At 36.6% G+C, this 72,089-nt stretch overlaps 1 long non-coding RNA gene across 2 annotated transcripts; it reads right to left on the bottom strand.

Moving 5' to 3' along the window:
* Window positions 1–25,223: 25,223 nt before the first annotated feature.
* LOC119625633 (uncharacterized) lies at window positions 25,224–69,686 on the bottom strand. Of its 2 annotated transcripts, XR_012089874.1 has the most exons (7): window positions 68,778–69,686; window positions 66,657–66,901; window positions 66,460–66,532; window positions 51,732–51,875; window positions 49,680–49,816; window positions 41,565–41,640; window positions 25,224–25,661 (listed from the first exon to the last, which is right to left on the bottom strand). It is a non-coding gene; the product is annotated as an uncharacterized lncRNA (long non-coding RNA). The 2 variants fall into 2 exon arrangements; XR_012089873.1 differs by having other exon boundaries at window positions 66,460–66,901.
* Between the last annotated feature and the right edge of the window lie 2,403 nt (window positions 69,687–72,089).

The raw sequence follows: 72,089 nt of genomic DNA, 5'->3' as shown, positions 1-72,089 counted from the left end.
GACATTATCTAGCATTCCTGTGTACCAAGGTCATTTAATGATTTCTTCTGTGACGAACAATGTACTAGGCCTTTGGACAATGACAGTCTTCATGAAGAAAACAAATTTTTATTATTATTATTATTTAAGATGGAGTCTTGCTCTGTCACCCAGGATGGAGTGCAGTGGGCACGATCTCAGCTCACTGCAACCTCTGCCTTCCAGTTGAAGTAATTCTCCTGTCTCAGTCTCCCAAGTAGTTGGGACTACAGGCACATGCGACCCCATGGCTGGCTAATTTTTGTATTTTTAGTAGAGATGGGGTTTTGCCATGTTGGCCAGGCTGGTCTTGAACTCCTGACCTCAGGAGATCCACTCGCCTCAGTCTCCCAACGTGCTGGGATTACAGGCGTGAGCCACCGCGCCCAGCCAGAAGACAGATTTTTAAAAAGACAATTACAACATAGGGACAATAAGCATTTTAATAAAATTGTTTACAAAGTGCTATGGGGCACAAAAGAAAAGTTATACAATGTTGGCTTAAGCAAATGGGTGGAAAAGGGGCAGACCTGAAGGAGACGATGAGTTTCATTTTGTACATGTGAGCTAAAGGTGTCTCTGATATAACAAGTGCGGATGTTGACTAAGAGTTTGGATGTGAAAATTTGGAGTTCCCTTGCTGCTAAGGAAAGAGATTTGTGACTTACCCGCATGCATGTGGTGGTTGAAGTCCAGGAAATGGATGAGACTGCTAAGAAAAAGTGTAGGATGAGGAGAGAGCTGAGACAGAACATACGAGGGAGGAGGACGAACATTTGGAGAAGTCTCGGAAGGATAGCCAGAGCTGTCATGGAAACCAAGATAGAAAGAATTTTGAGTCAGAGAGAGTATTTCCTATGTCAACTGTTGCAAAGAGATCAAGGAAGATAAGGATTTAATAACTAGATAGACACAGATGAGGGCTTGGAAGTGGGAGCAGAGGCCAGACTGAATAGTGAGGAAGTGGAAGCAGTGAGCTGTAACAGGCAGACGTAGCAAGAGTCAGAAAGGACCATGGGGTAGGAGTTTTAATAAATATTGAAAAGCCTGAGCCCAGAGAAGTGAATGGCTGACCTTTCTGCTAGACTTGATTGTAAAATTCAGGCAAGCATGCAGATTTCATCTCTACTCATGAGAATTCAGTTAGCAAAACCAATTCAAATATAAAACGGAAAATCTTAGCTTGGACCCAGGTCTGGAAAACCACCTCTACAGCTGCCCTTTGTTTCCATAATATAACAGCTACCATTATTGAGCCCCTCCAAGTGCCTGGCACCGGGTTCGTGCCTTCTGTAGACTGGTCTTTGTGGCTTGTCTGTCTCTGGGTACCATGGTAAGTACAAACTCCAGATACTTTTTTGTTTGTTTTTTTAAGTTATTTGAGGTGAAAGACAAAGAGACTGAAATCAGAGGCCAAACACCCATTAGAAGAATGCTGTTCTTGGAAGGCACTTTGATATAAACGATTTTCATGCAGAATCCCAGCTCCTTTTTGGTGCTGCCCATGCATTTGAGGCATCACACCAGGCCTGTAGTCCCAGGGCCAAGCCAATAGCTGTGCTGAATCGCCCCTTGTGAGCATGGAATTGCCATCGTGTGTTGCTTCCTGCTGAAGGTGGCCACTGTGGCCGCTGCTACTTTCCTTTTGGAGGCATAACATGCAAAGGTGAGCATTAATCTGGACAGTGAAACTGGCTCTATTTTATTGCATTTCAAATCCTAAGCAGAAGATTAAATGTTCTACATGCTCTGCTATTAAGACCCTAATTCCAATATTTATCACTCCTGCCAGGGTCTGAATTTCCAGCTACCAAATGAAAGGGCACTGCATAGTAACCTACATTTGGGAGCATTTTTGAGTACATGCCATCAAAATTCTATTTATGCTTCATAATTACATACATTGTTCAGTGTAATTTATATGTAGAGATTGTTTGCTTAAAAAAAAAGAGCTAACGATTTTTGTTTGACTAAAGCATGCAGTTAAAAAGATTTCCAAGGCTGGGCATGGTGGCTCATGCCTGAAATCCCACCACTTTGGGAGGCTGAGTCGGGTGGATCACCCGAGGTCACAAGTTCAAGACCAGCCTGGCCAACATGGTGAAATCCCGTCTCTACTAAAAATACAAAATTAGCCAGGCATGGTGGTGCCTGTTTGTAATCCCAGCTACTTGGGAGGCTGAGGCAAGAGAATTACTTGAACCTGGGGGGTAGAAGTTGCAGTGAGCCGAGATAGCACCATTGCAGTCCAGCCTGGGCAACAAGAGTGAAGCTCTGTCTCAAAAAATGAAATGAAATGAAATGAAATAAAATAAAATAAAATAAAAAGATTTCCAGTACAGTCAGTTATCCAACATGCTTTTAATTTAGTCCAATGCTACCTACCTTAATTTGCATTTGTTCTTTCAATGTGGCTCAGTTAAAAATAAAATAAAACTATTATCTAAGATAATATCTTTGATTTAAGGTTTCAATGATTTAATGAAAGCAAAACTAAACAACAAAACCCTCAATAACAACCCAGTAAACATTTAAACCAAAAAGTTATAGACCAAAAAAATGTCCTATTCTACTTAAGGCCAGGTTAGGAAAGAATCTCATCTAATAATCTAATGTACTATAGCTAACGTATATAAATGCAGAGCTATTCCTAAGCAATGTTTCTGTTGTTTTAGGGTAGATATCTATTATTAAATAATGTTGCCTGACACAATAATTCCTAGTGAATGATTTTTATGAACCTAAGTTCTGAGAGAACAAAGGAATTTTATTTTACAATAAAGTATTTTAAAACATTCTTAAACAAAATAGCTACAGATATACTATTTATTTCTTTATTTCCAAAGAATCTATAGTAAGGCATAGGCACAAATTGGATCAAGAAAAAGCAGCAGATAAATTAGAAGCCAGTTTATGAAGAAACACAAGAAAGAACAGTGGTACTTTGCCTTTTCAAATGATTGGCATAAAATAATTCAAGCATGTCCAAGGTCTGAAGCAATTGTCAGATGTGTGGGACTCGGGAGTCAGTGAAAATGAAGCCAGCTCAAAGGAAAGAGGAAAGCCATGTGGGAGTCCATTAATGGACCCTCAAATTGTTAGTAAATTTTAATCTTTATGACTTAAGGAAAGAAGAAAACTTATAAGTGAAGTAGTCTGACCACCAATAGAGATATCCTCTTGGCAGAATGGGCATAGGTTTCCAAAATAGTCTGTGCCATATTGTCTTCCTTTTAAATCCATTAGATACTCTGGATAAACATTAGGATGACAGTGTCTTAATGAACCTACACTGCAGTTCTGTGACAGGCCCTCTGGCCTCAAAGACTTCTGAAGACGTTCTGTCCCTAGAATCAAAGTTTCTATCCTTGTTCAATCAAATTTTCCTGAGGAGTGAAGAGGAAACAGTGACCCCTTACTACACTCTAGGCAGTTAGATGTGCAATTTCATCTAATCCCCACAGGGCGCCTTGTTGAGTATCTCCATTTCACAGATGAGGAACCTCAGTTTCAGAGACTTTAATTAATTTAACCAAGGTCACATAGCTAATTATATTGAAGGATCTCAATATGAATACTTTGGTTCTGTAGAAAACACCAGGTGAACTCCCAGGACTTCTTTATTTGATTTGGTAGGTTTTTTTTGTTTTTTTTTTGTTTGTTTGTTTTGTTTGTTTGTTTGTTTTTTATATCATATACACGAGCTATTCTTTAAAAGAAGATAGGCCTGAAATGTTAATATTTTTGAAACATAAGAGAAGACCTTGACCTTGGCACACATCTCCTGACCCTGTTTTGCTCCATGCAGCAATGCATCTAAAGAATCTCTAGAACATGCTGGCAATTCTTAGAGAGCGAGTCTGAGACTTTGTATTCCCCAGATATGTCCAGGGACTAAGCAGGTTCAGATCATTTTCTGTGGCTTCAGGTGACAGCAAAAGAACCAGACACAGGGAACACTTGCCCTTGCTTGAAGCTGGGGAGAGAGACCACAACTGCGATGGTTCTCTGCAGATACTAGGCCAGTGGACCCCTGTGAGTTTCCCTGGAGAGACGCATCTGCTTCCTAACTGCTCAATGTTATTAATAAGAAACACACCTAAAAGGAAAGGACAAAGAAAGGGCAAAAATAAGTGACTATTAAATATACACTAGGAATATACATGCAAAAAGAAAAAGTGCCACAATATTAACATTAGACTAAATAAGAATTCAAGGAAAAAGAGGGATATTATGAAATGACAAGAGGTACAATTCACAAAGAGATAACATACCACTTTTTGTGCCAAGCAATATTAGCACCAAAGAAACTCATAGAAAATGAAGGACAATTTTAGAAACATGATAAACACAATAAAAATTTGTATCCTACAAAAAAAGAATACATATTATTTCTCTAATTATGATATTTGGTTATATATTTGGTTACAAAGAACCTTAATACATCCTAGAAAGCAGGAATGTTTTCAGGCCTTATTTTCTGACTATAATCTAATAACTAGAAATCAAAAATTAAAAAAGCAGTAAAAACATAAACACTGGAAATTAAGAAACACTCAAAATAGTCTTAGACCAAAGTAAAAAACAAACTTTTTTTCACTGAGATTCTTGCTCTGCCAGTCAGGCAGAATGGAGTGCAATGGCATGATCATAGCTTACTGAAATCTTCAACACCTGAGCTCATACAACTCTCCAGCCTCATCCTCCCAAGCAGCTGGGACTACAGATGTGGACAACCGTGCTTGGCTAATTTTTTATTTTTGTAGAGTCAGGGTCTCACTCTGTTGCCCAGGCTGGTCTCAAACTCCTGGGCTCAAGCGATAATCCCACCTCGGTTTCCCCAAATGCTGGGATTACAGGTGTAAGCCACCGCACCCAAACAAAGACAAACTATTTAGAAAGTAACAAAAAGACCACTTTATATTAAAATATGTGAGATATAGCCAAGGCTAAATTCAGAGAAAAACTTACTTATTCAATACTTTATGATTAAAAATAAAGACAAAAATTAAATGATTTGACTTTAAATATTAGAAAAAGAATACCAAAGTAAACTAAAAGAAAGTAAGAGACTTGAATTAATAAAGATAAAAGATTAAAATAATGAAGGAAATAGAAACCAGCACAAAAGAAAAAAAGTGGAAAGACACAGTAAATCTCTCTAAAAAGAAAACAAAAACATGTGAGATTAGCAATGAGAAAGATACCATGGATATGTTAATAGATTAGGATATGTTAATAGAATAGGTTAAAAGAACTATAAGAGAATATTATGTGTTTCTGTATGATAAACAATTTGAAAATCTGGAAGAATTATATGATTTCCTATAAAATAAAAAGAGTCAAAGTTGATCCAAGTAGAGGTTAAAAAAACCTAAATAGACTCATAACTATAGACTACATTGGAAAGATAATTAAAGGTCTCCCTTTAAATTAAAGATATGCAGCCAGGTGCAGTGGCTCACACATGTAATCACAACACTTTGGGAGGCAGAGGCAGGAGGATCACTTGAGATCAAGAGTTCAAGACCAGCCTGGCCAACATGGTGAAACTCCATCTCTACTAAAAATACAAAAAATATTGCCACTGGGCATGGTCGTGGGCACCTGTAATCCCAGCTACTCGGGAGGCTGAGGCAGGAGAATTGCTTGAACCTGGGAGGCAGAGGTTGCAGTGAGCCAAGATTGCCCCACTGTACTCCAGCCTGGGCGACAGAACAAGACTGTCTCAAAAACTAAAAATAATGAAAAAAAGAGATGCCACATAAACATGTACCAAGACAAAAACAGTTTTGTAATTGGGTTAGATTTTACTCTTAAAACAGGTAATGCCTATATTATTTGTGTCATTCCAACTCATAGAAAAGATGACAAGCTCCCTGACTCATTTTAGGAAGCTAGCATAGCTATCATATTAAAACCTGATAAAAATAGTACAAACCATGAAAGTGAATATAAGCCCACAAAAAGGATCAATGGGAACCATTTTGCAAGATATATATGGGAATAATATAAAGATTATCGCTGTATATTTGCTGCTGCAAGTGCTGAGACACACGAGGTGGAAGCACTCCTGTGTCCGGGTAGGAAATCCTTGGTCAAGCCGAGAGACCATTACCTGCGTGAATATTAGCATTTCCAAGAGGAAGTGGAGAACCCATCTCCCATTCAGAAGACAGCATTATCACTAGGAAAGGTAAATACATCTAAAGGGCTTCTGACCAATTGTTTTTGTCTTAGCTAAAACATACTGAAAACTTACTATGTGTCAGACATTGGGTGAGGAACTTTTGCATTATTTTCTAATTTAATCCCCACAATATTCCTCTGAAGTAAGCACTATTATTATCCTCATTTTGAAAATGAGGAAGCAGACTTTCCAATGTCACACAGCAAGAAAGTGGCAGAGCCAGGACTGGAATCCTAATATGAATCCAGTCCTGAACCACTCTACATAGACTCTCCCTAAGTCACCCTGCCCTGCCCCACTGTCTTTGTATGTGTTACTCTTTTTGCTTGGAACACTTAACTAAAATAATCATAGCAGTTGTAACAATACTAAAGGTTGGCTGCCACTGAATGATGAGTATGTTCCACGCATGGTGCTAGACATGTTATATGCATGTCTCATTAAATCCTCCTAACAGCCCCATAAGGTAGTTATTATACAACAAAGCATGATTTATATTCAACAAAGCATGATGAACTATGTGTTCCAAAGGCACAGTGGAAGGATTTGGGAGGGAAGTGGCTGGTGAAAGACTGGTTCAAATCAGTGTACTGAAAGAAAATATCTTGGTAGGCAGCAACATGGTGTATCAGCCTAATATATTTCATAAGGAGAGTAAAAAAAGCAAAACCTCAATTTCTAAGATTACATTTTTACATATAGTTTTGCTACCATTAAATAGTCATTAATCAAGCCAAAATAAGCTGTTGAAAAGTCTTGGTGGACCAGCATTAAAAATATTTCACATGTAGCTAGGAAGATATATGAATCAGTTAATCATAAAATAAACCTCTGCTTAGAAAAAGAGAGACATCCATCATACGTGACCTCATCAATTATATCCTCACTAATTTCAGCATCTATAAATTTGGTATCTTCAGGTAAAGTTAGAAGCTACTAATACAAAAGAAGTCAACACTACATCTTAACTACTCAATATTCCAAATATATAATTGTTTTCATTTCCCTGTGTCTTCAGCTAATATTTATTCTTATTTGAGTATCATCCTTAACATTAATTAAGACCTCCCAATGTACAATGAAGAAACTGTGATAAATAGATATGTAGTTTCAATGTGGAAAACACAGACAAATGCAATTTTTTGTAAGCTTTGGTTCAAAAATACTTAGGAAACACTACAGAACCTTGGTCTATTAGTGTGACTTGGAGGAATATTGGGAACATTTTGGAGTGGCTGCATGATTCTGATGACACATGGATTCCTGTCTTTCATCTTCTTTCCTTTTCATCAACTTTCCAGGCAATATGTAAAATTGCCAAGCCGAGAAAGGAGCAGTCTTGCTCCAAGCTTGTGGGGCACACTTTTGACCCCCTATTGATTGAGGCCAGGAAGCCTGAGGAGAGGCAAAAGCTCCCAGATTCTTGTGTGAAGTGGGGTGGAGTGGGGAATTTTCCACTTGTAAAGAGGGTTGGAGACATCAAGATTTTTGTTTCCCAGGTGATTCTTTGTGCAGCCAGTTTTAGACCACTGCTCTAGAGACTTTCTTTCCAAAGTGTGTTCTGTGGACCAACAGCATCAACATTACCTGAAAGCTTGTTAGGAACTGAGAATCTTAGGTTGCATCCCAGACCCACTGAATCATAATCTGCTTTTGAACAAGATCTCTGGGCGATTCAAAAGCACATTAAAGTTTGAGTACAACAATGAGTGCAGTGATCCAACAGGTACAAGCTGATCCAATACTTTGACGTCATTTTATATCTTGACCCTACAGTCGGTCTATAACAAAACATAGTTTTGTCTTCAAAGAACTCAGTCTTGAACTTACAGATGCCCTATTCTTCCAACTAGATAATAAGACTTTAGAGGACAAGGATCCTTCCTAGTTTCTTCCGGTAATTGCAGAATCTAGCATGGTGCCTCATAGGTAGTGAGTATATAATAAGTGTCTCTTGATCATGCCATTAGAAGTAGTAGTACTTTGAAATTAAGAACCAGATTTTGTTAAGGGACTGTAGATCTCATGTTACTAAATATAATATGCCAGGCCTTCCTTGAAAGTTTGGTGAATATTAATCAGGAAAGAGAATAATTGTATTGGCTTCCTGACAAACTCTTGGCAGTCTGTGGACTTCTAGCAAACTTAATGGTCAGAAATACATTTCAAAATTCCTCCAAATCACCATTATCACCACAGCTACCAAGTGCCCAATTGTTTCTTCTATCCAAATACACTGAGGAGGGCTGTGGGTTATTACTGTTTCATTATTTCTCTGTTTACAGTTTTAGAGTGAAAATTGAAACTGAACTTTAAAGAAAAAACAACTTCCTAAAACTATTCTGTAGAGAAAAGGCAATGAAAGGTGAGATAAATTGTGAGATAAATGTATTGATAACAAATAAGATTTTTTTCCAGTATAAATGACTCACTCATTCAAATATGCTGAAGATATGCCACATGAGTAAAGATTTTGTACATTTTGCTTCTTTGGGTTTGTTGTTGCCGTGAATGCACTAATACGGTGTTCTGAAACCTCTTCTCCAGAGCAAATTTCACAGATGTCCAGCCAAATAAATTGTTATTCCTAGCTTGACTTTTTTTGGCAACAACAAGAATTTCACATTCTGAGCCATAGTATAAAAATATAAAGTATCTTTATCATTTAGTGAAGCTTAAAATATGTCAGGCCTTGTGTTAAATGTTTTCATTCTTTGTTTCACTCAATTCTAAACAGCCCTATGGTTCATATGTATCATGAACTCTATTTTTCAGGAGAAGAAACTGAGGTTTAGAAAGCTTAATTTAGTTGTTCTCAATCAGCCAACAGAGACCAAACTGTTCTCTAACACTGTTCACAGTTATTGAAGGTCAGAACGTTTTTTCCCAGTGACATATCTTAGCCTGAGCTAGAGTTCTGTGGAGTATACAGGGTGGCAGAAGCCTGGTCTATGGGGCTGCTGTAGCTTTAGCTCATCTTCTTCTTGCCCAAGAGGAATGCCATGTTGGCAGAATGATCTAAGCAGAAAATGTCGCTATCTGCTATCTGGCAGAGACTCCACACAATACCAAAGATTTCTAGGAAGGAACTTCCTGCTTCCAGGTTTTACCTCCTAACTTTCCACAATTCTTAGTCCTCTGAGAAGGAGGTGTTGTGCAAGGAATGTTGCAGAAATTGTCAATTTATCAGAATAAATATCTTAATCCATCCCCTCTTAACAACAACAACAAAAAATCCAGACTTCATGTACTGTATTGCTTTTGTCATATACAGTCATTGCTTATTGACAGAAATAGCATATGTTTGCTTAATACTTAATAATCCTATAATTTCTTAAATGTGTAAGTTCAGGTAGTTCTTTATATTACATTAAAATGACAGAATTCTTTGTATTTCCGAAGTTAGTTATGAAGAAAAGATGACCTGTCTATAAAACGGATAACTAAAAATATTATTTAACACAAACAGCATGGAAAGCACTGCTGAAATGTAACAATATTTTAGTCATTAGAGAATCCTGTGATCTCCATGCCTGGACAGGTCACATAAGCCTTACATTTAACATGCATATGTTAATGGAACACAGAAATACCTCTCATTTCCACCTGAGGAAAGAAATCATCTGACTGAACACGTTGTCATTTATTGAGCCACTATCTCACTTTTGAATATGCTCAGCTTTAGGCAAAAATATGTCTGCATAAACTCATGTGATTAGTGAACCTTAATAGATGTCTTTTTAAACTTAAAATACATAGGAAATCTAATCAAATTAAATACCTACGGGAAATTTTACTTCAGCCCAATTAGATTACATGTGGGAATAGATAAACTCTGTAAGATTAAAAATTAATAAAACACCTATTACTAATTTATGTCCCTTTCAGATGTAAAATTAGTAAAACTGATACTAACATTTAAACTCAAGTTACTCTCAATAGAGCAAGATCAGAAATAGGAAAGCTCATCCAGAGATTGAAATAACCACCATTGCATGAGTTGTGAGCAAACTGAGTTCTCAGCTCTTCCAAGAGGAGGCTGATGTTCAAATGCAGCCTTTTAAAATTATCTTCACCTAAAGAATTAATTGCATTTCCAAGAGGAATGAGTTCAGTTTGATGGGATGACAATAAACTGCCTTGGATCAGAACAAATTTTGTGCTGGTTTTGGGATGGTTCCTTTTCCACAGTTTTCATGTTAGATATTATCCCTAGTGCAGCATATTGGTGTGTCAAATGGATGCTTGGGAAATGCCATCATCCACTGGACATCAGGAGAGTTTAACTTTGGCCCAATGCCAGTTTCAGTGGGTGAATATACATATATTTCAGAAGAATGCTTCAAGTAAAATATCAATAGGAAGTCTGAAAATCAACATTTGTTTTCCAAATGTCCACATTGTCCATATGTATTTACTCAAGTCTTTATTGTTCTTAAATTTTTGAAAGAAAAGTGATGAAGTTCTGCCATGCTACAGTATTACAAAACCAAAATTAAAAAAATTGATAGCATGCTTAGATGAAAAAAAAAGGAGGGGAATGTATCATGATTAAGAACACAAGCTTTGGGCCAGGCGCAGTTGCTCACGCCTGTAATTCTAGCACTTTGGGAGACTGAGGCGTGTGGATTGCCTGAGCTCAGGAGTTCAAGACCAGCCTGGGCAACACAATGAAACCCCATCTCTACTAAAATACAAAAAAATTAGCTGTGCTTCGTGGCATGCGCCTATACTCCCAGCTACTTGGGAGGCTGAAGCAGGAGAATTGCTTGAACCCAGGAGGCAGAGTGCATTGCAGTGAGCCAAGATCGTGCCATTGCACTCCAGCCTGGGTGACAGAGTGAGACTCGTCTAAAAAAAAAAAGGAACACAAGTTTGCTTTGTGGTTAGACCTCAACAAGGTCCTTGAGCTTTCTGCACCTATTGATGACATGGAGTAATTATACTCACCTCATGAGATTGTTATGAGATTACATAAGATCATGTGTGCCAAGTACTGAGTACATTGACTGACTCATTCTAGTAAATTCAATATTATCAAAATATTCTCATCAATAATTTTAATTATAGAAAATGAATATCAATGCTCAGTTTAAATTGTCTTTGTCACCTTCATGCGTAGTTCAAGGAAATTTCTGTAGACTGGTAGTTCAAAGGCCTTGAAAGCCTTGGAAACTAGAAGACTTCTTGTCCCATTCTCTCCCTACACCATAAATAATCTGAAGAAAAATTGAAAAGGTTAGGATTCTGCAAGATTGTTTCTGTATGCAATCTCCAAAATTTTGTTTGTGTACATTAAGCCTATTTCTAAAACATGGGTTCAGAGTATCTCTAATGGGAAATAAAGGCTTATCCATTAGAGGGCATTTTGTCAGAATTTTAGTGGCCGTTCAAAATTCAATCATTGTAGACTAAGTCCTGTGCAACAGAAATTTTTTTCCCAACTGGTAGGCCTATTTGAATAATAATCTAGTTGGTTTTGAAAATCGCAGTCAAGATCTCAAATACTATTTTATAACCCATTATTTTAAGCTGATAACATTCTTTGCATAAGCAAATAAACAAAAGGAACACTAATAAAAACTCTATACTTTGACTCTCCCTGCTTTTTAACTTTTTGTTGTTTCTATTTATATCTTGCTGTACTATGGCTTGAAAAGTTGTGGTTATTATTTCTGATTCATTCATCTTTTAGTCTTTCTGTTTAAGATAAGAGCAGATTACACACCACAGTTATGGTGTTATAATATTTTCTGTTTTTCTATGTACTTACTATTACCAGTGAGCCTTGTACCTTCAGATGATGTCTTATTGCTCATTAATGTCCTTTTCTTTCTTATTGAAGTTCTCCCTTTAGCTTTTCTTGTGGGATGGGTCTGACATTGATAAAATCCCTCAGCTTTTGTTTGTCTGGGAAAGTATTTCTCCTTCATGCTTGAAGAATATTTTCACTGGCTATACTATTCTGGGGTAAAAGTGGTTTTTTTTTTTCTTTCAGCACTCTCTCCTGGCCTGTAAAATTTGCACGGAAAAGTCTGTTGCCAGATGTATTGGACCTCCATTGTATGTTATTTGTTTCTTTTATCTTGCTGATATTAGGATTCTTTCTTTACCCTTGACCTTTGAAAGTTTGACTATTAGATGTCTTGAAGATGGGCCTGGTATTGATGAAATCCCTCAGCTTTTGTTTGTCTGGGAAAGTATTTCTCCTTCACGTTTGAAGAATATTTTTACTGGATATACTGTTCTGGGGTAAAAGTGTTTAACTTCTTTGAGTTAAATCTGCTTGGTGTTCTATAACCTTCTTATACTTAGATCTTGGTATCTCTCTCTGGGTTTGGGAAGTTCTCTGTTACTATCTCTTTGAATAAGCTTTCTACCCCTATCTCTTTCTCTACCTCCTCTTAAAGGCCAATAACTCTTAGATTTTCTATTCTGAGGCTATTTTCTAGATCCTACAGGCAAGCTTCATTGTGTTTTATTCTTTTTTTCTTTTGTCTCCTCTGACTGTATATTGTCAAATAGCCTGTCTTCAAGCTCACTAGTTCTTTCTTCTGCTTGATCAATTCTGCTATTACAAGGTTCTGATGCATTCTTCAGAAAGTCAATTGCATTTTTCAACTCGAGAATTTCTACTTATTCTTATTAATTATTTCAACCTCTTTATTAGATTTATCTGATAGAATTCTGAATTCCTTCGTATTTTATCTTGAATTTAGTTGAGTTTCCTCAACACTGCTATCTTGAATTCTCTGTCTGAAAGGTCACATATCTCTGTTTCTCCAGGATTGGTCCCTGGTGCCTTATTTAGTTCATTTGGTTAGGTCATGTTTTTCTGGATGGTCTTCTTGCTTGGGAATGTTCATCTGGGTCGGTGCATTGAAGAGTTTGGTGCTTATTGTAGTCTTCCTAGGTTCGTCTTGTTTGTTTGTACCTACCTTTCTTCAGAAGGCTTTCTAGGTATTTGAAAAGACTTGGGATTGTGATCCATGTCTACATTAGGGGGCACCCCAAGTCCAGTAACACTATGGTTCTTGCAGACTTGTGAAGTACTGCCTTGATGATCTTGGATAAGATCTGGAATAAGTCTCTGAATTATCCAGCAGAGATCCTTATTCTCCTCCCTTACTTTCTCCCAAACAGTTGAAGTTTCTGTCTGTTCTGAGCCACCTGGAGCTGGTGGTGGACTAATACAAGCACCCCTGTGGCTACCACCACTATAACTACATTGGGTCAGACCTGAAGCCAGCACAGCACTGGGTCTCATCCAAGACCTGTTATAACCACTACTTGGCTACTGCCTATGTTTACTCAAGACCTTGGAGCTCTGCAATCAGCAGGTGGGGAAGCTTGTCAGTCTTACATACTTTTCTTCAGGGTGGCAAGTTCTTCCAGGTCCCAGAGGGTCTAGAGGTGCTATCTGGGAGCCAAGGACTAGAGTCAAAACCCTTAGAAGTCTACCTGGTATTCTATTGTACTGTGACAGAGCTGGCACTCAACCACAATGTGCAGCTTTCCCACTCCTCCCTCCCCTTTCCACAGGCAGAAGATCCTCACTCAGTGGCCACCACCACAGGTCCATGGGAAGTCCTGCCAGGCTGCTGTCAATGTTCCCTTAAGGCCCAAGGGCTCTTCAGTCAGCTTGTCATGAATGCTGCCTGGACTGCAATTCACACTTCAGGGCAGCGGGCTCCACTCTGGCCCAGCACAGGTCCAGAGATGCCATCCAAGAGCAGAGGCCTGGAATTAGGGACCCCAAGAACCTGCTTTGTGCTCTACCCTGCTGTGGCCAAGCTGTTACCAAGGGTGCAAGGCAAAACTCCCTAATTTTTCCCTCTGAGTTTCTCAAGCAGGAGTCTCTCCCCTTAGCCATCACAGCTGGGAATGTGTGAAGTTCCACCTGAAGCCAGAAAGTCTCAGAGTCTCACCCAAGGCCCATAATATATGACCAGGGTATTGCTACTGGTTATTCAGTGCCCATGGGCTCTTTAATCAGCAGACGATAGGTCCTGTCAGGACTGAGTTCTTCCCTTCAAGGTAGCAGGTTCCCTTCTGGCCCAGGGTGTATCTAGTAACACTGTCCAGGAGCTAGGGCCTAGAAAGGGGGCCTCAAACTCTGACTGGTGCCCTATCTTACTGTGACTGAGCTAGTATCCACCATGCAAGACAAAGTCCTCCCCACTCATCCTTCTCCTTAAGTAGAAAAAGGAGGGGCCTCTTTTGGAGCCACGAGCTGTGCAGCCTGGGGTTAGGGGAGGGGTGGCACACATACTCCCTTAGCTGCCCCAGCTACTGACTCAGTAGGTCGCATGTTGCCCCCATTCATTAGCTCTGAGCCCAGTTCAGACCTAGGGCTCTCCTAGGAGTTGCAGCCCTTGTGGCCTAGACTACCTTTCAAGTTTATTTAATACCCCAGGGCACTTTAGCCTATGGTGGGAAAGCTTGCCAAAACTCAAGTGCTAACCACTGGGATGGGTGAGTCCCCTCTGGCTAGGGCTGGTTTAAATACTACCTCTGTGGGCAGGAGTCAGCTGACTTCAGTATTGTTTTGCTTTCTGCTGTGACAAGGCACCGTTGAGTTCAGTGCAATGTTTCACAATTGCTGTACTCTTCGTCTCCCAAGTACACAGATTCATTCTCCATGCCTTGCAGCAGCTGCCAGGAAATAGAGGGGAAGAGTGGCATCAGTGATTCAAGACTGTCTCCTACCCTCTTCAGTGCCTCTTTCAGCAATATGAAGTTAAAACTAGGTACTGTGGGCGCTTGCTTGATCTTTGGTTCTTGTGAAAGTACTTTTTTCATGTAGATGGTTGTTAAATTGGTATCCTTGTAGGGGTGGAGTGGGACAATCAGTGGAGCATTCTATTTGCCCAACCTGCTCTACTCCTTTTCTTCCATAGTCAAGGTTTCAGCGACACACTGATTAGAGTTAACTATCAAAATTCACAAGATAAAAACATTTTATTCACAAGCTTTAAACATCATTGTGTTTAAAAACGTGTTCAAAAGTTAGTCGTGCTCTCAAATGTCCCATTTGGCAACAATTTTGATAGGTCCAATAAAATTCCTATTCACTAGATTTTAAAGTATTTAAATATGGCTGCTGTGAATGTTTTGAAGCCACAGCTGGTGCCAATGTGTTGATAAAAATTATTCAGGAAAGAAAGTCCAAGAATACGGAAGACATTGATATATTTTCCAGGCAAGGTGTGTAGATCAAATATCAAGCTATACTTGCCAGCTCTGATGAATAATTAATGGAGACTTAGACATTTAGCACATGGCAGTATGTAGTTGAATAAAGAAAATTAAACACAATTTTAGAGTCTTACCATGTGCTCTCTTCCACTGGTTTCTATCACTGAGACTGTGATATAAGTGGTTCTATGCTATTTTCTCCCCTTTACCTGCCACCAAACAAAAGTAAATAATGTCACTCTCCTATTTGTTTCATATTATACATCTTGTAAAGTACTTTTACATGCATTGCTAATTTAGCCCTCACACACAAATAAAACAGAGTTTGTGAAACTGGCAAGGAAGGCATTATTATTCATATTTTAAAAACTAAGAAAAGTGAAGTAACCTATGCAAGAATCCAGAAAAACAACAAACCCATAAATTTTTTTTTGAAGTGCCCCAACTGTCAGTGCATCAACCAAAATTAAGTCAAACACTCTGAAACTCATCAAACATTTAGAAACCTTTGGCTCACATCCTTGGAGGCCAGACCAGCTCCAGAGGGACCAAGAAGCAAGAATGGAGTTGGAATGCGCTCCAGAAGCCCATTCTTGAAGCTCTTGGAGTCTATTCTAGATAAATGAATTGCAGGATAGCTCTTAGGATCTGAAAGTAGAAGAAGTTATCAATTCTAGGATGTTGTGCTAAGTTACAATGGTATATTCTAGTGGGTAGAATTAAGAGTATTTCTAATATCCAACAGAGTTAATAATACTGAAACTGTCAACTAAAAAAAAAAAAGTTAAGCATCTGCCTTTGCTTATACATGGCTAGGTCTCAAATATTTCCAAACCATATGTGGATTTAACATGGATTTGATGATACTGTATAGCTGCTTTTTGATTTCTTGGTTGATTTTTTTGAGGTGGGGAGGTTGGAAAGAGAACAGAAAAGGCCAAATGAAAAGGATTATTGCCAGAAAAATGTTTTAGTCCATGTTTCATTTCAAATTGTTGGATTTAAAAGTTAAAATTTCGTTTGAGTTTATAATTTCCTGATGTTTTTGCTTAATTTACTTAAAGCAGATATATAACTGAATGTCTATAAGTTATTCTCATGATGTCATCTATAAATTACTTAAGTCATGATACATATGCAGGTATATATATAAAATGTAGAACTCAGACTAAATGTGGAGATTAGAATGACATAAGAGAATATTAATATTGTATGCCCTAACATGGTAGAAATTACAACAAAAACATTGGAAGAGAAATGGGAAAGAAAGTGGGTAAAAAAAAATATTGATTTTCCTAGATATGTACTATCTGGAGTAAAAAGATACCACTTAAAAATGACATATAAGTAAATCTATATGAATATTTCACAATACAGTTGTAAATTCTAAAGCTAGTGATATAGATGAGGTAGGGAAAGGAGGAAAAGTATGAAAGATCTCAATTTTATATTTACTCATATAAGGGAACTAAAGATATGAATAAGCATATTAAATAAAGCTGTAATTACAAAGGCGACAGTGAAAACAAACTTACGTATCTTTTAAAATATCAGTAGAATCACATACAGAAAGCAAAGCAAAGCAAACAGAGAACAGGCCTTATGCTACTGTGCCTTCTTTCTCCTAGCCTGCACCTATGGCCTTGTGAGTTCTCTAAGATCAGCTGACAGAGGAAGGAAAGGCCACAGCTTGGTTTACAGATGGCTCTGCATGACAGGCAGGAACCACCTGAAAGTGGACAGCTGCAGCACTACAGCCCCTTTCTGGGCCATCACCAACCAACAATGGTAAAGGAAAATGCTCCCAGTGGACAGAACTTTGGGCAGTACACCTGGTCATGCACTGTGCTTAGAAAGAGAAATGGCCAGATGAACCATTATATACAGATTCCGGGCCTGTGACCAATGGTTTAGCTAGATGGTCAGGCACTTGGAAGGAGCACAATTGGAAAACTGGTAACAAGGAAATTTGGAGAAGAGGCAAGTGGATAGACTTATTTCAATGGACAAAAAACTATGAAGATATTTGCATCTCACATAAATGCTCACCTAAGGGTGACCTCAGCAGAGGAGGCTTTTAATCAAGTGGATTCTGTGGACACCAGTCAGCCTCTTTCCCTAGCCACTCCTGTCATTGCCCAGTTGGCTCAGGAACATAGTGGCCATGTGGCAGGGATGGAGGTTGTGTATGGGTTCAGCAATATAGACTTCCATTTACCAAGGCAGACCTGGCTACAGCCACTGCCATATGCCAGTCTGCTAGCAGTAGAGACCAACACTGAGTCCAAAAATGACACCACTCCCCAGGGTGATCAGCCAGCTACTAGTGGTAGGTTGATTACATGGAACTTCTTCCATCACAGAAGGGGCAGTCTATTTCTTACTAAAATAGACTTAACTCTGGATATGAATATGCCTTCTCTGCATGTAATGCTTCTGCCAGAACTACCATCCATGGACTTACAGAAGTCGTATACACTGTCCTGGTATGCCACACAGCTGTGCTTCCCATAAGGAAAACATTTCACAGCAAAGGAAGTGCAGCAATGGGCCTATGCTCATGGCATTCACTGGTTTTACCATGTTCCCCACCATCTCAAGAGCTGGTTTGACAGAACAATGAAATGGTCTTTTGAAGAGGCAGTTACAGTACCAGCTAGGTGGTAACATCTTGCAAGGTGGGGATAAGTTTCTCTAGAAGGCTGTATATGCTTTGAATCAGTGTCCAGTGTATGATGTTATTTCTCCCACAGCCAAGATTCATCATCCAGGAGTCACTGGGGTGTAAATGGAAGTTGCACCACTCACTATTACCCCTAGTGACCCATTAGCAAAAAATGTTACTTCCAGTTTTTGCAACCTTATGCCCTCAGTCTCAGAAAGAGAAAGGCTTTCACCAAGAGACACAATGATTTCACTGAACTGGAAGTTAAGCCTGCTGTCTGGTTACTTTGGGCTCTTCAAGCCTCTTAATCAACAGGCAAAGAAGGAAGTTAATGCTCTGACCAGGGTGATTTGTCCCAACTACAAAGAGGAAGTTAAACTGCTATGCCACAGTGGAAGTAAGGAAGAGTATGTCTGCAATACAGAAGAGCCCTTAGGGCATTTCAGGATTACCACGCAACTTGGTTAAGGTAAACAGAAAACTACAACAGCCCAATCCAGGCAACGTTACACTACCAACATCTCCAAATCTTACAGAGTGAAGATTTAGACCTCTTAACCAGGAAAAGAACCATTACCAGCTGAGGTGTTTGCTGAAAACAAAGGGAATACAAAATGGGTAGTGGAAAAAGGTAAATACTAGCTATGACCATATGGCCAGCTATAGAAACAAGGACTGTAGTTGTCATGAGTGTTTTCCCCTTATTTTGTTATGGATGTGTGTGACACACACAGAGACACACACCTCAAATACCTTTGTTTTCTTTCTTATCATGTAAAAAAATACTGATTTTATATCGTAGTATTTTTAAGTATTGTTAATTTTACATCATAGTATTTAAGTTATAGGATATCAAGGAGAAGAATAAACATCACCCAAGAACTTTTCTTTCTTTTCTGAGGAAATGGTAGGTGCTTTTTTGGTTATGTATGGTATAGTTGTATCATGTTAGGGAGAATTATAGCCTTGTTATTGTCTTTATTTGGAGATTAAATATGGTTTAATGAGACGCATTTGGGGGCCGACTTGACAAGGGGGAGACTTGTGATAGTTAATTTTATGTGTCAATTTGATTGGGTCAGGAGTGCCCAGAAATTTGGTTAAACGTTGTTATAGGTGTGTGATATGTGGTTAAACATTGTTCTCGGTGTGTCTATGAGGGTGTTTCTGGATGAGATGAACATCTGAGTCAGTAGACTGAGCAAAGCAGACTGCCCTCCTAATATGGGTGGGCCTCATCCAAGTCTGAATAAAACAAAAAGAAAGAGAAGAGAGCATTTACTGTCTCTGCCTGACTGTGTGTGAGCTGGAACACTGGTCTTTTCCTTCCTTCAGACTTGTACTCAGACTGAATCTTATCCCATTAGCTCTCTTGGTTCTTAGACTTTTGAACTCAGACTAGAACTAACACTATTGGCTTTCCTCAGTCTCCGGCCTTTGCACTTGGACTAGAATTGTATCCTTGGCTCTCCTAGGTCTCCACCTTGCCAAATGAAGATCTTGGGACTTCTCAGACTTCATAACCATGTGAGTTAATTTCATATAATGAATCTATCTATCTAACCTATTGGTTCTATTTATCTAGAGAATTCTTATTAATAATGATTTGTGAAGAACTAAGGATGTTAAATAAAGCTATAATTATAAAATAACAGTGAGAACAAAGTCACAAACCTTTCTTAATATCAGTAGAATCACACATAGAAAGCAAAACAGAGAAAAACAGAACACAAAGCTTATAAAGATATAAAACAATCTATAAATTCAAAAAATACAATATTGAATAATGAAACTAAAATTAAATATGTCTTTCATATCAATAAGAGTAAGTAGGCTTAAACCAATTACAAAGAGATTTCAAATTAGTTTATTAAACCTATTCTACACTGTCTTTAAGAGATGCATTCTAAGATAAAGTATTTCAGAACGGTCAAAATGGGGGAATGGCATATCAGGCAAATGAAAAAAAAGAGAGAGAGAGAGAAGGAGAGAATGTAAAGGTCACAGTCTAATATTATGGAATGTATAATTCATATTAAATGAGGTAAAGGAATGAACTTTATAATAATAAAGGTAATTCACAATAGTGATGTAACAGTTATGAAAATTTATGCTTCAAGCAACTAGAGGAGCTATAAGGAAAAACAGAAACTTACTAACAGAAGAAAATTTTAATTCACCTTTCTCAGGCCATAACAGATGAAGAGGAAAAAAGTAAGTCAATCTAGATGACACAATGAATTAGGCAGATTTAATTATAAATATCATACTCTGTATCCTGAAAAAAGAGTACACATTTCTGTTTAAGTGCCCATGATCACAGAAATTGATGATATATTAAGACTCAAAGAAAACCTAAATACATTACAAAACATTGAAGTGATATGGACAACATTCTGTGATCACTATGTAATACTAGAAATTAATAATTAAATTTAAAAATGAAAAGCCAATACCTCTTAGCTTTTACAATCTCACTTAAACAATTGTTGAATCAAAGAGAAAAAAACAAAACTATAATTGCAAAACATCTAACAAACAGTAATAAGAAAACTACAAATTGCTAAAACAATAGTGAGAGGAGAGGAAATAATACTTCCATTATAAACATGAAAGACTAAAAAAATGAATTTGACATTTAACTTTAGAAGTTAAAAAAGAAACAAAATAAAATGAAGGAGAATCAAGGGAAAAAGTCAATAAAGATAAATGCAGAATTTAAGAAGTTGGAACACAAAAACTGAAAGCTGCTGCTTTGAAAAAAAAAGTCAATAAACATAAATTACTAACTTAATCAAGAAAAAAATGTAAAAATGTGCTAATAAAATGAGAAGGATTAAGAGAGGAAATTACCATAAAAATGAAAAAAATCTTAATAAATTGGACAATATTATACTCAAGCTTAGAAAAGACATAAAATCTAAGTAGTATAATTTTCATTAACAGAAACTCAGAAATTCATCAAAGAGCTACTGCCACCTCTTGCACATTTTCCCTGGCCAAACACCAGGTTGAAATTATTTCTCTGAGCAATTTTACGAGATCTTCAAAAAGAATTCTAGATTATTTTTATAAAGCAAGCAGGACACTGATGGTAAAATCTGATGAAAATTATCTCCAATATCATATGAATATTAAAGAAAACTCCTAAATAAATCTAGCAGTACATTAAAAGAGAAATGTACCATTTCCAATAGGATTTATTACAAGTCTGCAAAGGAGGTTCAATCTTAGAAAATCTATTAATCTATTTATATCTACCAATTAGTAGGCATAAGGAGGAGAATCATATGATCACCTTTATCTTCATATATGCTAAAAAGATACTTGACAAAATGTAATAACCATTCTTGATGAAATTCTTAAGAAAGTATTTATCAATGGATACATCTTTGAATGTTGAAATATAATTATTTCACCTCCCGAATCAGTAGTACATTTCAGGGAGAATCACTAGGGCATCCCCACTCAGGAACAAGGCAAGAAAGGTCCTATCATCACTATTATTTAACATTCTACCAGAAATGCTAGCCAATGCGATTATGCCAGATAAAGAAATTAGAGATGTGAGAATTAACAAAGCAATAAAACTATCACTATATGTAAATCATATAACATATCCGGAAAATTCAAGGAGGTCAAATAAAAACTACTACAAACAAACAAAACATTCAGTAAATTAGGAAGGTACAAAATTAATATGCAAATCTTTTCATGTATACAATCAATACTCATTGAAAATATAATAGAAGAAAAGACCCCATAGCGAGGTGATGAGCCTAAAAAGAAATGTTCAAGGCTGAGTATTCTACAGACAAAAACATTAAAACATTCTTTGAAAGAGAAAAGGAAGTCTTGAACAAATGGAAAGGCATTTTGGATAGGAAGAGTCAATATTATCAAGATGTTGAACCTAAGTTAATTTATATATTTAATGTGATTTCAATAAAAATAAAATCTGTTTTTTTTTAGAACCAGACTAGACCAGAAATAATTTTAAAGTTTATATGAAAGTAAGCCAGGCATGGTGGTATGCACATGTAATCCCAGCTATTCCGAGGAAGGATTGCTTGAGCCCAGGAGTTTGAGACCTGCCTGGGCAACACAACAACAACCTGTCTCAAAAAACAGAAAAAGCTCATATGGAAATAGAAACAAAAAAATACAAAATCTCCACAAAAGAAAACCACTAAAGGAAGATTTTTCTCTATCAGATAAAGTCTCAGTGATTATTATTGTTATGACACATGAATAGGCAAACAGACAAACACAATTGAATGTATAGTCAGAAATAGGCCTAAATCCATATGGAGTTTTAGTATATAATAAATGTGGTATCTTAAATCAGTGAGAAAAAGAGCTGCTATCAATGAATCATCTGGGAACTACAAGGAAGCCACATGGAGAAAAAAATATGGTTTGATGTATGCCTCACACCCTAACCCACGGTAAATTTCAAATGGGCTAGGATTTTTCCTATAGATATAATCACATAAGAAAGAAATGACATTTGGATATAATTCATTGAAGCACTGTTTATAATGCAACATATTGGAAATGATCTACATGCTCACCAATAAGGGGCTGGTGAAATACATTAATAGTATATCTATAAAATGGAATACTATAATTTTATTTAAAAAAGCTTTTTTATCAACATATCAAAAGCTCCATGCTATAGTAAGTGAAAAAAGCTAGAATGGGAGGTAAAATTTGTATAGTTTCCTATTATCTGTAACTTGAAAGGAGAAAAAATATAATTATTTTTATTAGCTTTCAGATAAATACAAATTCTTAGCAAGGATATGATAACCTAGATGCCACATTTGGCAGGTTTCCAAATTAATCCACCTTAGGGAGGTCTTATGATTCACGGCTTACATCCTATTCTTGAGTAAAGAAACTTATCCTGAGTCCCTGAAATCTTATAGTGGGTTCCTCAAACTGTTGATGTACTAATTAATATGTAACTTAACTGATACTGAAAAGGACGTTGATTGGTTTCTGAATGGTGAAGCTTTACTGATTGTCTTGCGCTTTGATGATTTTAGCCTGTATGTTGCAAAAGACAATTCCTGTATGAGAAGCCCCTCTCCCTAAACTTTCCCATAGAAGCTTCTTCTTCCTCTTTGTCTTCTTTTTCTTCCTCTTCCTTCTCCTTCCTCTTTGTCTTCTTTTTCTTCCTCTTCCTTCTCCTCCTCTTCCTCCTCCTCCGCCACCACCACCTCCTCCTTCTCCTTCTTCCATTTATTTATTTATTTATTTATTTATTTATTTATTTATTTAGACAGAGTCTCACCTTGAGGCCCAGACTGGAATACGGTGGTGTAAACATGGCTCACTGCAGCAGTGACCTCCTGGGCTCAAGCGATCTTCCCACCTCAGCCCCCTAAGTAGCTGGGATTACAGGTGTGCACCACCATGCCCAGCTAATTTTTGTATTTTGGTAGAGATGGGGTTTCTTCATGTTACCCAGGCTGGTCTCAAACTCCTGAGCTCAAGTCATCCTCCTGACTCGGCCTCCCAAAGTGCTGGGATTACAGGTGTGAGCCATGGTGCCCAGCTACATTTTCATATATCGTGTTTAAGCCAGGTAAATGAATACCTACTCAAAAAATGTTGATACATGTTTTTAAGTGAAAAAAAAAACTCCTAATCTAATCATAACTAAAGAGTTAAACAGAAAGGTTATGTAAACAATTTGCCAACTTGCAGAAATAAATTTCACTAGTAAATCTGTTCATAATTTTTTATATACTTAAATATCACTTTAAGAGGAAAATGCATTGTGATCTCTTCAGCCAAGGTCAAATTCTTGTGTCCTATACTTATGACACTTATATCCATTTACTTATGACACATATCCATTTATATACATATCCATTTTGTACTTCCTTGGAGCACTCTTAATAATTAGTTAAATAATCAACTACCAAAACATTAATCTTCCATCCTAGAACAAAAGCATCAACAGGGCAGTGGTCAGGCCAGCCTTGCTGACTTCTGTATCTCGTAGGGTCTACACAGAGGATGCTCTACATTGGAGGAGGAGTTGGTGTTTCAAAATCTAAATGTTTTACTTCTAGTAAGAGAGTAAAAATAGCTATGCCCATCTCACTGTTACATTGCTACTTAGGTAGAAGGACTGAGGAGTATGCTTTCTGATCTTTCCACTGCTCTGCGGCTTCCTGCAGGTATTTTTGCTTTAAGAAAAGAGAGGAGAGTAAAAGCCCATTTGCAGGGGACAACTGAAGTCTCAAAAGCTGATGATGCCCTCTTGAATAAAGTTTTGGAATTTTTTCCACGTCCATTTCTCTTTTCTTCTTTTACTAAGAGAACACCCCACACCCATCAAGTTTTGGCTAGACTAATGGCTACTCCAGTTACAGGCTACATTTCCCACATTCTCTTGAGAAGGCTCTGAGTTTTGGTTTTAGCTTCTAGGTTTTATTTTATTTTTGTGAGACAAGGTCATGCTCTGTCACCCAAGCTGGAATGCAGTGTTGTGATCATAGCTCATTGCAGCCTTGATCAGTGCTCAAGAGATCCTCCCACCTCAGCTTCCCAAGTAGCTGGGACTACAGGCATGCATCACCACACCTGGCTAATTTATTTTATTTTTTATTTTAATTCTTGTAGAGAACGTATCTCCTTGTGTTGCCCAGGCTGGTCTTAAACTCTTGGGCTCAAGTGATCCTCTTGTACTGACCTCCCAAAGTGCTGGAATTACAGATGTCAGCCACCCCGCAAGGCCTAAGTTTTAGTAACCACTTCTACTTTGTGTTTTTCAAAATAAAGTTGTTTGCCCTTCATATTTTCTTTTGTTCCCTTCTGTGGCCTGGAATGTGGAACCAGTGAAGTTGACAATCACTGGAGGAAACACTTTTGACCTAGCGAGAAAAGCCAAATGTAGAAGATGGCAGATTTGCCCCAGCAACCTGTGTATCTAGATGACTTTATGGAGCATAGCCCAGATATTCATCTTGAACTGTGATATGAAAAAGAAGCTTCTAACACATTTAAGCCCTTATACTTGGAGCTGCTTTTCCCCCCCTTACAGTGGCTTAACTTTCTCCCTAATCATGTCAACAAATACTAGTTGGGTTCTTAGTGGCAGGATCTGTTTTGTAGAGAATAAAAATCCACTTTAGCTAGTTTAAGAAGAAAGGGATTTATTGTAGCCGTTAGGTAGCGTATAAAACTCTTTGGAAGGCCAAGGAAACAATTTTGGATTATACACTGTCAGAAGTAATACAGTCAGAAGAAACATCTGGCTCACTACAGATTTATTCCAGAAGAAATCCCACTGTTGCCACTACCCTCTACAGAGCACAGCATCACTATTATCTATCTCCCTGGGTTATGTGCTGGCTTGTTGATCTGCGAGAGGAGTATGGGAGGTGTCCATAGCACTCTGCTGACTCGTCTCTCTGGGTCATGCCACGGTGGGCTTGGACCATGCCAGCAGAGACCCTGACTGTAGTTCTCTTCACTTTCTGGCATTCATGTCTCCTGCAAAGATGCTTTGTTTCAGTCTGTTGGTGTGTTCATTTGCTCTCACTGAATGGATGATTTCTTCTTTAGGAGTTCCTAGAAATGTGATGTTTCAAAAATTTTTATTACAGGTTTAGCAGAATAAAATGCTTTAAATGATAGATGTAATTTTCAGTAACAGAAGAGTCATACTGTCAGAATTCTGAGTCTAATTCCAGAATTGTCCTTGAAAGGACAAGATTTATTGTCAAGGAATGAGTTTAAGTAATAAAGTTGGCAAGTAGTCAACATAGATCAACTTTCCATTATTAACATTCTGAGCCATATGTGAAATGACTGGAAAACAGATCTTGGAGCCATAAGGCATTAAGACTTGTTCTTCCCTTCCTGTCAATTTAAACACAAAAAGCACTTTAGGAAACCAAAGACACATGCACATTCATAAAGGGAAAAGGATTGGAGTGAACCTTTCTATTTTGCCTCTAATGCTGGAATATTCTTTCACATTCTTTCCAATATTTTACTTAGTTTGAATCTAACTACTTTCTGTAATACTCAAGACTTTCCTCAAAAGCACTTCACTGTGGGTCAACAAGGTATGCCACCTAAATCAGATTTTCACGTAACCAAGAATCATCTCTTTAGAATTGAAAACCTTTTGCATCTTATTTTTGACATAAATCTTTTTGAAGTCCATACATTTTAACCTGACTTATTAAACAAAAGACACTCTCCTTGGTTATCTCAATGAATACTCATTACTAGATAGTGCTTGCAGAGTGAAATTCCAGCTACTTTCCAAAATTCTTTTCACTTCTTGCAGTACTGATAATCACTTTTCACTGGGACTCCCTCAAATATTTTTATGCCCCTTTCTCTCTTCAAATGTATTGTTTATAACTTATTAAGCTTAATTGAAGCGTGCTAGGTAGAATCAAACAGGCTCTGAATGAGAGTTTAAAAGGTCACCTAGGAAATAAGGAATTTAGCCAGAGTGCTGTGGCTTTGTCAAAGCCATTTCATCATGCTTTAAAAAAAATTCTGGATGCATATCTCTACATCAGAGAATTGAGGATTATAGAAATCTGGCCTTCAGAAGAGAGTAGTTTTACTATCCTTTTAGATACAAACTTTTAAAAAAAAAGTTTTATTCAGATATAATTGACAAATAACAACAAATCATATATATTTAAAGTATACAATTGGATTAGTTTTGACATATGTACACATTCACCAAACCATCATCACAATCAAGATAATGAACATGTCTATCACCCAAAAAAGTTTCCTCATTCCCCTCTGTAATTTTAAAGTCCAGATTCCCAGGAAACTGCTGATCTAATTTACACCACTCTAGATTAGTTTGCATTTTCTAGAATTTTAAATGAATGGAATTATACATTATGTATCCTTTTTTGACCTTTTAAATTTTACTCAGCATGATTGTTTTGAGATTCACTCTGGTATAGCATATATCAACAATTCATTCTGCTTTATTGCTGAGTAATATTCTATTATATAAATGTAACCCAGTTGTTTATCTATTCATCTGTTTATAGACATTTGGATTATTTTCAGTTTTTAGCTCTTACAAGTAAAGCTGCTATGAATTTTTATATACAAGGGTTTGTATGGTGTTATGAAGCAAAGAAACTTAGAAACTGTTTTCCAAAGGGGTTGTATCATTTTACATTCTCAGCAGCAGTGCATGAGAATTCTAGTTCCTTTATGTTGGTATGGTCAGTCTTTTAAATTGTAGTGATTCTGACAATGAGTGGTGCTATCCATTGTGGTTTTAATTTGCATGTCTTTAATGACTAATAATATTAAATATATTTTAATATGTTTGTTTTCTAGTCATATTGTCTTCTGATGTGGTTTAGATCTGTGTGCCCAACCCAAAATCGTGTCAAAGTGTAATCCCCAATATTGGAGGTGGGGCCTGGTGGCAGGTGATTGGATCATAGGAGTGGATTTCTTGTGAATGGTTTGGTGCTATTCTCGTGATAGTGAGTTCCTGTGAGATCTGGTTATTTAAAAGTGTGTGGCACTTCCCCTCACTTCTCTTGTTCCTGCTCCTGCCATGTGAGATGCCTACAGCTCAGCCTCCCCAGAAGCCCAGCATATACTAGCATCATACTTCCTGTAGAGCCTGCAGAACCATGAGCCAATTAAACCTCTTTTCTTTATAAATTACCCAGTCTTATGTGTTTCTTTACAGCAATGAGAAAACAGACTTATATGTCATCTTTGGTGAGGAATCTGATCAAATCTTTTGCCCATTTTTTAATTAGCTCATTTGCTTTCTTATATTAAATCTTTAGTTATTTATATATTTTGGATACAAATTTATCCAAATATATCATATAGATGATATATCAGATATACGATTTGCAAGTATTTTCTCTGTAGCTTGCATTTTATTTCTTTCAAGGAATAGAAGTTTTTAACTGTGATGAAGTTCAATATATCATTTTTCCTTTATAGATCATGCTTTCAGTGTTGTGTCTAAGAAATCTTGGCCTAATCCAAGGCAGCAAAGATTTTCTTTCTATGTTTCCTTCTAGATGTTCTATAGTTTTAGGTTTCATGTTTAGGTCTATGATCCATTTTTGGTGAATTTGTGTAAATGGTGTTAAGGAATGGATTGAGGCTCCTTTTTTTCAACTTTTGCTAAAAAGACTTGAAATTAGTTGTTCAAAAATTGGTGTGTGTACTTCTGGGCTCTCCATTTTTTTCTGATTCATTTCTTTATCTTTGTGCTAGTACCACTAGTCTTGCTTACTCTAGCATTATAATAAACCTTAAAATCAGGTAGTATTAGTCCTCTAACTTTGTTCTTTTTCAATGTAAATTTTATAATTATTTTTATCAATACCTACAAAAGAGACTTTCGGGATTATGATCAGAATTTCATTAAATCTATACATTAATGGAGGGGTCAGGGTGAGTTTTCTGACCCATGAGCAAGACATATCTATTTATTTATTTATTTGTTTGTTTGTTTTTTGTTTTGTTTTGTTTTTGAGACAGAGTCTTGCTGTGTCGCCAGGCTGGAGTACAGTGGTGCGATCCTGGCTCACTGCAACCTCTGCCTCCCAGGTTCAAAGGATCCTCATGCCTCAGCCTCCTGAGTAGCTGAGATTACAGGCATGTGCCATTATACCTGGCTAATTTTTGTATTTTTGGTAGAGATGGGGTTTCGCCATGTTGTCCAGCCTGGTCTCAAACTCCTGGCCTTAACTGATCTGCCTGCCTTGGCCTCCTAAAGTGCTGAAATTACAGGCATGAGCCTTTGCACTCAGCTCATACCTACCTATTTAGGTTTTCTTTAATTTTTCTCACAAGTGTTTTGTAGTTTTCAGTGTGCAAGTCTTTCACAACCTTTGTTAGTTCATGTTTTTTGCTGCTATTGTAAATAATATTTTTACTAGTATGTAGAGATACTTTCGTATATTGATCTTGTATCCTGTAACTTTGCTAAAGTCATTAGTTCTAGCGTCTTTATAGATTTCCATGGATTCTCTACGTAATTATCATGTCTGTGAATAACGACAGTGTTATTCCTTCCTATTTAGTCTGTGTGCCTGTTACTCTTTTCCTTGCCTCACTGCAATGGCTAGAACATCTAACCCAATGTTGAACAGAAGTGGAAGAAGTGGACATCGTGATGTCATTTCTGATAGCAGGAGGAAAGTACTCTCTGTAGAGGAAGAATATTTGGAGCTTACCTCCAGCCTCTCCAGATCCTTTTCTTTGAAGCTTTTGACTATAACACATAACCTTTAATGCTGTCACTGTGATGTATCCTTGTTTATATAGCTAACAATTTTCCTTTCATCTGACGGACATCTTTTAACATTTATGATAGTGCTGATGATCCGCTGATTACAAATTCTTTCAGTTTTTTATGTCTAGAAAGTCTTTATTTCTCCTTTGTTTTTTAAATATTTTTTTCTGGGTATAGAATTCTAAATATAGCATTTTAGGTTGACTTTTTTTCTTTCAGTAATTTAAAGATGTTGCTTCACAGTGAATTCACCTGCAATTTCCAATAAAAATTATACTGTCATCCTTATCTTTGTTCCTTTGCATGTATCATGTCTTTCTTCTTTGGCTGCTTTTTATGATTTTCTCTTTATCATTGGTTTTGAGCACTTTGATTATGATGCACTATTGATGTAGTTTTCTTCATGTTTACTGTGCTTGGGGCTTGTTGAGCTTCTTGAGTCTATGAGTTGTGAGTTTTCATCAAATTTGGAAAATTTACTTTTAAGAGTTTATTTCTTTATTTCTCTATTTCCTCTTTTCTCCTCTCCTTTCAATGCTCTAATTACACACACATTAGGATGTCTGAAGTTGTCCCACAGCCTACTGATGTCCTTTCCTCTTTTTAATTCTCTCCTCTCTGTGCTTCATTTAGGATCATTTTTATTGCTATGTTTTCAAATTCACTACTCTTCTTCAATGTCTAATCTTCTGTGGGTCCACTGCAGCTTTTATCTCTAAAGTTCAATGTGTTTTGTTTTATTTTGTTTTTCAAATATCTTTCATGTTTCACCTTAACTTTACAAACATATAAAATGTAATTCTGATCACTTTACTGCCTTGTCTGGTAATTCTAACATTGTGTAAATTCTGAGTTGTTTCAATTGGGTGATAAGTTTTCCAAATATGGTTTGTATTTTCTTGTTTCTTTGACTTGTAACTTTTAGCTGACTACCAGACATTGTAAACTTTGTTTCATTGGGTGCTGGATATTTCTGTGCTCCTACAAGTATTCTTGAGCTTTGTTCTGAGATGCTTGGGAACAGTTTTATCCTTTCAGGGTTGTTAGGCTGGCCCAGAGCAATATTAAATGTAGAGTTACTTATTCCCCACTGAGGCAAGACCCTACTATGCACTGTAGCAAATGTCCTGTGAATTATGGGATTTTCCAGTCTGGATGGTGGGAACAGATATTACTCTCAGCCTTGTGTGAGCATTGGGCACTGGTTCCTCTAATATGTTTAGGGATTTCTTTCCTTTCTTCACGCAGTTTCCTCATAGGCAAGTGCTAATCTGTACTCATCTGAATACTTGAGAGGAACCCTTTGCAGATCTCTGAAGTTCTCTCTCTTTGCAGGTCTCTGCTCTCCAGTACTCTGTCCTACGACTCTGGCCATCTTAGTCTCCCTGAACTCTCAACTCTGTCTCCTCAACTCAGAGTTCACTGCGCTCTCCTGGATTTCCCCTCTCAGCATCTCATCCTGGAAATTCTCTCAAGACAGTAAGCTGGGGCAACCATAGGGCTCATCTTGTTTGTTTCCTATCTCTTAGGGGTTACTGTCTTTTTTCCCCAATGTCCAGCATCCTAAGAACTATTGTGTCCTGTATGTTGTCTGTTGTCCTTTTTTATTTATCTATTTTTTTCTTGTCAAAGGTAGAAAGAAGAATCTGGTTCCTGTTACTCCATCTTGATTAGAAATAGAAGTTCCCACAATCTATGTTGACCCTTGTTTTATAGCTTCAAGGTAATATAAATAATACAATTTTTAAATAAATGGTGTCACTGATCAAGATTTTTAGTCAAATTTTGCTATTCTCGTTCACTTTTTTGTTTCGTTTTGTTTTTGAGACGGTCTCTTGCACTGTTGCCTGGGCTGGAGTGCAGTGGTGCCATCTCGGCTCACTACAACCTCTGCCTCCTAGGTTCAAGCCTCAGCCTCCCAAGTAGCTGGGATTACAGCTGCCAGCCACCACGCCTGGCTAACTTTTTTGTAATTTTAGTAGAGATGAGGTTTTACTGTGTTGAGCAGGTGGGTCTCAAACTCCTGACCTTGTCATCCACCTGCCTCGGCCTCTCAAAGTGCTGGAATCACAGGCATGAGCCACTGTACCCAGCCAATTTTTCCTATATTATGTCATTCAGGAACTGTGTCTTTTGATTCTAACCAATGCAGGTTTTTTTTTTATCCATATGTATCAAACAATGTCAATAATAAATGATTGAATTTGCATTGGAAAATAAGTATTTCCTTCTCCTCATATGTCTTGGAGAATGTTTTAACAGTCTCCAGCCAAAGTTTGAAACTTCTTAATTTAAAACTTTTTCTTTTCATTCATTCTCAGTTTTTGTGGAAAAGTAGCAAACAGGCTTCCACTTATGTACCAACCCTCATTCATTTGGTGCTTTGGGGTTTTTGTTTTGGAGGCAGGGTCTCACTCTGTCATCCAGGCTAGAGTGCAGTAACTTGATCACAGCTCACTGCAACCTTGACCTCCCTGGTCCCTAACTTATTTTTTATGGCCACCAGATAGTTGTATGTTCTATACTTTTTTAGTACTATTTTTATCTTTTTATATATATTTTTAAAAATTTCTGAATTATATCTTTTTCTGGTATGAGAGATAATAGCTACTTTTCAGTGAACAGCCAATTGTCTAGCAATAATTATTAAATTGATGTAAACGTCAATTTTATCATATGATGAAATCCCATAGATATGGCTATTTTGTTTTTAAACTCTTCTCTGTTCTACCATTCCTCTTTTATGCAGTCAAAATTACATTGATAGTAATGATAAAAACGGCTTTAGAGTTATAATGTCTAGATTAGAATTCTATTTTCATTATTTACTGGCTATTTAATTTTTCACAAATGCATCTTTTCTGAGCCTCAGTTTCTTCCTCTAAGTATTAGGTATTAAAAATGCTATTTACTTTATAAGGTTTGTAAGATAATTAAATGACATCAGGTATGTAAAACATAGCACAGTGTCTGGCATACAGTAAGCCTTCAATAAATGTCATTAAAAACAGTAGTAGTAATAAAGCTTTATAGTGTGTTTTCATACTTAGGTAAGTCCTCTCATGTTATACTTTAAGAAAAAAAAAATTATTTGCTTGTTTCACCCGTTACCATCCCCGTTGCCTCTGTGTTAAGTAAGAGTGACTCTCCAAGATCCACCACAAGATTGAAGGAGAAATGCAGAACCTTGGGAACAGATCTTCCAGAGTCACTTTGTTACTAACATTCAGTCAACTGTAGGGAGGAGACTGGAAGGGACAAATATAGTCTTTCTCTGATCAGTATGCTTTCTCTCATTCAAACAACACAGCTCACAATGATTAGCAACAGCTGTAGAAAGAAGTGGACATTTTTTTGACATGTCTTTTCAGAGAATGCTTTCTTGCTACTTCTCCTCAGCTTTGCAGTTAAATAATTACATTCTTCATAAACCCTCTTGCTTCTGTAAACTAAAAATAAAATCCTAAGCCCCTCAAACTGACTGGATGGACCCTGCCCCCTTGGCCAAGGGGACTCCAAAGAAACCTTACAAATTTAGTTCCCAGCCATGACAGGATGGGAGGTCCGACACCCCTTGTTACACCCACCTCCTTTTGTGGTTTAGACACAACTGACCAGCAGTAATGTCAAAATAGATATCATAAGACTGACAGAATGGACTCTTTGTGGAAATAAGATACCAGATTATAAATAGGACCTAAGGCCATGCCAGAGAAGGATTAAATCATACACCCTACACTTAAAGAATAAACTATGTGCAAAGTGCTACAAGGTTTTTCTTTTTCTCTAGAAGCTAAACAAGCACTGGCCTTGAAATAAACAATATTAAAACAATTGCTGCTTACCACCAGATGTTCACTAACTGACACCCTGTTCCAGAAGCCTTGATTGGACAACAGACTGATTTCTGTAACTTTATTCTGATGAGAGACCACTTATCATGAACTGGTTTTGGCGGGTTTTACAGAGACTGCACACTGGAATGCCTTTGTGTCCCTGCCTCACCTTTTGGCTCAGCTGTAATACATTTAAATGTTAATCTTCCACCCCTAAGTGAACATGGGTGGTGTGTAACATGCATGAGGACCAACTTCATGAATATTCATAGTTCCTCCTGTAACCTGTTGAATATGTATACTTGGCCAACCCATTCAAAAGAAATCCCTGTTCCATCCTCCTCTGCCTCAAAGTGCTTTTTTTAGATGGTGGTTGTGCTTCCTGCCTGGAGGTTGTAATCTCCTTCTTAAGAAATAAAGCTCATAACCTCATCAAATTGAATGATGAGGAACCAAAATAGAAAAAAAGGAAATAAATGTCTCTTTTCTAAATGTATACATTGTTATACATAGTGATTTTTAAGTTAATACTTCTTATCATCCCTTTACTCTCAACCATGTTTAGCACAAACTAGCCATTGTCTGTTCTGTCATTGCAGAATTACATATTATACTGAATAATTTGGAAAGAAATTTACCTCACCAGATCCTAGCTAGGAATAGGCACATCTGTCCATTTATTTATTTTGTTCCTTAGCAAAGGTTTTTTTTGTTTTTGTTTTTGTTTGTTTTTACTTTAAGTTCTGGGATACATGTGCAGAACGTGCAGGTTTGTTACATAGGTATACACGTGCCATGGTGGTTCGCTGCACTTAACCCATCATCTAGGTTTTAAGCCCCGCATGCATTAGGTATTTGTCCTAACGCTCTCCCTCCCCTTGCCCCCCACCCCTTGACAGGCCCCAGTGTATGATGGTCCCCTCTCTGTGTCCATGTGTTCTCATCATTCAACTCCCTCTTATGAGTGAGAACATGCAGTGTTTGGTTTTCTGTTCCTGTGTTAGTTTGCTGAGAATGATAGTTTTCAGCTTCATCCATGTCCCTGCAAAGGACATGAACTCATTATTTTTTATGGCTGCATAGTATTCCATGGTGCATATGTGCCACATTTTCTTTATACAGTCTATCACTGGTGGGCATTTGGGTTGGTTCCAAGTCTTTGCTATTGTAAATAGTGCTGCAATAAACATATGTGTGCATGTGTCTTTATAGTAGAATGATTTATAATCCTCTGTGGGTATATACCCAGTAATGGGACTGCTAGGTCAAATGGTATTCCTGGTTCTAGAACCTTGAGGAATTGCCACACTGTCTTCCACAACGGTTGAACTAATTTACACTCCCACCAACAGTGTAAAAACCTCCTATTTCTCCACAGCCTTGCCAGCCCTTAGCAAAGTTCTAATGGTGCTCTAACTTCCTTTATCCCTTCCTTTCTCTCTCTCCTTCTTCTTTCTTTCCTCTCTTCCATGTTATATAGAGTTAAAAATTTTTTTAATTTTTGTGGGTACATACTAAGTATATATATTTATGAGGTACATGAGATGTTTTGTTGCAAGCATGCAATGTGAAATAAGCACTTCATGGAGAATAAAATATCAATCCCCTGAAGCATTTATCCTTTGAGTTACAAACAATCCAATTATATACTTTATTTTTAAAATGTACAGTTATTGACTACAGTCACCCTTTTGTGCTATCAAATACTAGATCTTATTCATTCTTTCTATTTTTTATACCCATTAACCATCCCTACCTACCCCCAGCCCAACCTTCCACTACCCTTCCTAGCCTCTGATAACCATCCTTCTACTCTTTATGTCCATGAGTTAAATTGATTTGATTTTTAGATCCCACAAATAAGTGAGAACATGTGATGTTTGTCTTTCTGTGCCTGTTTTATTTTACTTAACATAATCAACTCCAGTTCCATCCATGTTGCTACAAATGATTAGATCTCATTCTTTTTTATGGCTAAACAGCACTCCATTGTGCATATGTACCACATTTTCTTTATCCATTCACCTATTGATGGACACTTAGGTTGCTTCCAAATATTAGCTATTGTAAACAGCACTGCAACAAACATAAGAGTGCAGATATCTCTTCAATATACTAATTTCCTTTCTTTTGGGTATATACCCAGTAATGTGATTGCTGGATCATATGATAGGTCCATTTTTAGTGTTTTGAGGAACCTCCAAACTGTTCTCCATAGTGGCTGTACTAATTTACATTCTCACCAATAGTGTACAATGATTCCCTTTTCTCCACATCGTCACCAGCATTTGTTATTGCCTGTCTTTTGCATATAAGCCATTTTAACTCAGGTGAGATGATTTCTCATTATAGTTTTGATTTGCATTTCTCTGATGGTCAATGCTGTTGAGCAGTTTTTCATATACTTTTTGCTCATTTTTTATTGGATTATTAAATTGTTTCCCATAAAGTTGTTTGAGCTCCTTACAGATTCTGATTAAGATAGAGGTCTAGTTTCATTATTTGGCATAGGGATATCCAGTTTTTGAAAAATCATTTACTGCAGTACTATCTTTTTCTCAGTGTATGTTCTTGGCACCTTTGACAAAAATGAGTTCACTGTAGGTGTATGGATTTATTTCCGGGTTCTCTATTCTGTTCCATTGGTCTATGTGTCTTTTGCTATGCCAATACCATACTATTTTGGTTACTATAGCTCTGTAGTATATTTTGAAGTCAGATAATGTGATTTCTCCTGTTTTGGTGTTTTTGTGTAGGACAGCTTTGGCTATTCTGGGTCTTTCATGGTTCTATGTAAATTTTAGGATTTTTTTTCTATTTCTGTGAATAATGTCATTGGTATTTTGATAGGGATGGCATTAAATCTGTAAGTTGCTTTGGGTAGTATGGACATTTTAACAATATTGATTCTTCCAATTCAGGAACTTGAAATATTTTTCAATTTTTTGTTGTCCTCTTCAATTTTTTCATAAGTGTTTTGTAGTTTTCATTACAGAGATCTTTCACTTCTTTGTTAATTTTAATTAATTCGGTATTTAATTTTATGTGTGGCTGTTGTAATTGGGATTACTTTTTTATTTCTTTTTTCAGGTGGAGTCATCAGTTTATTCCAAATATAACATCATATCATCTGCAAACAAGGATAATTTGTCTTCTTCTTTTCCAAGTTGGACTCCCTTTATATCTAACTTTCTCTTGTCAGATTGTCCTAGATAGGAATTTCAGAACCATGTCAAATAACAGTGGTGACAGTGGACATCCTTGTCATGTTCAGGATTTTAGAGGAAAGGCTTTCAGTTTTTCCCCATTCTGTATGATACTAGCTGTGTGTCTGTCACATATGGTGTTTATTATGTTGAAGGGTGTTCCTTCTATACCCAGTTTTTAGAGGACTTTTATCATGAAGGGATGTTGAATTTTATCAAATGCCTTTTCAGCATCAATTGAAATGATAGTATGGTTTTTATCCTTCATTCTGTTGATATGACGTATCACATTTATTGATTTGCATATGTTGAACCATCCTTGCATCTCAGGGGTAAATCCCACTTGGTCATGATGAATAATCTTTCTAAAGTATTGTTGAGTTTGGTTTTCCAGTATTTTATTGAGGATTTTTGCATCAATATTCATCAGCGATATTGTCCTGTAGTTTTCTTTTTTTTTTCTAGTTTTTTCTTTTTTTTTTTTAATGTGTCTTTGTCTGGTTTTGGTATTAAGGTAATACTGGCCTCGCAGAATGAGCTTGGAAGGATTCCCTTCCTCCTGCATTTTCTGAATAATTTGAGTAGGATTAGTATTAGTTCTTCTTTAAATGTTTGGTAAAGTTCAACAGTGAAGTCGTCGGGTCTCCAGTTTTTCTTTACTGGAAGACGTTTTATTAAGGCTTCAATCACATTACTTGTTATTGGTCTGTTCAGGTTTTGGATTTCTTCCTGCTTCAATCTTGTTAGGTTGTATGAATCTAGTAATTTGTCTCTTTCTTCTAGATTTTCCAGTTTGTTGGCATATAGCTGCTCATAGCAGCCACTAATGATCCTTTGAATTTCTGTGGTATCATTTGTAATGTCTCCTTTTCTTATTTCTGATTATACTTATTTTGATCATCTTTTTTTGTTGTTGTTGTTAGTCTGGCTAAAGGTTTGTCGATTTTCTTTAACTTTTCAAAAAAACAACTTTTTGTTTCATTGTTTTTTCATTTCAATTTCATTTATTTCCACTCTAATCTTTATTATTTCTTCTACTAATTTTGGGTTTCGTTTGCTCTTGCTTTTCTAATTCTTTAAGATGCATCATTAGATTGTTCATTTGAAGTTTTTCCTCTTTTTTGGTGTAGGCACTTATAGCTGTAAACTTGCCAGTTAATACTGCTTTTGCTGAATCCCATAGGTTTTGGTATGTTGTGTTTATGTTATCATTTGTTTCAAAAAAGTTTCCAATTTCTTTCTTAATTTCTTCATTGATACACTGGTCATTTGGGAGCATATTGTTATATTTCCATGTATTTGTATAGTTTTCAAAATCCCCTTGTTATTAATTTCTAGTTTTATTCCATTGTGGTCAGAGAAGATGCTTGATATTATTTCAATTTTTTAATGTTTTCAGATTTGTTTTATGACCTCACCTATGGTCTGTCTTGAGAATGATCCGTGTGCTGGGGAAAACAATGCATATTCTGTAGCTCTTGGATAAAATGTTGTGTGAATATCTGTTAGATCAATTTGGTCTCTATTGCAGATTAAACTGATATTTGTTGATTTTCTGTCTGGAAGATCTGTCCAATGCTGGAAGTGGGGTGTTGAAATCTCCATCTGTTATTGTATTGGAGCTTATCTCTCTCTTTAGCTCTAATAACATTTCCTTTATATATCTGGGTGTTCCAGTGTTGGGTGCATATATATTTAAAATTGTTATATCCTCTTGCTGAATTGATCCCTTTATCATTACGCAGCGACCTTCTTCATCTCTTCTTATAGTTTTTGTCTCAAAATCTATCTTGTCTGATATAAGTATAGCAACTCCTCCTCTTTTTTGGTTTTCATTGACATGGGATATTTTTTACATACCTTTATTTTCAGTCTATGTATGTCTTTACAGGTGAAGTGTGTGTGTTAGAGTGTGTGTGTGTGTGCGTGTGTGTGTGTGTGTTTAGCAGGCAACAGATCAATGGGTCTTGTTTTCTCATCCATTCAGCCAGTCTCTATATCTTTTAACTGGAGAGTTTGGTCTATTCACATTCGATGTTATTATTAAGTAAGGACTTACTTCTGCCATGGAAATTCCTTCTGCACACATGCTTCTATAACCAGAATAGGGAGCAGTAGCAGTCTCCAGACAGAAATAATTACTCTGACCTTAAAGGAATCATAGCATTTCTGGCTGCAACCTGTTATAACAAGCCACCTCAAATGTAAATGTCAAAGGGGTGGAATAGTGTAATCTATAAGATGCCTGGAAGAAGAGGAAATGAAATATTCTGAATAGTGTTACTGTTTCTTCGTCTTATTGTTCACTTTAATGAGAATGCCTCTAGGTTTTAGTACCAGGCATAATATTTGTTTTTGTAGTTGTTGATTTGTGTAAAAAGTCTTTTTTATCATACTAAGTGAGTTATCTTTTCTTGCCATGGGTTTTTATTAGGAAGGAATGGCAAATTTTATATTTTAATATTTATAGAAATAGGTGCTTATATTTTTTTCTTTTAATCTGTTATACAGTTAATTATATTAATGGACTTCCTATTTCAAACTATTCTTGCATCACAGAGGGAAAACCCTACTAAACTACAGTTTATTATCATATTCTGTTATAAATGTTCTGGATTTGATGTATTTCAAGTTTTGGGGGGATTTTTTTCATCATCATGTCTGAGATTGGGCTACATGCTTTGATATTTTTGTGCCATCTTTGTTGATGATCTATTATAGCAGTCAAATAAATCTACTGGATCTGGTACCTCTAAAAAGTAAATTTTAAATTTTTTAAAATTCTTGTATGGTTATTGATTTATTCAGATTGTTGTCCTTTTCTTAAGTTAATTTTGGTTAGCATAAACAATTTATTCCATCTAGATTTTTCTTGAATACCAAAACTGTACATGGTCATTTTACTTATATTTTTAATCTTTATCTATGTTTATATATCTTTTATCACTCACAATATTTGCTTTTCTGTTCTAAGTGAATATGTATTAATTCTTCAAGACTGGTTTTGGGTCAATTTGCCAAAAATCAAACTGCAGAAAGCCAATTTTCCACAAGGACAGTTTGCCAAATTTTCTTCTTCCTTAGAACTCTTTATAAAGTTTACAGCAATCCACATTGAATGAGATCTTTTTAATAGCTTTTAAAGATTTATGTAAACTTTTAGTTGATCAGTTTTAATTTTGTTTTCATAGCAGCATTTTAAGGAATGTTTAATTTATCTTTACCCAGCTTCCTGCTGCTGCAGCTGGAAAGAGCTGGGGCCAGAGATAGGAGACCTCTGCTAGGGGCAAGATGGGAAGGAGGCTCAGCTCATTTGCTGATTCCAATGAAAGAGAGGATGTGGGTCATAAAGAGAAAGATATATTCAGGGAATATATACTCATACAGAATATATCCCCAAATATAACCACTTTGCATAAATACATTCTTCATAGAAATAAGAAGTAGCCCCAGCTTCCTCCTTTCTCTGTTTCCCAGGCATTCCGCCCCTAGTCTCTTTTCTCCCTGCAAGGGCTGTGCTGTGTGCTGGTTCTGCTCCCCACCTCTCCCCCATGTACTCACTCACTTCCTGCTCCTTCCAGCATAAGCAGCAAGGAGCTGGGGCAGAGACAAACCCCACATTCCGTGAAACACTATTATGGAGACCCAATGACAATCGGGCCATCTAAACTAAATAGAGAAAATAACAAGTACATTAAGACAAGTGGTGAATCGGTGATTTGGACTCTTTTTCTCTAGGACTTGAATCACATGACTGTCTCCTTGGCTGATTTGGTAGCTTCATTCTCTGGGGTCCCAGAGTGCCTTGTTGAGACCTCCAATACCTCACTTAGAAGTGATTTAAAGATATAAACATTCTATCTCAGTTATTTGATTTCATTACCAGCTCCATTTCTAGACTGTTTATTCATTCAGTAACTACTTAATGAACAAAAATTTCATTAAACAAATGTCCATTTAATGAAGAAATGTGAGCTGACTGCAAGCTGGCAGTATGAGCTGAATATGTGCTGCAAAGTGGGATAGATGCTGAAGATTAAAGTTAAATAAAACCTGGTCCCAGTCCAGAGCTCACAGGCTAGAGGTAGCAGGGACCTAGTCTTAGATATCTTCATATCCACTGTGCCCCTCACATCGTGGCTGTCATACAGTCTATGCTCAATAGAAGTTCTAGGTGTATTGAAGGCATGTTTCCACTAAAAGAACTAGAACTACAAGTCCCAAGTACAGTAATTGGTGGCTGTAACTAACATTTTAAAAAGCAGAAAGTAGTCAAGTCCAAGAGAGTTTATGAGCTCTAAAGGCTACATTTTCTCATTTATCAAAATATTTTACAAAAACAGGACAAATTTAAAATTGTTTAGTGAGATACATGGTAGTCAGAATCTTACGACAATGAACAAAGCTGGAATTGTCCTTATATTTAAAGTTTGGATCCTGAAACAAGCTACCTGCCTTTCCATTTAAACTTCAGCAATAATAATTCAATAGCTATGCTCAAGGTCAGTTAGGACATATTAAATGACCTGTTGGGTGTAAACTCATCAAAAAATGTTTATTAATTCAGCCTTAATCTAGTTCAAAGCATAACCTATCAGTCCCAGGGTGATCCAAATTAAATAGTGTTGATTCACTCCAGATTCCAGGTCTTATAGCTTCCACATGGCTGATCAAAAACACCCAGAAACACATGATAATTTAGGAAATTCAATAACATATACAGCAGAACCATAATTAAATTTCATTCAAATAAATCCTACCCTCAGGATTTTTGAAGACTTGTAAATTCATCTAGATATTTAAAAACAGAAACTATGTTCTCAGATGTTCCCCCAAACAATTCTTTTTAAAATAACCGTCTTTCAAAACCTGGTATGGGGCTGAGCACAGTGTCTCACACCTGTAATCCCAACACTTTGAGAGGCTGACGCAGGAGGATCACTTGAGGCCAGGAGGTCAAGACTAACCTGGGCAACACAGGGAGATCCCATCTCCACAAAAATAATTTTAAAAATTAGCTTGGCATGGTGGCACGTGCTAGTAGTTTCAGCTACTCCAGAGGCTGAAGTAGGAGAATCACTTGAGCCCGAGAATTCAAGGTTACAGTGAACTATGATCATGCCACTGCATTTGAGCCTGGGTGACAGAGCAAGACCATGTTTCTTACCTGGTACTGATTATATCACTATAGGTGTATGATAACAATTCAAAACAAATAAGTAGTCTTCCTTCTGTCTGACATTCTGTAACAAATAAATTAAAAATAAGAAAATAGGTACTAATTAGGATTGTGTTTTAGTGAATCCTCAGGTAGTATATTTCTTAGGCTGAATAATGGCTCCTCCCAAAAGATATCCATGCCTTAATCCCTGGAACCTATGAATGTTACCTTATACCACAAAAAGTACTTTTAAGATATAATTGAATTACAAATTTTGAGATGAGGAAATTACCCTGGATTATCCGAGGGGATAATTTTTATTGTAGTTATATTTTATAGTTGTATTATAGTTATACTGTCTAAATATAACTATTTGCTTTAGAGGCAAAATAGATTAGGGTAAATTCTGCAGTCAAGTTGATGTGGAAGACAAGATTACCTGGATAATAAGAGTCAACATTATCTGCTCCACATTTCCTGAATGAAACCAGAATTCTCTGACTCCCTACTTTGGCTCAAGGGCCAGACTGTGCCTCCAGGCCATCACAACCAGTAACCATGCACAATTGGCTCACTGATTCCCGTAAAGCAACTCATATGCTCTGAGTTATGACTAGATCTATTTCAGGACTTGTCACACTGTCAGGCTAGATTTCCACAATACAATCCCTGAGCAGAGCTTCTAAAGATGGAGATTCCAAAGACCTCTTTTATCCTATTAAATGTACAAAATTTTTGGAGCAAGCCCTCTACTCTCCACCACTTAGGGAAGTTCCGAGAGGTGCAGCTTTACTTCCTGAGTTGCTTTGGATGATCAGACCATCCATCAAATTCCCAGCTGTTCTCACCATCATCCACTCCAAAACTACATAATTTAGACTATTAATTAAATCTCAGGTAAAAGCTTTAACTTTATACCTTTATAATTAGGAGACATTTTTATATACACATGCATCTTCCAAAACACTTTTAATTAAAACATTCTGGGGGAAATATCCTTACTTTCCATTTTGGAGATGGTGAAAAGTATTAAGAAAAGTTTGATTTTGCTCAGAGCATTCCTGTTTTAAATCAAACTAATTTTTCCATTGAATATTCTAAGAGTGATTTGCCCACCCTTAATGTACCTCAGCCAGAAATATGTTCCCTTTGAAATTAATCCCAGCTTGTGAACATTGAAAGGTGAAGACCATAAGGAATGTAATTTCATATTAGTGGTTTCTGTGACTAGATAAACATTAATAATGTTTACATACTGGCCTAGAAAGTGATTTAATTTATTAAGTGCAGTGGACATATGGTACCCTGTTTGCATTAGCTATGCCCAGTACATGAAAAGAAATCACTAAGTAGAATTCAGTTACCTACTTTTTTTCCCTAACTCACTATATTTTATGTATGAATTTGCCACTGGTAATGAAGAGCTCCAGCTAATATGAACAATGGCAAGAGGAGTTATACCATTAAATGTATAGGTTCATAAATGTAGCATATAAAAATGGATGATTTGCAATTCAATTCTACAAATATTGTGATAATACTATGTGACAGGACTTATAGTCTGAACTGGGGATAGAGAAGTGCATGAGCCAGATGCAGCCCCTGCCCCATAGACCTTAGGGTACCACTCTTTGCCAGAGCCATGGTGGAGGTAATGGGGCATCTAAAATGGATTGCCTTCCTCAATATCCATTCCAGCCTCCTTCCAGTACTCCTGAGTTTGGAAAGCTAGAAATTACATTTCCCAGACTCCCTTATAGTCAGAGTTTAGGATGTGGTTGGGATTCCACCGTTCAGATGCACTCAAAAGACTTGGATTGTAACTAAATTAAGTGGAGACATGGCTTGCCACATAATTTGGAAGAGCCAATATAAAATTAAAGAGTGAAGACCCTTGTACAAAAGGCAGGAAAAAAACTTTTTCCTCCTGTCTTCTTCCCCTGGTCTTTCTCACCATCTATCAGGGTGTTTTGTTTGTCTGTTTTTTGCTATTGAATGTTGTAGTCCCAGAAATGTGAGGATACTCAGATATGAGGGCAGATCCTCACCAGTACTTATAATCTGGCATATGTGCAGCCCACTGGCTATAAGGTTTCCCTCCTACCTGCTGCAAGACAAAAGGCTCCACAAGTTCAATCAGGCATCTTTTTCCTTCCACTGGCCACAGCAACTCAAGGTTGTTGGGTGACCCCTGAGAGTACTGTCACCTTCATGTATAGATAAATGAGACAGTTGGATGGAGACAAGAGGTGTACCCTCACCAAGTCACCCACTGAATGTTCCATGATGCTACCAGCCTGAGGCAAGGACTGCCACTGCCTTGCCCTCTCCTATCCTGTCCTGCATAGAGATGCTCTGGGAGCATGTGCCTGACTCTAACTAACCCCAATCTTCTTCCTATCCATGCCTAGGGCTCCATCAGGGGTGGAGGGAGGCAGTGATTGGTGGACCATGCCCAGGAAGGGGACGTGTGGGTTAGAGGAGCTGTTGGCTGAGAAGCTGTCACAGGAAGGTGGCAAGAAGAAGACCTAAGGTCCCCCAGGACATACTCTATTGTCCCCAAGGACATCACTTTTAAAACACAAATTAAAAGACAAATTTTTAAGAATTTCATCATGGTAGCCACAGAGCACTAAACTCCATGGATGGGGGGCCCAGAAAGAATGCATAGATCACCTGCTCATGAAGCTGGTGCTTCGTGGAAAGAAAGCATTCCATTTTATGCCTGCTGATTGTGGCATCAAGGATCTCTTGTTATCAGTTTCCTGCCAAAATGTCAGGAGGAGATTGTGAGATTCTTGGCCACGCAAAAGTTGGGTGATTTTGGAAATGGGGAGTTTTTCCTAGAAACATAGCCTAGAGCCTGCTCTTTTAGCCACTTTAATGATTTTGTAAGCCATCTAATAGCTGGTAATAATTTCCTTAATACTTAGCCCAACCAGAAAGTCTTAATTGCAAATAACAGAAACCACAGCTGATAATTCTCTCTGGAGAAGCATGAAATAGACGTCAGAAGTAAATTGACTGTGGTGGTGGCCACCATTCCAAACAGAAAATAAAAAGCATTTGATATTGCCAAAGGTCATTCAGTGCTAGAAGAAAAATCATTTATATTAAAGGAGAGGCATCATGGAAATGGAATAGCAGTGTAATTCCTAGCTGCCCTTTATATTCCAAGAGTTGGAGAGAATTCTTGAAGCAGACCAGTGATTAGCAAGTGGGCACAGAAACAAATTGTATCCTTGCTCAGAAAAAAGTAGGAATCATCTTTGTGATATAGTAGGAAAAACATGAGCTTTAGATTTATGTAAATCGAGGTTTGAATCCAGGCCATCTACTTTCTCTGTTACCTTCGGTAAGTAACTTCTCTAAGTCTCAATTTCCTCAAATTGTTCTTCTAGGGTAGTTAGAGATAATACAGAAAAACAACCCGGAATAATGTCAGATACACAGTAAATATCAATAACTACTGAAATCATAATAAAATCTGAAATTGGTACATAGGACAATGTGGATGGCTTTCCCAGGTCACTATTGCATCCGGGTATATTGTCCAAGCAGAACTTCTGTAAAGCAATACCATACGAAATCTCCATGGGATTTATTGGCATCAATCTCCCAGTCTTCCACCTACCCATCTACCCCCAGTCAACTCACCCATACCCCTATCCCAAATAACCATCTACCCTCTCTCCCTTCTAAAATTGGCACGTAGAATTCAATATTAAGAATTCTCAAGATTAAGTAGTAGCTCTATCTATCAAATCAAACCACAAATTAGAGAAATGATTTACTCCAAAATGAAATTCATTTAAAACTCATATAAAACTTTCTCCTCCCAAAGTTGGATCTGCTTTATAACAATTGCAGGGATGCTAAGGATCTTTGTATGTTTGGGAATCTCTTCATGTCAGCTCCATCCACCATACTGAATATTAATCAGAAATCTTTCTCTACCTTTGCATGTGCTATTTCTGCAGCTTGAGTTTTCTTTCCCTGGTTGGTGTGATACATTCAAGACTCACTTCACATTTCTACTCCTCTTTCTATCCCAGGGCCCCGAGACAGCTGATTTCACTCTTCATTACCAGCACAGAACCTTGCGCACACCTCTACACAACTCTTCCTATAGTGAATTTCAAGTATTTGTTTATATTTTGTCTATCCATATCTATATTTTGATATCCTTGTTGGCAGAGACCATACCTTGTTTATGTTTTTTATCTAATGCCAGCTCAGTCTTATGCATAGGGGGGCCTAATTCATACTGAGATGATCTACAACCTTAAAAGTAAGCCCAAGCCCTTTACTCCCAACTTCACCCTGTTGGCTCAGTCCAGTGTTCTACTCTTCCATTATGATCAGCAGCCCCAGGCATCCTTTCTACTCTTACCAGCTCCACTGGATACCCAGGTCTCACCTGGTCTCAACCACCACTTATGCCTCTGCTCTGTCCTTTACCCTCACAGAAACATATCCCGGCATTTATAAATATGGGCAGAGGAAGATGAGGAAAGGGAAAAAAAGGAGAGTTTAAAGAAAAATGAATGGCATGGTCAACAATGAGAAATGTAGTACGAGATAAAGAGAATGGTTAAAATGTGTAATGTATTGAGACCTACTGTGCTCCAAGCTCAAAGGAGATGTAAAGGGGAGAGAAATCAACAAGGTAGAAGAGCCTCTTTCCCCCTACCTTGCATCCTACTATGGGGCCTTGCATTCTACCATGCTGTACGTGCTGCAGACAATCAGTAAGTAAATAACCAATGTAATTACAGTTCATGAAGAGTGCCACAAAGGAAGGAGGCAGGGAGATAAGATGATGATGATGATGACAATAATAGTAAGAAGTTACCTATAGTTAGCCCAAAATAGCTACCATATGTCAAGCCTTGTTCTAAATGCTACCAGTATCTAATCTTGCTTAATCCTTACAAGCACCCTAGAAAACAGGGATAATTATTTTCTTCTTTGTAGATGAGAAACTGAAGCACAGAGAAGTTAAGTAACATCTTTCAATGGCTAGCTTTGCTTAATGAGCAACTCACCTATAATTGTTAAGAATGAGAAAATCAAATCTGATGTGTCATGGAATAAAAGTTTATTAATTAACTTGTAACAATTTCAAAAATCCTTTTTAGCAATTTTGAATCTTAAAGTTATATTAAATTAAGTAATAGATATTTATTAAATGTCTGGGCCATTTCTAAGTCAGTTAAAACACTGAAACACTAATTACTAAGCATAAATTTAAGTTTATACGTTTTGATATATTTTTATGTGGTATGGATAAGCTAAATATATTTGGGTTTGTAAATAAACATAAAAATTTTGTTGTGAGGAAACATGTTTCTGTAAATTATGAAATAGTTACCATTGACAAAATGCTGATATAAAACAATTCAAAATTGCTTATGTCCTAGGTTTTCATGATAAATTAAGGTTACTAGAGTTTTAAAAATCTAATTAACATATGGTAATTAAAACAACTCCTTTACGCAAGGAAAGTAAGACACGTTTTTGGTAAGTGAAGCTTACATGAAAGATGTGTTTTAGTTAAGGGAAACAAAAGGAATTTTCGTCTTAAAATAGGATGATTAGTTGTCCCAAAATAAGAAAGAGAAAAGGTTGTGGAAAGTTTATGAAAGATGAATCTTGTGAAAAGAATTTTATGTGCAATTAAGCTGGCTAAAATTGGAAGGGAATTATAAATTTTTTCTAAAAACAGCATTACTATCAAAGTTGTACTAATACAAAATGAGAATTTGGTTTTCTCCTTTAAACAAGATTTTTCTGGGGCGTTGGTTCTCAGCACCTCCTGAGACTGTATCAAGGGAAAAATTATTTTAAAGATTTTTCTGTAATAAGAGATAGTAAAAGATTTTTTGTTCACCTTTTGAGTAAACTGCAAAAGGTGAGAGTGGGAGGGGAGAGAAAGAGAAACAGATTTTACGTGCTTCATGATGTCTTTTTTTAGGTCTTTTAATTATTTGGAAAATTAGGTCTTCCCTCTAACAAAGAGTAAAGGTTTTTGCTTTTTAAAACTTTTAATTATCAATTTGGCTAAATGATTGATTATTATTTCAGAGTGATCTGTGATCCTATTTTGATCAAGTGTTTTAAACCTTTGACATATTTGACAGGCTTCCCAACATAAAATTTCAAAAGAAAAAATAAGCCTTTTTGACTCCAAACTAACCTTCGGATGCTACAGAGAGCCCTTGAAGCATTCAAAACAGATATAATAAATAGGCTTATTTGGTATGTTTAATTATATGGGAAGCATTGTCAAATAAGAAATGATGTTTAGCCTTTTCCTGAGTTACATCATTTTCCAAAAATAGTATGAGATTTCTAAAATTCTGACATGTCATGGTATATGTTATCAGTCATGATATTATGATTATTATGTTAAATTATTGTAGACCACAGACAGAATTAAACTTTCTTGTCAATTATGTCTTTAGTTATAACCATTTTAAGTCTTGTTGTCCTAGTTAATTGATTAATTCTGATGCCTTTTCTGAAAGCTCTTTACAAGCAATTATAATCCTAAAGTGTTATATCTTCAAGGGGGTTCATGGAAAGGATGGAAAGGACCCTGACAAGCACTCCTGAATACAGATTTCTGATTACTTTAGGATCATATCATTTGGATTAGGTAAGAATTCTCAGAACTCTAATGAAGAAACTGGTTTATAAAATTGTTTACCCAAGCAGACTAGAATTAATTAAATACCAAGGAAATATGGTTGCAGATTTTCATACTAAGTTTATAAGTACTGAAATTGTTAAGATATACAATTCCAATAAATTCCATGGTCCAAGTCAAATTACCTATGATAACATATTTAACAAAGAGTGCTACACACCTGAATTAGAAAAACAAAACTGGAATGTAAGAGGATATAAACCCAAGGTTAAGCATGGACTCATGGAGCCTTGACTGCTTCCTGAGTCCCTAAAGCTTCATTATAAGCTTTGCACTCCATGACTCATCATGGAAGAGATACAATGATCCAAATTATGGGAAAAAATTTTGGTGTGGTGACTGTTCTAAATTTCTGTAATGGTTGATGACCAATTTTTGATTTGTCAAAACCATAATCCTGATAAGACAACCAAAACTTCAGGTACATTTCTTCAATCTGATGGGTCACTTATAAAGGGATTTCATTCAATTGCCATTTTCTCTGCATGTTTTCTGGTTGTACAGATGCTTTCCCATATAGGAAGGCTACAAAAGTAGCTAAAAAGTTATTAGAAAATGTGTTTCCCTCATGGTGTATTCCTGGAGAAAATTCCAGCAATAGATCTACTTGTTTCACTGGACAAGTGGTAAAACAGTTAAATAAGGTATTATGGATACAGTCACATTAAGCAAAGCAAACTGAATCAACTGGATTGCCTCAGTCAAAGATATTATAGATTGATTACAATCAAATCCACTTCCAATGGGAACATAAGTTGATCCCCTAGGGAAGAGTTACTGGAAGGCCTATTTCCCTAATAATAGAAACTCATTTATGTTCTGCTTCTAACCTCTGATATGACTAAATGCTGCAAAGCTTTAATGCCTTATGCCAAAGTGTATTTTCACCAGGTAAAGGAAACTTTTCATGATTCACCAACTTAAGACAATCAAACCCTTCATGATCTACAACCTGGAGACCGGGTTTTCTGGGAACAATAATAGAGGAAGACTGCCCTTGCCACCAACACTGCAGCAAAACGTTGGGACATTGAACCTTGGGCCTGTAATCACACAACTCAGAGTGGCCCCTTCAGACTCTTGGAACTGTACACCTGTAGGAGACCTTAAGGTGCAGCTAATCAGGGAAGTCTCTCCCCAGAAGCAGACAGCATCCTAGACATGGACAACTTTCCCAAGATCATGGATCAAGAATTCTCTGTCATCAGAAAAATTTTACCTCTCTTAGTTTTTTTCTTTTCCTTGCTTATGCCTCTATGAACAATATAATTGGGAAAGGGGTCTTGTGTGCACCAATGGAGTATGCTTTTATTTGTGGAGGATTTTGCAGCCAACCTTATACCTGAGCAACTTATGCCTTGATGGATGGAAGATGAAGGGCCAATATGGGCTAGAAATTTTAAGAGTACCTTTGCTGCTCCATGATCAGTCAGAAACAGAACATTTGTTCACTCCTCTTAACCTACATCTTAGGTTAAAAGAACATTGCCAGGAAGTCTTCACTCTTCTGGATGGGCATCATTTCTTAGGTCTCTTTTCCCATGGCCTGCATTAAATATAAATGAGGCAATGCTTACAAATGTATCACTCATAATAGGCTCTACAGCAGGTTCAACTGCAAAGGCTGTGGTTGCACAACAGACGTCTTTAAATTCTCTTGCTAACGTTTTATTAGGTAATAAAATTGCTCTAGATTAACTATGAAAAGAGAGGAATCTGTGCAGTTTTTGACACTTCTTATTACACATAGATGAATACATCAGGTATTATAGGGACTCAGTCACAGGGGATTAACCAACAAGCTGCTTAGTTAAAATAAGTAGATTCCTCATTTGGTTCGTTCTTTGATGTATTTGATTTTGATTGGTTTTGTTCAGGGGAAACTTGGCTAAGAAGCATATTCCAAACTCTTGATATCCTTTTGATAGCCATAATAGTAGTCTCCCTGATGTGCTGTATTCTCTTAAAATTTTTAAAGGTGTACATGCAGCCATCTGTAGAATGCCAAGTGGTCCCTCTTCAACTAGAACAACAAAGACCCAAAGACATGTGATCATGAGGACATTACTGTAACTTACGACTGACTTGTTGAGACTAGAACCCCAAAATGATGGTAACTAAGAATAGCAATAAAGCTCTAAGTTTTGGTCATGCTCTCATCTAAGATTTGTTAAACAAAATTATGGGAGGCCACTGGTTTGAACTGAACTCCTGCACTAGGCCTTAACAGACTACACTAACCCAACTTGGAGTCACTTATGCTATGTTCCACCAAAGCCTTAAAGAAGCAAACAGATCTCAAAACAGATGGGAACTGAGACCCAATAAGACTTGTGAATTCTATACTGAGACCAAATAAGTCTGTCCATTTACAATAATGACAGAAAGTGACATTATGCTTAAAGTTTATGGTATAATTGAGAGGTTGAAGGGGTCATTGTTAAATTCAGTTTGGCCTAAAGCTGCCTCCCTACATATTTTAACTTTTGCCTAAAGGTTTCTCCCTGCATAGTGAGCTATAACCTAACTTGATATGTAAACAGACTGTAACCTACTCTTGTAACAAGTAGCTAATCACAGGCAGCAAACTGTTCAAACCAGGTTCAAATAAGACAAACACCCAGCTGTAACCAATCCAACTGTTTCAGTACCTCACTTCCACTTTTTGAATGTCACATTCCTTTTTCTGTCCATAAATATGATCTGATCATGCTACAGCACCAGAATTGCTCCGAACCTATTTTGGTTCTGAGGGCTGTCTGATGTGCAAACCATTCTTTGCTCAATTAAACTCCATTAAATTTAATTTGTCTAAAGTTTTTCTTATAACAACTGAATGGGATCATGAATTCTGACATATATGAAATTCCACTGGTGCAAAACATTAGTAAACATGTTTAATGAAACTCTTATGAAGAAATAACATGTTCATTCCAAAACACTGGCCCACACCCTGAATACTGTAAAATTCCATCTCCTTTGAGAGACTCTAAATGGTTGTGTTTCTCTTCATTAATAATAAAGATAAGAAGGACAATCTATATCACATTGGATGGGTTACTTGCATCACTCAAAATGAGTTTAACAATTTACTCAGTTTTGAAAAGTAAATTCAGTCTTCTATCAAAGGTTAAAATTTGTTGACCTATGGGTATTTATAAAAGAAAACTTTCTTAAAAGAAAACTTTCTTAAAAGAAACGTAAGCTCTACTGGGCAGAAAAGACTATGTACTCTGAATTAAAGAAAGATTGTATTATGGTTAGAAAAAAATTTAGAACTAAGTGCGTTATACTAAAATACCTAAAGATTATATATGGCAGGCCAGGCATGGCGGCTCATGCCTGTAATCCCAGAACCTTGGGAGGCTAAGGTAGGAGGATTGGTTGAGGCCAGGAGTTTGAGACCAGCCTGGAAAACACAGAGAGACATCTCTACAAAAATTAAAAAACAAAAAATTTACCTGGGCATGATGGCATTTGATCATAGTCCTAGCTACTTGAGAGGCTGAGAGGGCAGAATGGCTTGAGCCCAGAAGTCCAACGCTGCAGTAAGCTATGATCACGTTATTGCACTCCAGCCTAGGTGACAGTGAGAGACTCTGTCTCTAAAAAATTAAAATAAAAATTATATAAGAGAGAAATTACAGTATTCTTCTGATTATCTAAGAACTTGCTATTTTAATCTAGATATTCTAGATTTAATCTATTTTATCAATCAAACTATTCTTCAGATCACAAATCACTATGTTTTTACCACATTACTAATCTGAAATATGAACAAACAAGACTGGTTGAGAATTGGGTAGAACAATTATAAAGAAACCACATGAAAAGGTGAGAAAAGAAAGCAGCAGGAAGCTCCAATAAAACAGGACACATTTTTCTAACAATGTTATTATATATTTAATCCATGTTTCTCATGATGAGACGCTTAAAGGCCTAAAAGTTACTTGGGAGTTTTGTATTACAAAATATCACAATTGATCCCGTTGCTAGATTTCTGCATTACAATTAAATCTAAGAGAAGAAAGTTGATTTCTATTAAGTGTTAGGTTTTGTAATGTATTATTGTAAAAGAGGAAAAAATAGGAGTTAATTTAGAAAAATTCTGGGTATATATTACTAGAGTTTTCACTCAATTTGAAATCACAATGGAAACTAAGGTAGAAGACAACACCACATGACTGCCTTAAAAACAAAAAAGACGGCCGGGCGCAGTGGCTCACGCCTGTAATCCCAGCACTTTGGGAGGCCGAGGCGGGCGGATCACAAGGTCAGGAGATCGAGACCATCCTGGCGAACATGGTGAAACTCCGTCTCTACTAAAAATACAAAAAAATTAGCCAGGCATGGTGGTGGGTCCCTGTAGTCCCAGCTACTCAGGAGGCTGAGGCAGGAGAATGGCGTGAGCCCATGGGCGGAGCTTGCAGTGAGCTGAGATCTGGCCACTGCACTCCAGCCTGGGCAACAGAGCAAGACTCCGTCTCAAAAAACAACAACAACAACAACAAAAAGGAATGACTTGGGTATATTTCTATTGGGCTTAATTAAATTGACTGAGGTTTGCCTTCAGAAGCTTTTGTTTAACAGTGGTTTTTCAAATAAAATAACAACAAAAAATATATTCTTATTTCCATGTTTTGACAAATGTATCAGTTAGGATTTCGTTCAGCTGCAAGCAACAGAAAAACCAACCAAGAGTAGACTGTATGATTAAGGGACTACCATTTTTATGTTAAAAAATTTCTGATATGAGGCTGTTGAGGACTGGTACATGACTCCACGATATCATCAAGAACCCAGAATCCTTTTAGTTTTCTCTTCCACCATTCTTGACTTGTGGCTTTTTTCTGCATGGTCACAAAATATCTGCTCTACCACCTCAAGGCTCATCTATATATAAGGCAGGGGCTTCTTAGTTTATCTCTTTAAAAACGGTGTTTCAAAGTTTCATATCATAACAACTGCTTTCATCTTACTGGTTGAGAATTGGGTCACATGGTTACTTCTAATGGAAAGATGGCTGGAAACCTGAATGTTTTAGTTTTCAAGTCATGATGAAGGAAAAGACAAGAATGAAAGATTGAGAATGGCTTTTGAGTAGCTAGGCCACTGTGTCTGCTTCTATGGGCAAGGAGATAAGGATATTTATAGAAAATATTAATATGTGATTGAAATCATTTCTAAATAACAAGAAGAGAACTTGTTTAGCAAATACTGGCATTTATGTGTTATTGGCTGGCCTTATTAAGGCAGATCTTTATCATTTAGTAAGTCCACGTAAAAGTAATTTTCTTACCACTCAGATGGTTTCTCTAAATTGCTGTGCTCCTGCTATGATTTGATCTTTGGCTGAGATGCTTTTTCAAATGCTTTTAGCTAAGCCCTGCATACATCTAGATACTCAACCTTCAGGACAGTACAGATTTCAGCCCAATTACTCCCTTTCCAAGCTACAGCAGGAAAACCAAAACAAATATTGCGGATTTGTCCAGTTCTCTTAAGTATCAGCTAGGGAAGCAGGATAAGTCCTCTATATTATGTGGTGATTCTCCATATTAGAATCACCTAGGAAGCTTATAAGATATGCTGATACCCTAATCTTTTTAAGGAGCTCTCTCTAGATGATTCTAACATGCAGCTAATGTGGAAAACTAGGCATTTGGAGAAAGAAAAGAAAAAGCTAGAAATAGCATGTAAAACCTTCAGCAGGTTATTGAACCTCTTTAAACTCACTTCTCTCATTGTTACTTACATGAATTAATCCACATAAGTTTAGTTTGGTGTTTGGCTCACAGTAAACACTTAATAAATATTAGTTATTATTAATATTGTTTTATCAAAGTTCATATTTTTTCATCATTTTATTTGTGAATAAATGGTTTCTCCAGGAAGCAAAAAATATATAAAAGCATAGATCTTGAAGGTAGGGCTTGAAGACAGCAAAATTTGGCATTTGAATCTCAGCTTGACCACTTATTAGTTGACCACTTACTAGCTTGACATTGAGCAGGCAAGCATTTGATCTGAGTCTCGGTTTTCTCATCTATTAAATGGGAGTGATACCTCTCAGGTTGTGAAGACTAAAAGATACTATGTATGCTAAAGGATAATTTTCAAAAAAGTAAAATTATGACCCTTCTACAGTTATAAAAGAAACATATGTCACAGATTTTATTCAACTTTTTAATTACTGAGGGAACCGCTAATATAGTAAGATTTGTTCAAATGAGAATTTGACTTATAGAGCTTTCTAATCAACCAGTCAAAATTTGTTTGCTTTGATATGAATAAGAATTTCCTGCATTGTCAGCAGTTTTCAACAATTTAACAGCTACCTCTGCAGAGCTGCAAAATAACCTAGTCAACAGAAAGTCAAGGTGTGAATTTTTGGAATCAGATAATCCAGGACTCCACTGTAATGCCCAGCACTCCACTGAAAGACACCAGTGATCCCCTTTGCCCATTTCTGAGTCCTGACAAGTATATAAAGCACAAGGCAGACTGTACTTGCCATGGAATCAGTGATGATTACATGGTGGCTGCATTCATTATTCTTGAATAACATGATTATTTACGTAGAAAATCCAAACAAATCAACTAAATAAATGTATTATGACAGGACAATTACAATCATTAAAATTTATCATTACTGTGACTCTTGAGTTCATGCTTTACATTCTTCCCTTCACTGTAAACATACCAGTAACAACGTTTTTAAAAAATATATAAAGAAAAGTCATAGCCACATTCAAAAGCAGGATATAGATCACCTGCAGCACGATGCCGGAACTAAAGACTCAGGCAGCATAGGCAGCCAAGAGTTGGACTCACGTGGGGTGACAGAGCAAAGCATTCTTCCTAAAGCTGGAAGCAAGGACAGTGTTCCCTTTGCCAGCTCAGTAACTGGATCTCTAATATCTCAAAAGACACCAAGCCACAGGAGTTCAAGCCACCAACTAAGACCATGCCCTGGTCTAGAGATGGTGGGGGGAGAGTTGGTGAAAGCAACCAAAAAATTTGTATCAAGGAGTCTTGAAGAGGATGGAGATGAAAACTCCCACACAAGCTCAACCTGCAAATTAAAGTTTCAAAGAAAAGGAGAAAAATTAACCCTAAGAAAGAGCAAATAAACTTGTCCAGGGCATTAATAGTTAACAGAATATGATACAGAATTGTGGAAGAATAATGACATGGAAAACACGGTAAAAGAAGGGAAACGTTTCAGGGGAAGGTAAATGTCTTGAAAACTGATTTGCTCATTTGTGATGAGCTCTCAGCTCCAGCTCCACCCCATGCTTTCCCCCTATTGCAGGGAAGCAGAATCTGCATACGTCAGAGTCTTTTCCAAACTTTCCTTTCAGCTGTCTCTCAAAGAATATTTGGCATTCTGGGAGGCAGTGGGAGGCACTGGAAAAAACTGGAAATTAGGAGGATTTCTTCTCTTCTGGAAGTAGCTCTGATAAACATGGTGGCATCAGTGACAGCAGCAGGCAAGACTGAGCCCTGGACATCTGCTCAGGCAACATGGTTCAGACAGTAGATGTAGTAGCAGGTACCCCAACAGCCTCAGCTGGACAGTTTCCCTAGGCTGCAACAGGGACAGCAGCTGATGACTTTGGGATCCTGGATCCCTGTAGCATCAGCAAGAGCGCTAACTCCCTGCTTCCTGTAAAGCAGCTGCAGTGGGGTTCCGGCAGCATCAGGGGCACAATGACTGTGGACTCTGGGTAGCAGTATCTGCCTTTCTGCTTCTCCTGCACTAGTATAGTGGTGACTTCTGGAAGTTACTAATCTCTAGGTAACAGATCTTGCCTCTTTTGCTCCTCCAGCCCTTCCAACATGTTTGCAGCCAGTTTTCTGTCCTACATTCATTCTGTCTGCTGATTCTGATTGCCTGAGGGGACACTGACAGTGTTGGCTATGCCTGCAGAATACAGATGACAGATGTGTTGAAAAATCAGAGAAGCTATGATAGTTAAAGAACTATAATGCCAGCAGAAATTGATCTGTCATGCTAAAAACAAACAAACAAAAACATTACAAATGTGTCTGCATGTCTTTAGACAGAAGGCTAGAAATGATTTGCTCTGGTTACGATTGCAGATAATTTTTACTAGGTGAGAACTTCACAAATGCTAGAACTAGCTTACGTAAGCTCAAATCCCAGCTCTCCCAACTTCTATTCATGTAGCATTGGGCAGATTTCTTAATCACTCTCTGCCTCTTTTTCTCTAAATGCAAAGTGGTTGAAATGGTATCTCAAAAAGTTATGGAAAAAAGGTGAGTCAATAAATTTTTAAAAATGGAGAAGAGAGACTGGCTCATGGTGCTCTACAAGTGGTTTTCTAAAATGTTTTTCTTTACCCAGATCTTTACTGGTTAAAAAAAAAAAAAAGAATGAGGCTAATAATTTTTTTACCAATAAATAAATAAAATGTTTGTATTTTCTAATTTTAATAAAGGATATATATTATTACTGACCAGAAAAATGTCATATATAAAAAGAGAAACATGGCATTTCATAAAAAATAAATATAAATTATCTTTAAATTATTGCCAAATTTGTGATTTCTACGGTATTACAGGGTTGCAAAACCTCTTGGAAGATAAACTAGGCTCCTCTAACTTTTAGCAAGTCTATTCCTCTACTTTCTTCATATCAATAGCCAACAATCTGTCACGAAAATATTCATCTGGCTTCACCTAAGTCCTTCTGAATATGCCTTTTCCCCTCTCACACAGTTGTCAAATTGTATTTAGAACATTCAATCAACATCTTACATGTAACAATATTCTCTGTATTTAAACATTATGTTGTGCCTTTTCCTATTTACTGCCAGGTGAAATAGATTTTTCTATAGTTATTCACAAAAATCTCAAAGTAAAAATGAAATGAACTGATAAACTCATGAATTAATGTGCTAGGAAGAATACTTGTTTCGAATTGTAGGGGCTGCAATAGAGGGTAGAGCAGCTTTCCTGATTGATAAATGTACAGCTTGGCCCCTTCTTTGGGATCTTCCTTTCTGCAGAGAGTTTGTTTTACGTGTTCTCTCTCCTGAGGGACAGTGGAGGCCTATGGGTAAGCTGGCTTCATTCAGGAAAGACATGTTCACAGACTTGTTCAAGTGGATTTTTCAGCAGTAAACCCTTTATTTTGATTTCTGTGTTTTATTCCTGCATCTGTTACTCTCAATTTGTCCTAAAATCAGGTGGGGAAGAAAAGATAAATAGTGAAAAGATGAACAGTGATCCCCTCAAACTACAGCATGTTAACCCAGGCATATTATTTTAACTGACACTTAAACCAGGGGCTCTTACCTGGGGTCCACAAATGCATGCATAAACATGGATGGAAAAAGTAAATCACATCTTTATTTTTTCTAAACTACTTCTTCTTCTTTTTTTTTTTTTTTTTTTTTTTTTTTGAGACAGAGTCTCACTCTGTTGCCCAGGCTGGAGTGCAGTGGCCCAATCTTGGCTCACTGCAACCTCTGCCTCCCGGGTTCAAGTGATTCTCCTGCCTCAGCCTGCCAAGTAGGTGGGATTCCAGGCACGCGGCACCATGCCTGGCTAATTTTTGTATTTTCTTTCTTTTTTTTTTGAGACGGAGTCTTGCTCTGTCGCCCAGGCTGGAGTGCAGTGGCGCGATCTCAGCTCACTGCAAGCTCCACCTCCCGGGTTCATGCCATTCTCCTGCCTCAGCCTCCCAATTAGCTGGGACTACAGGCACCTGCCACCATGCCCGGCTAATTTTTTGTATTTTTTTAGTAGAGACCAGGTGTCAATTTTTGTATTTTCAGTAGAGACAGGGTTTCACCATGTTGACCAGGCTCGTCTCAAACTCCTGACCTCAAGTGATTCGCCTGCAGAAGCCTCCCAAAGCCATGCCCGGCCTATTTTCGTTAAACTTCTAACTGACATTTAGTCTTTCCTTTCATTATGAATGTAGACAGCAAATCACCATTGTAGGAGCAGAACAAGTCACTTTGTCACCAATAGTAACCACAGATAGTTTAATCTCTTATTACTGTTATTGGAGATATCTCCAAATATCATTTACTTTCATCACTACTTTGAAATTATCATCTTTACTAGACTTGCCATTAAATTGCACATGACTGCAGCCTTCCTGTCTTAGATTCCTGTGTGAGATAGCTGGCCAGCCATCTGAAACTGCCTTTTATTGGTGCTTAACCTCCCCGAAGTCACTTATTCTCAATTAGTGACCCAGACATCTACACTACCTTCCAGTAAGTGAGTTACTTTCATCATTAGAGTTTTGTAAGACTGGACTGCTTTCAAATGAGAACTCTTAACTCTCAATAAGAACATGCAACCTCATGTAACTCAAATAAGTGCAGGAGCTGCATGCCGACATGGCAAGTTCAAAAGCATCTGACAGTTTTCAGATCACTGCTGAAGTGTGAAGCAGCTTCCTATTATTGCTAACAGATACCTTTCACACAGTGTTGTAAGATCTTCAGTAGAATTCTTTTGTTTTTCTCTTGTGATCCCTTTTTGTACACTAGCTGTATTAAGAAGAAAAGCATGCATAATCAATGTGCCATATCGGTGGTACATTATTGCATTATTTTTCTATGAAAATACCACACATTTTAAAAATAAACTTCAAGAAAACCATCTACAGCCCCAGAAATGAGAACTATTATTTCTAAGAAGACACAGAAAGCCACATGACTCTAATGGTAGAGAGAGTGCTAAGCCAAGATACAAAATTCTGTCAATTTCCTTGAAAAAAGAGAGCTCTACAAAGACCTGGAAACTATTCAGAATGTTTTCTAAAGTGACTTCAATGTTGATGGTATCACAGTTAAAGCATCGTTGTGATGCTGTAGCACTCTTAAGCTCCACTAGCTCTGTCTTCTTCTAGAGCTGTACCTCATCCAGTGGCATGATCTAAATAGCACCTATATATTTTTATCTCAGTGTGATGGTTCCCTTCAGCATGACAAGATTTCACAGCCAATGAAGCTTGGTTTTGAAAGCCTCTATAAAATTAGCCTGCACTATGAATCTCTGAGAAATTGATGACAGCTCCTAAATGTATTTCTCTAGTCCTGACTCCTCTTATAAGCAATGTAGTCAAATACCCAGCTGAGTTCTCTGATTACAATCTTCACATGAAAATATCAGATATTTTGAAACCAACAAAAGCTTTTGTCTCCCAAATACACTCCCCCGCAGTCTTTGCCCAACTTATAAATGCATGTTCATCTACCCAGTTGCTTAAATCAGAATGGTGGGAGTTATTTTTTCTTGAGTCTGCTTTTTCCCTCACTGCCTTTCCAGATGCACATTTCCAAAGCATTATCAAGTTCTACTGTTTCTACTTCCAAAACATAGTGCAAATCTGTCCACATGATTGCATCTCCACTGCCATCACACTGACCCAAACTATAGTCATTCTTGACTGACTCTGACATATTCATTAATTCGCTTATCACACACTCACTCATACAGTTCCTATATACGCCAAGCACAACTTTCTCCTAGCTGTTCTGCATCCTCTTGCCCTATTATCCAGCCTGTACCCAGCAGCCCCACAGATCATTATCAATACACAAATCACGACGTTGCTCTGCTTAGAACTCTCCAGTGGCTTTCGTTGAACTTCTTACCATGTCCTACAAAGCTTAGCCCTGCCTACTTTGTTTCTATCAACAAGAAGCCACCTTCAAAGAACTAGGCCCTCATCCTATGCTCCTTCATTCACTGTGGTCCAGTCATAATGGCCTTACTTCTATTGCTTAAGCAAGCTAAGAATTCCCACCTCCTAGCCTCTGCGCTCTCTGCGTGCTCTGCTTAGGAGGACCTTTACATTTCTGGCCTCTTCTAAGCATTCAGATTTCAGTGACAATGTTCCCTCCTAGCATAATAAGTCACTCTCTCTCCAAAATCCAGCCATCTTCATCCCGAGTCTATCATTTTAATGGTGTTATTTCCTTCCCAATGATCAGCCCTATATAAAACTGTCTTATTTGTTTACTTGTTCAATTATCTGCCTCCCACACCACAGTAGCAATTCCATGAAAGCTGGGATATTTTCTGACTCACATAAAGAACACTATCTAGATCACGTATCCAATGAGTCAGTAAATAGCACTCAAACATTAAGAAGGCCAAAAAAGTTTTAATAGCAAACATACGAAGACATATATTTCAATATGAAAAAGTTACCTCTATATATATATAGAATATATCCATTTCCTAAACCAAAAGGTGTTATTAAAGAACTATAAAATATTTTTAATTGAGTATTTTTAAAGCACACCGTTTAAGATACTATAATCAATCTATTTGTTTCTTAGTTCTCTGTTGCTAAGTAATAATCACTTAGTTCTCTATTGCTAAGTAATAATCACCCTAAAATGTAGTGGCTTAAAACAACAAGCATTTGCTATTGAGGGTTAAGAATCTGAAAGGGGCACCGCTAGGTGGCTTTGTCTCAGGGTCTCTTGTGAGATGGCCATCATCTGAAGCGACCACAGAGTCAGCTTCCAAGCTCCTGTTGGCAGGAGGCTCTGGTTTTGTAGGATGTGGACCTTTCCATAGAGCCGCTCACATAACATGGTAGCTGACTTCCCCAGAGCAAAGAATCAGAGAGAGAGCACCCCAGTAACTGTAACCTTTTATAACCTCAGAAGCAACAACCCTCACTTCTGCCACTTCCTATTGGTCACAGAAACTGACCCTGGTAGAGAGTGGAAGAGGAACTACACAAGGCGGTGAAGGAGGTGGGGATCATTGTGAGCCGTCTTAGAGACTGTTCATCACAATTTGGAATATGAAGACCACTGTCATGCTTATTGCCAAATTTTTTTCCTGAGTCAGTAACTCATGCAGCTGAGAGTAACAGAAACCCAGCAAATGGTCATTTAAACAAGGAAGAGGTGTGTATATTTTATGCCATAAGAAGTCCCGATTAGGAGGTTCACAGTTAGAACAGTAGGTCAAGAGCACCTTCAAAGACTCTTTTGGCTTCTCAGCTCCACCACCTGAGGTGAATGAAGCAGCACTTCCAGAGCATACTAGAAAGAGACCATGTGGTATCAGTGACTTTCTCTTTACATCTCATTGGCCAGAACCTTGTCAAGCAAATTTCATCTGTAAGGCAAACTGGGGAACTTTTAGATATTCCAACCTCTATAATAGATGAAAGCAGGGAAAAACAAGGAAAACAGGTGTTGACTGAGGGCACAGTATGTGCCACATTTCCTAAGTTCAGCTTTTGAACACCACATTTTTGGGAAGGTGGATCATAATAAAATCATTTATTGGAGCTGCACTGTAACACAAGAGAAGTACAGGGCCTTGTACATAGCAGGTCCTTATTATTTCTTGAATGAATATATTATATACTAGTGTTTAATATATCTTATAAGCATTAGCCTTATACAAGCATTTCCTAAAATGACTTTGTATTCTATTTGTATTAATTGGGAAAAACAGATTTTCCACTACTATAAAATGAAAATAGTAAAAAGCACAATAATTTTACCTGCTTTACTTTTTCTTAATTTCTAGATTTGTGTTCCAGGTTTTGATCTATGCAGGAAAGACTGAGCCCATTTACACTTCAGCTTTGTGTTCCTCTGCTTCCCGCTGTGCCCCCCCAAACCCTCTCCTCCTATCCTACAGCCCTGCTTCACACACAAATTCTTCTTCTATCATTGTTCTTCTTGGTTCAGAATTTTCTTTTTTAAAACAAGATAAAAAATACAAAGTGATAGGGCAAGTTGATTACATATATTCTCTTCAGAAAAATAAATTGATGTTATAAGAAACTGACAGGGACAACTCAAAACACAAATTGCATTCTGAAAATACCAGGAAATGCCAACATAGCATTTTTGTACTAAAAAAAAAAAAAGCTTCAACTTTTATGCCAAAATAGACTTTAAAATTGAAGCTGTTAAAAATACACACTTAATTTAGTAGGTTTTAATTCACAGGGTTTTTCATGGGTGGAGTTGCTAAGTGGTGAGTTGATTTTTGCCACAGAGGAGAAGACTGCCTCCATAAAAGTCAGACTTTTACTAAGAATAGACTTGTGGGCTGCAGGATAATTAAAAAGTGCTTGGCATAATTGAAGTTCTGGTGAGGAAATGATTAAAGTCATGGCTTGCATGCTGGGTGTATACAAACTACTTTAAGACTTGGATATTGGAATGTGTAGCCTTCAAAGGATTATATTAAGATGAATAACACTTAAAATACCACTGATAAACTGTATTTTTCATTTTTAAATAGAACTAGGATCACTAAAATTACATATTGAAATTATATATTGATTCGACATGAATAGTGAAACTTGCTGTATCTATTAGAAATATAGAAAAGCATGTTTTTGGAAGTGTAGCTTATGTTGTTACTCAAAACAAAGTTTACTTGGCCATCTTAGCAACAATAAGACAATCTTAGTGTTGCTAAAATTAAGAGGTTCAAACATTTTCAATATTATTCAGTATCTCTAGGTTTGTGAGTTATCAAAAATGTAAAGGTATTGATACTTAGTTTTTGTTACTTGTAAGAGAACTAGATACTGTTTCTCCCCTGGGCTAAATTATTTAAAGTTAAAGAATTAGGCTTTCTGTAAAGGTTAAGTAGTAAGATCAAGCAACAATGAATATGCTTAATTTGGAGAATGGGATCTGGGATGAGAAGCAGCTGAAGTAATATTTTCACATCATATTCTTTGGTATTGTTTGAATTTATTTTAAAATTGAAAATTACTATTTTGTAATTAAATTATTAATGATAAACTGAAGTTGAAAACTTTGTAAGATCAAAATCACTGAAGAAACAAAATTATAAAGCAAGAAAAATAATTGCCTTTATTGAAACTTGAAAAGTAGCCTCATATGTGATATAAATAAACAAGTTTCAAAACAGTAAGATTCAATCCTAAGATTTTATTAAGCCCAAATTGAAAAACTTTTAGAAGACTCCATATTATTTTTTTGTTGTAGTTTTTTTACAAAAAAAAAAAATCTATCCTAGTAAATCAGGAAACCCCAAATCCCTCTTCATTAAATACCAATGACTCAAGAATGGAAGGAAAACTGCCTTCTTTAGCTCTTTCGTAGTAATTCTGAAGTAACATTAACATGCTTTTTTTTTTTTTTTTTTTTAATTATACTTTAAGTTCTAGGGTACATGTGCATAACGTGCAGGTTTGTTACATATGTATACTTGTGCCATGTTGCTGTGCTGCACCCATCGTGTCCTTTGTAGGGACATGGATGCAGCTGGAAACCATCATTCTTAGCAAACTATCACAAGAACAGAAAACCAAACACCGCATGGTCTCACTCATAGGTGGGAACTGAACAATGAGATCACTTGGACTCGGGAAGGGGAACATCACACACCAGGGCCTATCATGGGGAGGGGGGAGCAGGGCGGGACTGCATTGGGAGTTATACTTGATGTAAATGACGAGTTGATGGGTGCTGATGAGTTGATTAACATGCTTTTTTAACAGTCAGAGTTCCCAGTATAAATGTGTACCCCTTCTTACAATTTACAGGGGATATTTTAATTTGTCAATAAAATAAATTTACAATAAATAACATAAATTTCAAATTTGGCTAATACTTTCTATAATCCCTTAAATGATTTAGGGTTTGTTTAGAATTTTTTGTATGATTAACTTAGAGCCTCATCTAATCTCAAAGCTATTATGATTATTAGAAACTAATTTATGCACTTGTTTAGAGCTGTAAAGGTTGACCATGTTCTGAGTCTGTCCTAAATATGATTTTAAAATGTGATAAATATTTACATCATTATGTAAATAATATAGACACTGGAAATGAAATAAATTTAACACATGAGCAACAATGCAGTAACAAAGAACACAGAAAAATTCTGTGACTTGTTAAATCAAACATCATATTCCTTCCCCAACAAACACACACAAATACATTGGAAAATAATTAGACAAACCCATAAGTTAAAATCAGACCAAAAATATAAGCAAAATAATAATTTTCTTTTTCCTAAGAAAAAAAAATAAAAGGAATCTGAAATAAAATTGGTCTCCCTCAACCCCACTTTTTCCCCTTGTATTTTCGTTGTTGGCCTTAACTGGTACCTGATCAGCAATCTGTGCATCCCTCCTAACAAAAGCCAGTGAGTCACCAAGTCATGTGGATTTCATGGTATCAAATTTCATGACTTTATCCCGTTTTTGCTATTCCTACCACTGCTACCCTCATTATTGTTTACTAAATTATGACACAGTCTCCTATTGGGTCTCCCAGCCTCCAGTGCTCCTTCTCTCTCTTCACCCATTCTTATCCTCCCTGACAACATAGTGATATTTCATCGTCATCAGAGTTATCTACATACATGAAAATTTGACCACTTATGTCCCTGTTTGGACAGAATTCTAGAAAATATGTCATCAGGCACATTTTCTCTTTCAAAAATTCTACTTGACAAGGAGAGAATAGACAGAGATTAAAATATCTGTATCTTAAGTCAGATGACTTAATGACATTGATCCAGTGAAGATACTGTTTAAAGGGATCTGTGGGGTAAAAAAGGATCCAGGGAAACCCAGCAAAAACAGTTAGGCTACCCACAAAAGAAAAAGAATTTGAAGGCCTCAGACATTTCTTCTGTGGGTGTCAGAAGACAGGAAGCAACATCTACAGAGATTTGGAGGAAATAGTTGTAACCCCAAGATTTTCTTCCCACTAAAGTTTCTGCTCAGGTTTCCATCTGTAAATGAAGGCAAGAAAGAAATCCTGATTATGAGAACCCTAAATATATGCCAAATACGGATAATTACTGAATAAAATGTTTAAAGCATATCCTAGAAAAATTAAAGGTAAAACAAAAATAACAATTGAGTGTTGATACCATAAAGAACATGAAATCAGCTAACAATATAATTATAAATTTAAATGATTATTTTATACATGGTTACAACCTTAATTTTTATTATTATCCTTTTTAATAATAATTTAGCACATTCATAGGGTATATAGTGATATTTCCATATACATAATGTATAGTGATCAGATCAGGGTAATTAGCATATTGATCATCTCAAACACTGATCATTTGTGTTGGGAACATTCAATATCTTTTAACCATTTGAAAGTATATATTAATATTTATTTTTATAAAAATAATAAATGAGAATTTATAATCTCAGACTGGGAAGAAAAGATGGGACAACTATCAAATTCCTTATCTCCAGGAGAAAGTACTGAAACTAAATAACAAAGAACAATAGAAACAATGAAAATGGCATAATTTATCATGCAAATATGAAGAAAAAATATGTAGAGGTTGCAAAAGTATGTAGAATAAAAATATTAGATGTATGAAGAAAAATGGGCAGAAACACACTTTCTGTAGGAGACTTTACAGTATTGATCTATAATAGGTAAAATAGACACAATAAAGAAGATGTAGAAAATTAATAATGGAGTAGAGAAAGATACTTAATAAATTCCCAACAGCAGAAATTATGAAGATCATATTTTTACTACACAATAGTTTACCCTTATCCTAAAGGGATACATTTTAAGACCCCCAGTGAATGCCCAAAACTGAGGACAGTACCAAACCTTATATATACTGTATTAGTCTGTTCTCACATTGCTATAAATACCCGAGACTGGGTCAAGAAAAGAGGTTTAATTGGCTTATGGTTCCACAGGCTGTGCAAGAAGCATGGCAGCATCTGCTTCCTGGGAGGCTTCGAGGAGCTTTTACTCCTGGCAGAAGGCAAAGCAGGAGCAGGCATCTTATATGACAGGAGCAGGACCAGGTTGGGGGAGGTGCCACACACTTTTCAATGACGAGATCTCACGAGAACTAGCCTGCTATCACAGAACTAGCACCGAGAGGGATAGTGTTAAACTATTCATGAGAAACAGCCCCATGAACCAATCACCTCCCACCAAGCTCCATCTCCAGCACTGGGAATTACAATTTGACATGAGATTTGGGTGGGGACACAGATTCAAACCATATAATATATTATGCTTTTCCAATGCATACATAACTATGATAAAGTTTAATTTACAAATTACAGATAGTAAGTGACTAACAACAATAAAACAAAACAATTATATCAATATACTGTAATAAAAGTTACATGAATGCTATCTCTTTAAAAATATCTTATTGTACTGTACTCACCTGTTTTCTGACCATGGTTGACCATGAGTAACTGGAACCACAGAAAATGAAACCACAGATGAGGGGAGGATTGCTGTGATTTAAAAAAAATAAACAATAACTTTAAAAACATAAATGTGAAATAAGAAAAATAAGAACAAACCAAAACCTCAAAAAACTGCAAACCACATACACACATCTGCAACACACATACTCACCCTTAAGGGAAGTAGCCAAAAGCCGTATGTCAGATTCATGAACACTTGTCAGATTCATGAACAGTATTTATTAAAAAATAAATTACTACAGTGAATTAAAGTAGATGAAAAAACACGGATATATTTGTATATTCCATGTTCTGCAAGAATACACTAAAATTAAAACAAAACATTTTGTCGCTTCTGGAGGCTGCTCACTCATTATTCTGGAAATTGAATCAAATATTCATCTTTTCCCTTGAAACCTGTATGTGAGGATAAGCACAGTTGATGAAGGAAGGTTCTTTATAGAAAAATCACAGTGAATAAATGCAGAAGAATGACAAAATTAGAAAAATCACCATTTTGATTCCTTAATAAAATAATGGATCTTGGCAATGATTATTGATGGCTGCTTAAAATCATTAGGTTAAAAAGTTGATCAATTTTTGTAATGAATGAATCAGTCTGACATCACGTGAAATCACTGACCCATTTTCACATTAATAAAAGTGCAACAATCAGACATTACCATGCTCTGAGCATGATACAATTGAAAGTATACAGCATCACCTATGAAGAATACTTGCCAAAAACATTTTAGACCTGAATTCATTTACGATGTTGCACCTACCTACTGGTTTACAAGAAATAAAGGAGATGGAGAAACATCTTAAAATGTCATGAGACAAATACAGATTGTGGGAAATTTTACAGGGCAAATGATCAAATTTATCCATAAATAAATGTCATGACAATACAGGAGGGGGCTGTAGAGATTACAAGAAACATATCCACCAAATGCAATATGTGGATTTCATTTGGATCCCAATATGAACAAGTCATTTATAAAGACATTTTAAACATTATTGACACTTAACAGTGATACAATATTAACAATATTGGTAATTACAGTCTTAGATTGCTTATTCAGAAAAGGCCAAAGAATCGATTGGAAAACTGACAAAATTGTTTAGTAATGTGACTAAATACTAGATAAGACTTTTGCATTCATATATACTATTAACTACTAGAGGTTAACAATTCTTAATATCTACACAAAAATCCAAAATACTTTGAAATAATTTTACCAAGAAATGTGGGTAAGTGGTTTGAAGAAAACTACAGAATTTATAGAATTTATATATGATAATTAGAAATACTTAACATAAACTGTCTTTATACTCTCTTTCCCAATTGTCTCAAAAATCATTACACATTAAGAATGCTTTTACCCATTTTGTAATATACCTTGTTCATTACCTTCTTAACAATCTGTTCATGAATAACATAGTATAGGCAACTTAATTACTAGTTTATTTTAGTAAAAATGTCTCTCTTTACTTAGGAATCCCAAAATCAGATACTGAAGTATGTGGTTACAGAACTGTCTCATTATAAGAAGTTGGAGAATAACAATTGGATAATTTTTTCTTTAATGATTTGGGGTTGTTAATTCATTTCTGACTGTTCAGAATTAGGAAGTTGTAGCCTCATAAAGTTTTATTATGGGGGTCATAGCCTTTACCATTCCCTATGGCCTCATGTCGTTAAACAACATTCTGCTTGGCTGATGCTTGCTACTAACATTCCTATGCAAAGCTCATCATCTCTAAGGCTCCCATCACCAGTAGCAATTGGATGACTATAAACCAGCCTAGGGAATCTTGTTCTGTCTGTTTCTGTTACCTCAGTTTGAGCATTTATGTAATTATATTGTCCAGCTATAATCTAATCCTAGTAAGAATTAATGCTGTGATCATAGACCATTGTTCTCTCTAAATATTTATGCTAGATAAAAGGATATCACAATGAATCAATTAAACTTTTATGTGTGAATATATTATGATAATCTTCTAAATCATCCCTCGAGTTAGTATCTAGTTAGGTATCACAGTAAACCCATCAATTAATTATCTGTTCAACATTTTATAAATAAGTTTAAATAAAACATGTTTGTAAACTAGACATAAGTTCACATTTTGTATAAGTCAAGAGATTTTTCTGAGACCTGTATAGAGAATTTGCCCTCATCAACTGTAAAGAACTAAGAAGGTTATATACAGAATTAGGATAAAAATTTTAATAACTTTAAAATAAGCATAAATTCAACTATTATATACCACTTTATGAAATGCTTACCTATCATTTTACTTCAGCCATATTCCCATTGCAAATGAAAACTTTTATCTCAGCTATTTCAAAGCCAAATTATACTGCATTTCATATAATGGAAATCATGTGTCCCTCTGGATGAGGAAAATACATACTACATGGAAAAAGAACAGAAGACAGAAGTGGAGGCAGGGAACAGACTAACAAGACACCAATTATTGCTTCCATGCAACAAGTTGTGAATAGTCGCGATGCACCAACAGACCCAGATTGAGAAAGAACATAAGAAATCTAGCTCATGTACATATCTTAGATCCAAAGGCATCCAGAGGAAGTACCAGTTCTCCCACCGGGGACATGAGATGTTCACAGGATCTTTTGTAAAAGAAAGGCTAGAACAAAAGAAGGCTGGGAATGGATTTCTTAAGGCATAAATTGATTACAAATGTAGACAGATACTAATCTCAACTCATAAATTGGAGTAGCCTGGACAATATCTATGTTGACTAGAGCCTTGGGTCAGAATTTCTAGCCATAAGCAACTACCTCTTTTTACCATAGTTGGACATAACACATATTATTTTCTAGTGTGTCACAGTTTTCAAAAGGTATAGAAGCACTATTGCCAGGAAACGAGTTATTAGTCAACTTTTCATGTTCAGTATCAAGTACTGCATCTGGTACATCCTTACAAGTGGGAATGTGCTTTGAAAGCTTTGTGAAGAGTTCTGAAATCATAAATCTTTAATATTTTGCTTATATCAATATTTTGTACATAATTTAGAAATGCTGTGGTTTTATATCTCATTAATATTTAGTTGATGATATTTAAAGTAATACCTGAAGCTGATGTTTATTCCCCTATACATGTATTTATTCAATTATCCATTTGTATTAAAATTATCTTAGGTTGTTAAAAATCAACAGTTAGGTCCCAGTTCGTGTAAAATGAATTCTGGATATGAGTCTTTGCTGGAGAAATATATATATACACACACACATATATATGCATATAAATATATATATCTCCAATATTTTTATATAATATTTTTCTATCCCTCTTTGGGTTACCTTTTCACTTTCTCAATTGTGACTTTTGATAAACAGAAGTTCTCAATTTTAATTGCTAATCACAAAAGAAACACAATTTATCCAATTATAAATTTGGATTTATAATTTATAAAATTTATAAAATTTATAAATCCAATTTGTCCAATCCTCTATGTTCTTTAAGAAGTCTTTACCTACTCTAAGCTATTGAAGATAGTCCTCTAAATTTTCTTCTAAAAACTTTGATTTACCTTCATATTATGTTCAATCATTCATCTTGAATAGATTCTATGTATGGCTTGAACTAGAAATTAAGATTGTTTTCCATGTGTATATTTAACTGGTCTGGCACCATTTATTGAAACTACAATTCATTCCCAATATAGTACAGTGTCATCTTTGTCATAAATCAGATAAATCAGACATCATAAACCAAATGGGTGGGTTTTGCCTCAAACTCTTTATTCTGTTTCATTGTTCTATTTGCCTTTGCTCCATTACTACTCTGTTGTAATAACTGTAGCTTCATAAGTTTTGATGTCTTGTAGTGTAAGTCCTTAAGCTTTGTTTTTCAAGATTGCTTTAACCATTCTTGGCCCTTTTTATATAAACGTAAATTTTAGAATCAGGTTGTCAATGTCCATCTAAGGAAATGAAACAAGCTTTTGACTGGGATTGTAATGAATTTATAGATCTACAGGTCTAAAAATTTGGGAAAGTTGACTAAGATCTTTACCATTCATGGATATATATCCTTCAATTTTTTAGATTAGAAAAATTTCAGTAATGTTTTGTAGTTTTCAGTGTAAATGCCTTGCAGATATTTTGCTTGTCCTCAGTGTTTGATGCAATATTACTTAAAGGTGGACTATTTTTTTTTCATGCTAGTATCAATGGTATTTTTAAAATTTCATTTTCTATATGTTTATTTCTACAATACAGAAATAGTGTGATTTTTGGTATACTGACCTATTCATATATATTAATAAATTCACATTATTCTAGGAGTTTATAAATTCTTTTGGATTTTCTATGTACACAATAATGTCATTTGCAAATAATGACATCTTATTTCTTCTTTTCAATTCTTATGCCTTTCATTTCTTTTTCTTCCTTATTGCACTGGATAGGACCTTCCACACAATTTTGAATATAAATATGTGAGAGCAGATATTATTGTCTTATTTGTAATCTCAGGCAGACCTTTCAATAATTTGCCATTAAGTATGATGTTTGCTGTAAGTTTTTTGCAGACATTCCAACGTCTATTTCTAGTTTACTAAGAGTTTTCATTATGAATGGATGCTGAATTTTGTTAAATACTATTTAGTATACCAATCAAAATGAGTATGTTATTTTTCTCTCTTTCTGGAGAATAAAGCAAATTAAATTAATTCAATTTTAAATATTAAACCACATTTGCATTTCTGAAATAAATTGCCATTTGATGATCATATATTCTCCTTTTTGCATACTGCTGAATCTAATTTGCTAATATTCTGGTTAGGATTTTTGCGTCTACATTCATGTGTGATACTGGACTGTATTTTTCTTTAAAATGTCCTTGCTGTGTTTTAGTTATTGAAATTATGTTGACTTCATTAAAAAAAAAATTGAGAAGTATTTCCTCCTCTATTCTTTGGAAGCTTTGGTTTATGTTACTTCTTACTTAATAATTTGAGAAAAGTCAGCAGTGAAGCCTAAGATTTTAGAATGTATGTGTCTGTGGTCATATTGGGGGGTCTTGTAAGATTCTCCCTGGGGCCTGAAAGCTTAGGGAGATGAATAACTCCTTCCTTCTCAGGCCCAGTCTCAAGGTGCAAGGCCACTTGTATCAACAGTGGGCGTCAGCAAGATAGCAGAAGCAGGAAGACAGCCTGCCAGAAGACACCTACCCTGGCCAGAAGACAGGTACCCCTGAAGATTGAGAAAGAGGACATCTGGGTACAACATAGCAGTTATGTCAGACTAGGACACTTCCTGTTTACAGGAAACTATAAAACCTTTGCCCCGTCCTCATTTGGGGCTGACGCCACTGTAGGCCTCAGCCCACCTGCACCCAGGTGCTCATTAAAACAGCATGTTATTCCACACTGCCTCCTGTCTGTTGGTGTGCTCTTAGGATTCGAACCGATACAAGAACCTTACATCTATCTGGTGCCGAAACCAGGGAGGGGCTCCAGTCCGTGTCCCTCAAGGACTTACCCCTCCACCCCGGAGAGCAAACCACAGCAACTGGACAAAGGAAGTTCCTCAGCCTCTAGTCGCCTCTCTGTGCATGTAAATCAG

This window comes from Chlorocebus sabaeus, chromosome 20, assembly GCF_047675955.1.
Source record: "Chlorocebus sabaeus isolate Y175 chromosome 20, mChlSab1.0.hap1, whole genome shotgun sequence".
NCBI classification, from domain to species: Eukaryota; Metazoa; Chordata; class Mammalia; order Primates; family Cercopithecidae; genus Chlorocebus; species Chlorocebus sabaeus.
Note: the sequence above shows the minus strand (reverse complement) of the source record. Positions and strands in the feature narration are given on the sequence as shown.